Source organism: Lepisosteus platostomus, chromosome 11, assembly GCF_059453375.1.
Source record: "Lepisosteus platostomus isolate fLepPlt1 chromosome 11, fLepPlt1.hap1, whole genome shotgun sequence".
NCBI lineage: Eukaryota > Metazoa > Chordata > Actinopteri > Semionotiformes > Lepisosteidae > Lepisosteus > Lepisosteus platostomus.
The window spans coordinates 26,855,976-26,927,758 of NC_142621.1; the positions used below are offsets into that span (position 1 = coordinate 26,855,976).

Sequence of the window (71,783 nt, forward strand, 5' to 3'; positions counted from 1 at the left end):
AGAAGATGCTGGAAAGCCCCTCTCAGAACCTTTGAAGGACCTTTTTGGAATCACTAAGTCAAGTATAATTACAAAAGCAGAACGTATAGTACAGGATGTCCTTAGCAGAGCCCTCACTGAAGCACAGCTTCCTGCTCAGCTGATGGAACCCCAGTGTTGTGCGTTAGGTGTCTTGATTACCCGCTGCAGATCGAATAACCTTGCCACTGAACTTGTGGATGGTGTTCTTGGACTTGTCATCTCTGCCTTGTCAGAAAATAAGCAAAGAATTCCCACCCCTAAGACTGTGCGTGTTAATCTAGAAGCACAGACAGAATCTGTAGCCTCAGAGGTTGCCAGTGAGATTATACAAGTTGTCTCTGGAAGACTCCAGCCTTTTTTCACAAGCGCTGTTGAGTCAGGGTCAACCTGTAGACTCCTGGGTGGCCATGGTGGTGACCTACATGCCATAGGACAATCCCAGAGACTCCACTCAGAACAATATGATGAGGCGGAGTTAGCTGTCACGGCAACAGAAATAATCAGTACTGTCTTACAAGAAGTCAAGAGTGAATTCTGCAAAGCAAATACTGAAAATAAGATGAGTGACGTGAAAGAAACATATTCAGGCGATAACCAATCAATGAGTGACTTTGTGTCAGCAATTCTGAAAAATTTAGAAACGATTTCACCCTCCTCCAGCTTATCTGTGGAGAAGAACTACCTTCTTCAGAGTCCTGATGCCCTGCAGAATGAGAGAGATGAGGCAAAAGTGACTAAGAAAAGAACAAATGGCAGTAGCCCCCCATCTTTCAAATTAAAGTCTCACTCCTCGGAATCAAGTGTGGGAATGAAAAGAGCAAACAGTGATATTGCTTTTGGGATCTCTAAAGCCAAAATCATTGAAATTGCTGAGCAGATAGTATCTCAGATCATTGAAAAAACAAAGTGGGATTTCACCCCTGTGGGTAACAATTTACATGAGAGTAACTCAAAACAGTCATTATTGCTCCCAGAAGCTGCAGAAATCTCCATTTTGGAAAAAAGAAGTCCAAAATCTCAGATTCCCAACAATAGGGTCACTGTTATTGCCAAGGACATTGTAAATTCTGTTTTTGAAAATATTTTGTTTGCACTGAATTGTATTGAAACAAATAAATATCTGCAAGAATCCAATAAAAATGTTGCTGCTGATCCTCAAACTTCTAGAGGCAGCACAGAAAGAGGATCCATTGATCATACTTTTGACTTTAGTTCAGTTGCAAAAGGCATCGTAAGGACTATATTTGGAAAGCTCAAATCTTTACTCACCCAGACTAAAGAAGATGTATCTAGTTCCAGTTCTCCTGCTCAAATCAATGCAAAGAGCTCAAGCGTCAGCTCTTCATCAAAAACTTCAGTGTTTTCTGATTCTGTGTCAGATATTTCAGATTTGTGCACCTATACAGTAGAAACTGCTGGAGCCATTTGTGAAGCAATGAAAAAAGAGTTAGACCAGGAGATTTATTGCACAACAGTGGCAAAGAAGGCTTCAGATGAAAGCCTTCTGGCTAGAGAGGTTGTTACTTCAGTTTTGGAGTACCTTGAAGAGCAATATATTTTAGACACCATTAAAAGCCCTTCACCATATCCTAAAGACTGGGAGAGAGATGCTTCTACATTTATAAGAGAGGAGAATATTCCAGATCAATCAAAATCCCAGATATCTCCTGTTGAAGAAATCATATTATCTGATATTGATAAGGCAACAGGACAAGTCCCTAATCAAATTACAATGGAGATTTGTAGATATCCTCCAAAGGTGGTGTCATCTGAGAACATTTCTTCAAAACAGCAAATTGGGCAAATGGACATGAACTTGGTTGAGGACAATTTGAGTGTTTCCTCTTCTGGAGAGAGCATCATATCAGATGGAGAAAGTGAAGGATCAGAGAAGATGCCGAGGACCTCCAGCTCTGTATTCCATCGTACAGCAACAAGGATAATAAGTGAAATTATTGAAAAAGCAGCTGCAAAATTTATATCTTCTGGACTTGCCCATCTCCCAGAGCAACCAAACAGTACAGCTGATGATGTATGTAAAACACCGGATGCAACAAAACATGCTCAAGAAGCAATGTCCTCAGACTCTTCTTCTCATGTGCAAACCACTGAACTGGCTTCAGATATTGTTGTTGATGTTTTAGAAAAACTACATTACGCTACATGCTTTGAGAAGATTTCTTTCTCAACAGACTACAAAGATAAATTAGAAAGTTCTGATACAGCCCTGTTACCAGGAACATCAGAAATTAAAACTGATACTAGAAGAGCTGAGCACCTTAGGACAATGACTGAGGAACTCTTCAAAACTGTGAAGAACAAACTGAAACACTTTTGGAATCAGAAGAGCCTGTCTTTGTTCAAAGCAAGGAAAGTTTTATCTGCTAAAGAGCAGAGATCAGCAGATTCACTTGAGATGTTTCCTCCTTCAGTCCAGGTTTCACACCTGAGCTTTAGTGAACCACACTTGACTAAGAAAAGCATGTCAGTAACAAACTCGGCACCCCGTAAGCATCTTAGTGAAGATTCAGAACCTTTAGGTGTGTTAATGAACGTTGATTTCTCAAGGCAAAGCAGGACTACTCAGGAAAATCAGGCAAATTTAATCATCTGTGCCAAGGATGTTGGCAGTCAGATATTGCAAACAATCAGGAGTGAAATAAATAGGGGTGATGACAAAGGATGTTGCTCAGGAGCAAGAGCAAAACCCTCAGAAGAAACCCTTCAAGCAAGTGAACTGGTGGATTCTGTTTTATCTACATTTGAAAATCTTAAAGTTTCAGATGTGGTCTTAAAGCCAGATTATGAAACAATGCACCTCTCTGGTGAACAATATGGGAAAGACAGGATGTCTAGTGCAGAAGACACTGTCCATAAAGAATACACTAAAAGTAACCGTAGAGAATATTCTGTTCAACGTTTCCCACCCATAAATGTGCCTGGGATGGTGATTGATTCTTATACAGATGACACAGAAGTCATGACTCGGGACACTCCCTATAGACCCTTGACTGATGCTTCATCAAAGCTTCAGGATCAACCTACACCTACAGCAGAACAAGAAAATGAATTGACATGTAAAAGCAATCGAGTTCCCCGGTCCCGTGTTTGGAAGAAACCCTCTACTGCAAATGACATGGGACTAGGTGAACAAGAGTTCATGGAACTTCCTTGCAGAAGCAATGTGATAGATGATTCATTTACAGCTCAAAACAACTTAAATGCTGCAGAACAAAAGAGAGGCTCAGAGAAAACAACAGTTGACAATGTTGAGGAAGGAGACCAGCCAAGCCCTCTCATTTCACCAAAGCTTGACTTCTCAGCAGAACACATAGCCCGTGCAGAGTGTGCAGTGTCTGACATTGAAATTGTTGCCATGGGTATTGTTGACATTATTATGGGCAAACTTGATGTAACGGTGGCCTCAGATACAAAAAGCAAGTCTAGAGCAAGCCAAAAGAAATCGGAGTGTGCTGCTGGTCTCGTCACTGAGAATATAGCATTTCAAACCCACTCCAATAATGTTAATTTGAACATTGAAAAGCTTTCAGCTGAAGAGGCGTCCTGGGCATCTCAAGTACCAGGAGCCACAGCAAAGCACAATCTCCCCCCACTGCAGACAAGGGTTTCAGACGAGCCTAAGGACCAAGTCAGGACCTCCACAGAGAGTCCTACAATGAGTCCTATTGAAAGGAAAGTGGAACAACTTGTCTCGAGTGGATCTCTGCGTGTATTTTCAGAAGAACTTGTCAAAAATGTTTTCCATTTAATTTTGAAATCGGGAATTGCAGTACAATTGGGCACAGCTCACAAATCTAATTCAGATCCAATTTTAAAGAGCCCCCTAGTAGTTCAGGATTTATCCCATCCAAAGTCCCCGGAGCTTTCTGTGCAGTTGTTGTATTCATTTACTGAGAAATCAGTGAAAAGGCTGTTGAAGCAGTGCCTCAGTTTTCCCGATTCTCCAACGTTTGACACAAATGAGAAGGATGTTTCACTTTTTCAAGACTGTGATACAAATACGGAATTGAAGTCTTCCCAAAGGATTTCAGAGAAAGTGTCTCTGACTGTCAAGGATCACAGACCACAGAAAAGTACTGAACCATCAGTGCCCAGTTCACAGATGTACCATGATGCAATTAATCAGCTTTCCAGCTTGCTTGTAAAGTCTGTCATGGATGTTTTGTCTGCTGCATGTGATTTATCAATGGAGCCTGAAGAGAGTGAAAATCAAGGTAAGAAGGAAATCAAATCAAATCATTTAAAAGTGTATTAACATTTTAGTTGCTATGAAGTACAAGTTAAAAACTGTAGTGACTGTATATAAATATACAGTACCTTGATTTTCTATCTGTTGTATCTTTTAAAAGTTTTTGACGTATTTAGACCAATATAGTGTAGGCCATGACTATGAATGAGAGAATGAGTGAATATAGCCATATATTCAGAAGCCATATATAACGTATCTGTGAATATGGCTGCTTCTTTGTTTGTAGTTATCTGAGCTCCAAGATGTAATAGTTTTACAGGAACATGAAGCTTTATACTCAAATAATTTGTGATGCCTGTCATTCGTTACTTCTCAATATAATTTAGTTTTTGTTTCATGCTTTCTGATATTTTGCTTCACTATCATTAAATGAAAAGCTCTTTGTTAACATAGGTAATATACCAGCAGCCAGGGTGACATCAGAAATTGAGAAGAGTTCTTCTGAGGAACTGAAAAGAGACTCCCACCTTGAAAACAATTCTGAAATCAAACCACTCCCTGTAGAAATGTTGAATATTGAACCGGTTTCCTCAGTTGGGCTCCAGGAAATTTCTATGGCTAAATCAACAGAATCACTTAATATGACTTTAGTGTGTACTGAGACTGTGGAAAACATCATAACACAGCTGCTATTGCAGATATACCCTACTTTGATAAAAGAGGAAACTTCTACAGAAATCCCAGGGAAGATGTCTGTGTCTTTGCTGAGTCAGATAGCTGTGGACCTCTTTGACAGTGTGTTGCAGGACTTGTCCAAAAACCAGGAGATAACAGTTGTGAAACAGGATAATGATGTGTTTCATGAACCACACAAGATTCAGCAGGTTGCCAGCTCTGTTCACAATGATTTGCTGTGCCAAACTGGATCCCAACAGGTTCTACAGAAAGCTGTAGCCACCAGAAATGAGACAGTGGTCAAAACCATAATCAGTTCTATGGTGACCAACATTTCCAAGCTGACACATTCAGCTTCCCAATGTTCATCCCTTTCACCAGAGACCAGTATTAGCAGAGAAGCAAGTGAGATCATTGATAGGGTGATGGGTGATATTAAAATAACTAGTGAGCACAACAAAAAGGCAACACCCAGTGCTCAGTCTTCTGAAATTTCTCTTGTTTCTTCTGAAATAGTACATGGAGTCACAGATAATCTGCTAAAGAAAATTCAGTGTTCTAATAAGAAAAAAGATTGCTTAGCTTCTGATACCCCAGAGAAACCTGGAGATTATCTGGTTCAAAGAGTCCAGGGTCTAGAAGGAGTACAGCAGTGTAAGGCTTCAGGGAAGACAGTTAAGAAGACTAAGAAGAGCTCCTCAAGCCCAGACTGTATGAAAACACAACCTCTGGAGTCCTCTTCGCATGATGTGAAGGTTGATGAACTGATGAGTGATATTAGAATCGCTAGTGAGCACAACAAAGAGGCAACACCCAGAGTTCAGTCTTCTGAAGTTTCCCTTGTTTCTTCTGAAATAGTACATGGAGTCACAGATAATCTGCTAAAGAAAATTCAGCTAAACTGTTCCAGCCCTGAGTCCAGTACTCCTCAAGCTGCCATTGATATGGAATCCCGGAGCACTGAGCAGCTCATGTGCACCAAAATGGACCAGTTAGAACCTTCACCTGTTATTGGTCGAACAGTCAGAAGTAAAAATCTGCAGTCTCCTATGACAAAGTCTCCAAAAGGCTTTTCTCCAACAGTTCCAGGTTGGTTTGAAAACAGTTTCCAGCCAGAAGACACTATGGATAAGCCCTGCTCATCACGTTCCCTAGGAGAAGCTGTTGGTGTGACACCTTGTTCTAATAAGAAAAAAGATTGCTTAGCTTCTGAGACCCCAGAGAAGCCTGGAGATTATCTGGTTCAAAGAGTCCAGGGTCTAGAAGGAGTACAGCATTGTAAGGCTTCAGGGAAGACATTTAAGAAGACTAAGAAGAGCTCTTCAAGCCCAGACTGTATGAAAACACAACCTCTGGAGTCCTCTACGCATGATTTGAAGGTTGATGAGCTGATGAGTTATATTAGAATCGGTAGTGAGCACAACAAAGAGGCAACACCCAGAGCTCAGTCTTCTGAAGTTTCCCTTGTTTCTTCTGAAATAGTACATGGAGTCACAGATAATCTGCTAAAGAAAATTCAGCTAAACTGTTCCAGCCCTGAGTCCAGTACTCCTCAAACTGCCATTGATATGGAATCCCGGAGCACTGAGCAGCTCATGTGCACCAAAATGGACCAGTTAGAACCTTCACCTGTTATTGGTCGAACAGTCAGAAGTAAAAAACTGCAGTCTCCTATGACAAAGTCTCCAAAAGGCTTTTCTCCAACAGTTCCAAGTGGGTTTGAAAACAGTTTCCAGCCAGAAGACACTATGGATAAGCCCTGCTCATCACGTTCCCTAGGAGAAGCTGTTGGTGTGACACCTTGTTCTAATAAGAAAAAAGATTGCTTAGCTTCTGAGACCCCAGAGATGCCTGGAGATTATCTGGTTCAAAGAGTCCAGGGTCTAGAAGGAGTACAGCATTGTAAGGCTTCAGGGAAGACATTTAAGAAGACTAAGAAGAGCTCTTCAAGCCCAGACTGTATGAAAACACAACCTCTGAAGTCCTCTTCGCATGATGTGAAGGTTGATGAGCTGATGAGTGATATTAGAATTGCTAGAGAGCACAACAAAGAGGCAACACCCAGTGCTCAGTCTTCTGAAGTTTCCCTTGTTTCTTCTGAAATAGTACATGGAGTCACAGATAATCTGCTAAAGAAAATTCAGCTAAACTGTTCCAGCCCTGAGTCCAGTACTCCTCAAGCTGCCATTGATATGGAATCCCGGAGCACTGAGCAGCTCATGTGCACCAAAATGGACCAGTTAGAACCTTCACCTGTTATTGGTCGAACAGTCAGAAGTAAAAAACTGCAGTCTCCTATGACAAAGTCTCCAAAAGGCTTTTCTCCAACAGTTCCAAGTGGGTTTGAAAACAGTTTCCAGCCAGAATACACTATGGATAAGCCCTGCTCATCACGTTCCCTAGGAGAAGCTGTTGATGTGACACCTTGTTCTAATAAGAAAAAAGATTGCTTAGCTTCTGAGACCCCAGAGAAGCCTGGAGATTATCTGGTTCAAAGAGTCCAGGGTCTAGAAGGAGTACAGCATTGTAAGGCTTCAGGGAAGACATTTAAGAAGACTAAGAAGAGCTCCTCAAGCCCAGACTGTATGAAAACACAACCTCTGGAGTCCTCTACGCATGATGTGAAGGTTGATGAGCTGATGAGTTATATTAGAATCGGTAGTGAGCACAACAAAGAGGCAACACCCAGAGCTCAGTCTTCTGAAGTTTCCCTTGTTTCTTCTGAAATAGTACATGGAGTCACAGATAGTCTGCTAAAGAAAATTCAGCTAAACTGTTCCAGCCCTGAGTCCAGTACTCCTCAAGCTGCCATTGATATGGAATCCCGGAGCACTGAGCAGCTCATGTGCACCAAAATGGACCAGTTAGAATCTTCACCTGTTATTGGTCGAACAGTCAGAAGTAAAAAACTGCAGTCTTCTATGACAAAGTCTCCAAAAGGATTTTTTCCAACAGTTCCAAGTGGGTTTGATAACAGTTTCCAGCCAGAAGACACTATGGATAAGCCCTGCTCATCACGTTCCCTAGGAGAAGCTGTTGGTGTGACACCTTGTTCTAATAAGAGAAAAGATTGCTTAGCTTCTGAGACCCCTGAGAAGCCTGGAGATTATCTGGTTCAAAGAGTCCAGGGTCTAGAAGGAGTACAGCATTGTAAGGCTTCAGGGAAGACAGTAAAGAAGACTAAGAAGAGCTCCTCAAGCCCAGACTGTATGAAAACACAACTTCTGGAGTCCTCGTCGCATGATGTGAAGGTTGATGAGCTGATGAGTGATATTAGAATCGCTAGTGAGCACAACAAAAAGGCAACACCCAGTGCTCAGTCTTCTGAAGTTTCTCTTGTTTCTTCTGAAATAGTACATGGAGTCACAGATAATCTGCTAAAGAAAATTCAGCTAAACTGTTCCAGCCCTGAGTCCAGTACTCCTCAAGCTGCCATTGATATGGAAACCCGGAGCACTGAGCAGCTCATGTGCACCAAAATGGACCAGTTAGAACCTTCACCTGTTATTGGTCGAACAGTCAGAAGTAAAAAACTGCAGTCTCCTATGACAAAGTCTCCAAAAGGCTTTTCTCCAACAGTTCCAAGTGGGTTTGAAAACAGTTTCCAGCCAGAAGACACTATGGATAAGCCCTGCTCATCACGTTCCCTAGGAGAAGCTGTTGGTGTGACACCTTGTTCTAATAAGAAAAAAGATTGCTTAGCTTCTGAGACCCCAGAGAAGCCTGGAGATTATCTGGTTCAAAGAGTCCAGGGTCTAGAAGGAGTACAGCATTGTAAGGCTTCAGGGAAGACATTTAAGAAGACTAAGAAGAGCTCTTCAAGCCCAGACTGTATGAAAACACAACCTCTGGAGTCCTCTACGCATGATTTGAAGGTTGATGAGCTGATGAGTTATATTAGAATCGGTAGTGAGCACAACAAAGAGGCAACACCCAGAGCTCAGTCTTCTGAAGTTTCCCTTGTTTCTTCTGAAATAGTACATGGAGTCACAGATAATCTGCTAAAGAAAATTCAGCTAAACTGTTCCAGCCCTGAGTCCAGTACTCCTCAAGCTGCCATTGATATGGAATCCCGGAGCACTGAGCAGCTCATGTGCACCAAAATGGACCACTTAGAACCTTCACCTGTTATTGGTCGAACAGTCAGAAGTAAAAAACTGCAGTCTCCTATGACAAAGTCTCCAAAAGGCTTTTCTCCAACAGTTCCAAGTGGGTTTGAAAACAGTTTCCAGCCAGAAGACACTATGGATAAGCCCTGCTCATCACGTTCCCTAGGAGAAGCTGTTGGTGTGACACCTTGTTCTAATAAGAAAAAAGATTGCTTAGCTTCTGAGACCCCAGAGAAGCCTGGAGATTATCTGGTTCAAAGAGTCCAGGGTCTAGAAGGAGTACAGCATTGTAAGGCTTCAGGGAAGACATTTAAGAAGACTAAGAAGAGCTCTTCAAGCCCAGACTGTATGAAAACACAACCTCTGGAGTCCTCTACGCATGATTTGAAGGTTGATGAGCTGATGAGTTATATTAGAATCGGTAGTGAGCACAACAAAGAGGCAACACCCAGAGCTCAGTCTTCTGAAGTTTCCCTTGTTTCTTCTGAAATAGTACATGGAGTCACAGATAATCTGCTAAAGAAAATTCAGCTAAACTGTTCCAGCCCTGAGTCCAGTACTCCTCAAGCTGCCATTGATATGGAATCCCGGAGCACTGAGCAGCTCATGTGCACCAAAATGGACCAGTTAGAACCTTCACCTGTTATTGGTCGAACAGTCAGAAGTAAAAAACTGCAGTCTCCTATGACAAAGTCTCCAAAAGGCTTTTCTCCAACAGTTCCAAGTGGGTTTGAAAACAGTTTCCAGCCAGAAGACACTATGGATAAGCCCTGCTCATCACGTTCCCTAGGAGAAGCTGTTGGTGTGACACCTTGTTCTAATAAGAGAAAAGATTGCTTAGCTTCTGAGACCCCTGAGAAGCCTGGAGATTATCTGGTTCAAAGAGTCCAGGGTCTAGAAGGAGTACAGCATTGTAAGGCTTCAGGGAAGACAGTAAAGAAGACTAAGAAGAGCTCCTCAAGCCCAGACTGTATGAAAACACAACTTCTGGAGTCCTCGTCGCATGATGTGAAGGTTGATGAGCTGATGAGTGATATTAGAATCGCTAGTGAGCACAACAAAAAGGCAACACCCAGTGCTCAGTCTTCTGAAGTTTCTCTTGTTTCTTCTGAAATAGTACATGGAGTCACAGATAATCTGCTAAAGAAAATTCAGCTAAACTGTTCCAGCCCTGAGTCCAGTACTCCTCAAGCTGCCATTGATATGGAAACCCGGAGCACTGAGCAGCTCATGTGCACCAAAATGGACCAGTTAGAACCTTCACCTGTTATTGGTCGAACAGTCAGAAGTAAAAAACTGCAGTCTCCTATGACAAAGTCTCCAAAAGGCTTTTCTCCAACAGTTCCAAGTGGGTTTGAAAACAGTTTCCAGCCAGAAGACACTATGGATAAGCCCTGCTCATCACGTTCCCTAGGAGAAGCTGTTGGTGTGACACCTTGTTCTAATAAGAAAAAAGATTGCTTAGCTTCTGAGACCCCAGAGAAGCCTGGAGATTATCTGGTTCAAAGAGTCCAGGGTCTAGAAGGAGTACAGCATTGTAAGGCTTCAGGGAAGACATTTAAGAAGACTAAGAAGAGCTCTTCAAGCCCAGACTGTATGAAAACACAACCTCTGGAGTCCTCTACGCATGATTTGAAGGTTGATGAGCTGATGAGTTATATTAGAATCGGTAGTGAGCACAACAAAGAGGCAACACCCAGAGCTCAGTCTTCTGAAGTTTCCCTTGTTTCTTCTGAAATAGTACATGGAGTCACAGATAATCTGCTAAAGAAAATTCAGCTAAACTGTTCCAGCCCTGAGTCCAGTACTCCTCAAGCTGCCATTGATATGGAATCCCGGAGCACTGAGCAGCTCATGTGCACCAAAATGGACCACTTAGAACCTTCACCTGTTATTGGTCGAACAGTCAGAAGTAAAAAACTGCAGTCTCCTATGACAAAGTCTCCAAAAGGCTTTTCTCCAACAGTTCCAAGTGGGTTTGAAAACAGTTTCCAGCCAGAAGACACTATGGATAAGCCCTGCTCATCACGTTCCCTAGGAGAAGCTGTTGGTGTGACACCTTGTTCTAATAAGAAAAAAGATTGCTTAGCTTCTGAGACCCCAGAGAAGCCTGGAGATTATCTGGTTCAAAGAGTCCAGGGTCTAGAAGGAGTACAGCATTGTAAGGCTTCAGGGAAGACATTTAAGAAGACTAAGAAGAGCTCCTCAAGCCCAGACTGTATGAAAACACAACCTCTGGAGTCCTCTTCGCATGATGTGAAGGTTGATGAGCTGATGAGTTATATTAGAATCGGTAGTGAGCACAACAAAGAGGCAACACCCAGAGCTCAGTCTTCTGAAGTTTCCCTTGTTTCTTCTGAAATAGTACATGGAGTCACAGATAGTCTGCTAAAGAAAATTCAGCTAAACTGTTCCAGCCCTGAGTCCAGTACTCCTCAAGCTGCCATTGATATGGAATCCCGGAGCACTGAGCAGCTCATGTGCACCAAAATGGACCAGTTAGAATCTTCACCTGTTATTGGTCGAACAGTCAGAAGTAAAAAACTGCAGTCTTCTATGACAAAGTCTCCAAAAGGATTTTTTCCAACAGTTCCAAGTGGGTTTGATAACAGTTTCCAGCCAGAAGACACTATGGATAAGCCCTGCTCATCACGTTCCCTAGGAGAAGCTGTTGGTGTGACACCTTGTTCTAATAAGAGAAAAGATTGCTTAGCTTCTGAGACCCCTGAGAAGCCTGGAGATTATCTGGTTCAAGGAGTCCAGGGTCTAGAAGGAGTACAGCATTGTAAGGCTTCAGGGAAGACAGTGAAGAAGACTAAGAAGAGCTCCTCAAGCCCAGACTGTATGAAAACACAACTTCTGGAGTCCTCGTCGCATGATGTGAAGGTTGATGAGCTGATGAGTGATATTAGAATCGCTAGTGAGCACAACAAAAAGGCAACACCCAGTGCTCAGTCTTCTGAAGTTTCTCTTGTTTCTTCTGAAATAGTACATGGAGTCACAGATAATCTGCTAAAGAAAATTCAGCTAAACTGTTCCAGCCCTGAGTCCAGTACTCCTCAAGCTGCCATTGATATGGAAACCCGGAGCACTGAGCAGCTCATGTGCACCAAAATGGACCAGTTAGAACCTTCACCTGTTATTGGTCGAACAGTCAGAAGTAAAAAACTGCAGTCTCCTATGACAAAGTCTCCAAAAGGCTTTTCTCCAACAGTTCCAAGTGGGTTTGAAAACAGTTTCCAGCCAGAAGACACTATGGATAAGCCCTGCTCATCACGTTCCCTAGGAGAAGCTGTTGGTGTGACACCTTGTTCTAATAAGAAAAAAGATTGCTTAGCTTCTGAGACCCCAGAGAAGCCTGGAGATTATCTGGTTCAAAGAGTCCAGGGTCTAGAAGGAGTACAGCAGTGTAAGGCATCAGGGAAGACAGTTAAGAAGACTAAGAAGAGCTCCTCAAGCCCAGACTGTATGAAAACACAACCTCTGGAGTCCTCTTCGCATGATGTGAAGGTTGATGAGCTGATGAGTGATATTAGAATCGGTAGTGAGCACAACAAAGAGGCAACACCCATAGCACAGTCTTCTGAAGTTTCCCTTGTTTCTTCTGAAATAGTACATGGAGTCACAGATAATCTGCTAAAGAAAATTCAGCTTAAATGTTCCTGCCCTGAGTCCAGTGCTGAAGATCTGAAGAGACCTCTGCAAACCCTGAGTGAAATGGTTATAAGTATTACTGAATCTGTGATCATGCAGTTATCAGCTGTTCCAGGAATTACTATAGGCACACCTGACCATGACAGATGCATCTTTATTCAGCCTTTGGATACAGACCAAATGATTGAAAAAGTGTACAATGACTTGCTGCAAGAAAGTGGCTCCCTTATTGCATTATACGATGCAATAATGTCCAAAAATCACGAAGTGTCCAATGCCATTATTGTATCTTTGGTTAAAGAGCTCTCAAAGCCATACTTTTCAACAGCTGAGTCTTCAGCCTTAGATCCTTCTCCTTCCTTCATTACGAACGAAGCCACTAATGATGTGAACAGCAGTGAAAATGACACCTTTAACCTTGGTTGCCAAGAAAAGGGAATGTCACCTCCAGAGCCCGCTTCTGATATTCAACCACTTTCTGATATTCCCCTACCATATTCAGATATTGTGAAAAAAATTGTAACTAAACTGCTCTTAAGAATTCATCCTATTTCTCCAAAGAGGGAGAAGAAACAAGAACAGATTATGGATAGTTTATCTTGTTGGGAGCTCAGTGAATTTGCTGTGGGCATTATTGACAATGTGCTGAAGAAACTATTTACAGCCCCAGATACCTCAGAATGTAATCCAACAATGGGAAGCAATATCCAATGTGAGCTGGTTTCTGTCAAACAAGTGGCCAGCTGTATTTACAGAGAACTGCTGCAGAGTGCTGGTTCCAAAGACAACTTACAACAAGCAGTAGCAGCCAAGAGTGAGGCCCTGGCCCAAAAGATAGTTGATTCTCTTGTGAGAGAAATTATGAAGTTCCAACATTCAGATATCGAGTCTTCAGATGCTCCTCAAGCTGCCATTGATATGGAAACCCTGAGCACTGAGCAGCTCATGTGCACCAAAATGGACCAGTTAGAACCTTCACCTGTTATGTGTCAAACAGATGCAGTGAAAAATATCATGGCAAAACTGCTTTTGAAAATTCGCCCTGGATTCCCCAACCCAGAAAATTATTCTGGGGAACTGGAAGAGCTGTCCGAGTCTCAGGTCAGGGACCTGGCACTGAAACTCACCAAAGATGCGCTGAAGGAATTGACAAAGGTTTCCACTCTAACCATCAGTGAACCAAAGGCTGAAGAACATCTTCCATTACAGCAAGCCATCAAGAAAACCGTTAGCTCTGTTTACAGCAAACTGATGGAATCCATTGGCAGCAAGAAAGTATTACAAGTAGGAATTGCCTCACAGAATCCAGAAATGATCAAGGAAATGGCCTGTTGTGTGGCTAAAGAAACTATTGCAAATTATGGTTTACGAAGCGGGTGTTCAATTCCATCTTCACAATCTCTCATTTCTCAGAAAACCAGTAAGTCCACACAGGACAAAATTGTGGACACAAACGTAACTACAGTCAGAAGTAAAAAACTACAGTCTTCTATGAAAAAGTCTCCAAAGGGCTTTTCTCCAACAGTTCCAAGTGGGTTTGAAAACAGTTTCCAGCCAGAAGACACTATGGATAAGCCCTGCTCATCACGTTCCATAGGAGAAGCTGTTGGTGTGACACCTTGTTCTAATAAGAAAAAAGGTTGTTCTGCTTCTGAGACCCCAGAGAAGCCTGGAGATTATTTGGCTCAAGGAGTCCAGGATGTAGAAGGAGTACAGCAGTGTAAGGCTTCAGGGAAGACAGTTAAAAAAACTATGAAGAGCTCCTCGAGGCCAGACTGTATGAAAACACGACTTCTGGAGTCGTCTTCGCATGATGTGGTTGATGAGGTATGACCAACAGTTCCAAACCTGTAAAAATGTCTCTTATCAAAGTAGGATGGACCTGTTCTGTACCTAATTAACAGACATTTGTGTAGAAAGTACTGGAAAATGGAACTCTTATTTTGTAAATATGATGATAGTTTTGTTGTGCATTTTCCTTTACAATAAAACTACAAATCCAGATTTGTTTTCCCTAATACTGTATAACATCTCAGAAATATCCCTATTGTCAGTTCATAGCATACGTACTAAACTCACCTGTCTGTGGATGTCAGCTTTATCACTCAATTAGTACAAGAGCAATCAGGTGAGTTAATGCTACTATGGAGAGACTTGCTCACAGTATTGTCTACATTTCCAAACTGATATCTGCATCATAAAAAAAAAATTGAGATGCATTATTTTCTATACATGCAATTGTAAACATTCACATTGATTTCTTATTTTATATTTCATTGTCTGCCTTTATTCTAGTGTTAACGTCAGTGCTAAAAACATATACACACCCCATAATCCTTATCTTCTTTTCCGTAAGAGAAGTGTTACTTGTTTTGATTTACTTTTAAAAATGAAACAACAATCACTGAACTGTAACTTTTTGTTTTTTTTTGTGACAGGAGTTGCCTGGACACTCATCTTGGTATGTGTACAATCCCAGCCTTAATAAGGACAAAAATCTCAGTCCAGCCCAAAGCAAGAGTGGTCTGCGCATTGACATAGCAAAACATTACATGACCCCAGTGCAACTGACCAAAACATCTGAGAGCAAAGGGCTTCTCTCGCACAGCAACATCCCCTTTGCAGTTAATACGCCGGATGAAGATGTGAATGTGAGCCAGAAAGTCAAGAAACATCCTTTGAAAAAGTTTGGCTCCATGCTAAAGCATAAGATCATGGGTAATAGGTCAAAAGACATCAGAATTCAGAATGAAACAAATCCATCTTTGGAAAACTTAAGAGCCCAGGGAACATCCAGTGGACGCGGGAGCTGTGAAAGCTTTGGACCATTTAAAGTGCCTGATGAGTACACCGAGCCTCAAAAACACAAGGTATGGATTAGATACCCAAACTTAAATTATTAATTAATTTGGGCATTATTGTATTTTTAATATTAACACTACAGAAATTATTTGAATAGAATGCTCATTTGTACATCAAATAACATTCTAGAAGACATTCCTATTAATTGCAATAAACAAGAATAGCAACTGCTATGGTGGCCAATGCTGAATGTTCTGTGTGAATAATGACTACAAATTTATCAAGATCAATACAGTACGTAACAGTTCAAGTATAATACCTGTGGAAGAAATATTCCTAAATTGTTTTCTTTGTGTGCTCATACTGTAGTTCTTCAAAAAAGAAGTTTTTAGTTTGGACAGATTCAGTAGGAACAAGCCTCAGAACACTCCAGATGGTGAGTATTTAGTTTGTGACTGTGATTTTATTTTGTGTAGCACATTAGTGACAAGTGTGGTTCAGAATTAGACATTGGATGGAATTTATGTAGAATGGGGGAATTCATCTAAATTTAGAATCCTTTAAAAAACAAACTGATTTTTATACAAATTGGCCTTAAACTTCTGCAAACGTCACTTTTTATTGACACTGCTACCTCCATAGGAATGGTGAGGCAGAACTCCAAACTCCACTCTGATCAAGTGGTTAACTGTGCACCTCTACTCTTCCCTGATCTCTCTTCTTCTAAATAGTCCATTGTCCAGTGCATCAATCTTTGGCAGTCCTCTTCAACGGTACTCTATTTTCTCCATTTTCAGTGCCCTCCCTCATTCCCTTCTACAGTATCTCTCGGTTTAGTAAATATGACTAAATGTGACTTATATGACAAGATATAAGCTAATACATCTTCTTTTACAAGTAAAGTTATGAAAACCACTTTAGAACTAAACAACAGGATCGCTCATATGAAAATAAGACCCTAGCAGTAGTCAATATGGTTTTAGAAAAGGTCATTCTTCCTTTACCAACTTGTTAAAATTCTTCAAACAAGTCACAGCACTAAACACACAGAACGTACAAAATGATATGATTAGATTTTAAAGATGCTTTTGGTAATGTTCTTCTTAAATTAAAGGCAATAGGCATTTAGGGAAATTTGTGTATTGAACTGGTTAAGGGACAGGTAATAGTACAGATCAGGGGTGAATAGTCCAATAGAAGATGACAGGAATAATAGTTATGAATGTGATTGAAATGACTGAAAAACAGTTGTCTAATAGCCAAATTATCACACACCTTTAATCAAATAGCTTCTTATTGAATAAACCTGACGTTAAGATGCCTCTGGGTAGAACTGTATCCAAAGTCTATCTGACCTGCTGCCATGGAATAAAGAAACTGGAACAGTGACATGTCAAACCACTCTGTGTTTCCAGGGATCCCTGGAATTCCAAACTCCAGGAAGATGCCAAAAAAACCATCTTTGCTGTCGAAGATGTCGACTGCTTTATCCAGAGCCTTTCTGTAATAATCCATCTGCCACCATCAAACATGTTTAACATGGAGGGGAAACTCCTTGCAATGCAAAATCAAAAAAGGAGTTTTAATGATGGGAACTACTGTTTCTGAAATAAAAATAATTGCATTCATGTTTTTGTATAAAGTTGTGTTATTCAAATAGGTGAGCACACTACCACATCCATGACCAGACACTTTTCAACTAAATCACAAAATGGTATGTTAGTTTTAATGTTGTCTGTAAATATCTTATTGGTGTACTACACCATTAAAAAAATAAGACATTCTTAGCCTTCATTATTCTATTCATAGTTATAGCAAGACCTGATTTACTGTAAGCATTCAAAATCCTCAAAGCTACTGACCTAGTGCACTTCATAAGATTGAGTAGTGAAACACGAAAGAGGAAAACTATTTGGATTTTTAAAAAAATATAAGAGGTTTAAATAATCTACCAAACAGGGAAATGCATATTTTTATTCAAAGGGTTTGGGGCCTGGAACAAACATCCCAACTATGATGTGGACGCCGATATCCTGACGTCCTCAAAGAAAGGGTTATAACCTCATAGTTATTGTTTCATTTCAAATCCAATGTGCTGGAAAAGAGCCAAAACAGCAAAAAGTGTGTCACTGTCCAAATACTTATGAACTACACTGTATATTGGTTTTCTTTCTCACCGTACATCAGTTAAATATATAGTGTTTAAATGTCTTGGGTAATGTGTTGTGTCTATAAATGTATTATGTGTTATGTCTTTACCAGCCTGCAAAGCAAATTTCCCATCTGTGATTAAGTAAGAGACAGAAATCAAATTGGTTTCCGTAATGAACAAGTGCATTACTGGAACAAGTAATAGGTTTATTCCATGCTGAAAAGAGAAGAAAGAAAACAACATTTCGACCCTGAAGCCTTCTTTAGGTGTGACTTCAGGTGTGAGCAGGTAGCACCTGAAGAAGGCTCCACGGCCAAAATGTTGTTTTCTTTCTTCTCTTTTCAGCATGGAATAAACCTATTACTTGTTCCTTTGCAGCCTACGCATGCTGACGCAGTTACCCACCTGAACTACTTCCAGTACATTACTGTATGCACAAAAATCTTTCTTTAGAAAATAAAATCATGTTTATTTAACGGTTTATGTATATAGTGCCTTTTTCCCTCCAGTGAATGAGAAAAGAAAAAGATGATCACTTTATGTGGAATGTCTCCTCCGTGAATTTTTGTTTTTCAGTGAAATTAAATGTTCATTTTTGTACCTAAGAGCAAGGCTCCCTGAAATGGCATTAACTTCCATTTTAACAGTAACATTAGCAAATGACAGGACAGCTACTTTCATAGACTTTTTCTGAACAATACAATAATACATCATAATAGCCAAATGAAACATGCTTAATTGAACTAATTATTTCTAGTTTAATTCAATTTCAATATTTCATTCATTTTTAGTTCAATTTAGTTTATTTTAGTTGATTTAAAGAGATCTCTAAAAATGCCTGAGCTGTATCACACAACAGGAGTGAACCTGGCTGAGTGGGGAAGATCCAACCTTTCCAGCGCAGGTTTTGCCAGCAGGTGGCAGTAAGTCACAAGACATGAAAACAATGTTTAACTACAGCAAAACACATTAACGATAGTAATGACAGAAAGACTTAAAACTATTGCTTAGATTCTCTGAGACCCATGATGTGATTTGACTTCATTTGGCTGGTGTCTTAATTTCAAAGTAACAATTTTACATTTCAAAATGAAAAACTAATTGAATACAGATGCAGCCATTCAAAGTTCGCGGTACAAACCCCATACCGCACGCAACTATGCACAAGCCCCCGCGCCGTACCGCGGTACGTGATTGGCTGGCCAAAATGATGACAGGGGCACTCGTGGTGCATTGGTCGGTAGTGAAAAGATTTAATCATTAAATCTCTTTACTGTGCACGTTTCAATCCGCTTAGTATTGAATATTTATATGGAATTTTACAACTAAAGGGAAATTTTAGTAGCTGAGCATAAAAAGAATAGGAGCATAACGCATCTGAATGTCATAAACGATATTAATTTAGTAACATAAACATATTATGTAAACTGTATATTGCTGGTATTGGTAGTTTAAAGAAAAAATACACACCAGTATTCCATTTCTCCCTAAACATTTTAAGCATCAAAGTCTTACATGTGGTTATTTCGGAAATGTTTTTACGTCCTCCTTCTGACCATATTGCTGTGTGTTTATGTACTTTGTGAAAATGGATTGTTTTAACCTTTTCTGAGAATACGCTCGTTTCGGAGTAAACAAAAGCATACTTTTAGAATTTGATTAATAGGGAATATAATATGAAATCGGATAGCTAGCTAAAGAAATTAATAATAATATAACTATATTCATGTACTGTTGCACAAACAGTAGTATAAGACTTTCTATTGATATGTGTATGGCTGTTTCAGTACGTGATATGTGTCTGTTTCTGTTGCGTGATGGCTGAAGTGACTGGCTTATAAGCCTGAGGGTGAGTGTTCAAATCCAGCTGTTGCCGTGAATTTTCTTTTAACAAATAAACATTTATGAAAAACTAAAATATCAAATATTATGGGCACTATATTGTCTCTGTCTCTATCTCTGTCTGTCTCTCTGTGCTGGCTGTGCCAAATTTCAATCCACAGTCTGAGTCTCTGTGTCTACATTGTTTGTTAACAAACTGGTTTCACAAGTCTTTTCTCAACTTATTCATTTTCAAGGTAGAATAGGGCAAGTCTTCCAATGAAAGACATTCCACTTTCCCCCCACGGACAGACTGACACATGTTTTCTTAGAAAAATAGATCACAACGTGAACCTCTGTCAGTCTTCTGTGTAAAAAAAAATCGTCTTGAACAACGTGGGTGCTGTTTTTAATAAGCTGCTGAGTAAAGAATAGGAATTTTCCTGCTGTCAGCAGTATTGTGTATATAGCTTTATGTACAGGCTGTGAAAAGTTTCACAAGTAGAGGTCTTTAAAATTACGTGGGTTTGCGCCCTACACCCTGCAGTACCACTGTGTACATACTGTACAGTATGAACATGTTGTGATATTTAGAAATATAAAAAAATTCAATATAATGACAATAATATTTGCTATTTTAGTTTTCCAAAGAAATGTTTATTTGTTAAAAGAAAATTCATGTTGACAGCTGGGATCATACCTCCAACCTCAGCCTTATAAGTCAGTCACTTAAGCCATCACACCACAGAAAGTGACAGGTCATGCAGTGTAACAGCAATACAGATATCAATGGAAAGTCTTATACTACTTTTTGTGCAACAGTACATTAATATAATTATATCGTTATTAATTTATTTAGATATGCGATTCCATATTCTATTCCCTATTGATCAAATTCTAAAAGTATGCTTTTGTTTACTCAGATAACGAGCTTATTCGCAGAAAAGGTTAAAACGATCAATTTTCACAAAGTATATAAAACTACAATAATATGGTCAGAAGCAGCACATAAAACCGTTTCTGAAATAACCACATGTAAGACTTTGATGCTTAAAATGTTTAGGGAGAAATGGAATACTGGTGTGTATTTGTTCTTTAAACTACCAAGACCAGTCATATACAGTATAGTTTACATACAGTGATCTGTTTATGTTCCTAAATTAGTATCTTTTATGAGCACGTGAAAGGCATAGTGAATCGGTGATTCTCAAGACTTTGTATGATTGAAAACGAATGTGTGATCGGATCAACGAAATGCTGTGGTGCTACTTTTTGTCAATGAAAAAATAAAGTATTTTCGTTTACAAAGACGATTACAAAGAATGTGGACCAGGGTAATACTTTGAGTTTAAAGCTTGTCCGAAGTCATTCATTATTAATACTATTAGTAATATCTTGGTAAAGACTTTGATTAATAAAATATTTCTGCATAATTAAAATAATTTATTATAAAGGTGGTAGGCTGCGTACTCTTGTCCAACTGACCAATCTTGCTTTCATAAAATATACCAACTTTTTAATGTCTAATGATTAACATGCTGTAATACACAGTTTATATTTGAAAGTCTAAAGAGTATACAACTTAAATTCTTAACTGAGTAAAGATTGTCCTTCAGCAGTGAGCAGGATTCGAAGCCAGTTTTTTTCTGGTGACAACTCAAATGCTGTACATGAAAGTTTTATTAGCTCCACCTGCCAGTTTAACAAGGTGATTCTGGATACTATTAACATATTATAATTTGCATACGGTAAAGGGCGGTATGAAGCGAAATGACGTGTTATGACGGTATTTGATGCGATATGCCTACCGCGTTGTACCGCAGCGTACCCCGCTCATTTTGAATGGCTGCATCTGTAGTTATATAAATCACCTTTTGTCATGTGCCATAGTCCATTAGGATTGTATTGCCTTTTGAGCACTATTTAATTTTGTTTTACAAAAAGGAACAATAAAAACAAAAAAAAGTTCTGGAGCTCAGTTTTAAAAAAGCAAAAAGTTCTATTCTATGAGAACCAATGTAGACAAAAAATATACAAATTAGTCACATTGTGCAATGAAGTTCAGATTGCACTTAGTGATATACTGTATACTGCACATCAAAAGACAAATATGATAAATTGCATGTTTTAGAAAAAGTGTATAGAATTTGGATATTGAATAAATCTTTTGTATTATCGACTTCAGTGATCATGAGTAACCGTGAACACAGTTGAATCATGGTGACTGCTGCATAACCATTAAGTTGTCTCTATCTGAAAAAAACATATATAAAAGAACCACTGTGTCTAGCTTATGAAATTTATTGACAAGCTGGGCATAATGCCGAAGTACAGAGGCACCTTTGTGTCAGCAGTATATTGGGAGATGGATTAAGTAAGTGCATTTTAAACTGTAAGTAAACAAAAGGTATCTAACCTGGCAAGATCTTACAGTGAAATGAAGTCCATACAGTGATAGGCTACCATCATGCAGACTACGAGTCACACATCTTGCCAAGAGTTGCTCATCACTATCAACTGTGCTGGTCTGGAGAGGAGTGTCTAGTCACTACAGAACTCCACTTGTAGGAACTGATGCCAGCTTGACTACATGGACATGATACAGCATTGATGAAGTCCTGGCATCACACTTGCTTCCCCTCCAGTGACCTCAATCTGATGCGATCTGTTGTCCTGCTGGAATGTCATGTCCTCGTGCTGCTCAGGGAGCGTCTGTTTTCTCAAGTGCTGGGAATTGGACTGTTATTCTGTGGATGCCTTTCTCCCCAGACCCATGGAGCCCCATGGAACATCTGTGGGATGACTTTAGCATTCAGGGCAACAGAGATCAATGAACGGGCACATGCTTTTCCAGGTATTATGTGAGGAATGGGACAAAATCCCACAACACACCACCAGGAGCTGGAGCAAAGCATTGTCTTCAGCTCATTTTGCTTTCAACAGCACCAACACTCCTGTATCCCGAGGCTTAACAGTAGACACCCTGTTGATCAACCCAATTGGTTACAAATATTAAACAGCATAATTTGTAAATCCATAAATTGTCATTTTACTTAATACAGAATTTTTGCAATAACTTTAACATGAAAGTGTACATTCCAAAAAAATATATACAGTCGTTATCTACAACAAAAGCCATGAACATGACAAATGAATATTACAAAGACAACAACCCAGTGGTGTCAGATTCATTACTGTAGTGGGCTAGATTTGATTGATGTGCTTCAAGCAGGTCACACATACAATACATTAATGAAGTACTAGGTACCATTACATTATATTTGTCATGTTTTGTGGTTTTAGTGTTTATACAATGACATACCCACCTTTTAAATCCTATTAGACGTCAGTGTTTGTTACATGCTAATTTAGAAAAAGTTACTCATTCTTCAGGTATGAGTAACTGAAGTTTTTTTAGCTTTATTCACTGTAATTATTTTAAATGTTAAAGTCATGATAAAGTTTGGTAATTCAGGAGCCTCATTCACAGTGCTTTAGTGTTGAAGTCAAAGGTTTCTGTGACATGAAGACATATACAGAGGTTTGTCGTTTCCAGCATTTTTCCTGGAGATGACATGTGGTGAAGATAGATAGATATGACTTTATTGAACCCAAAGGCAAATTGATGTGTTACAGCAGTCCAGCCCAAGACAAGCAAAAACAGACATCAGAATAGTTATAAAACAAAAGACAACAAAATCAATAAATAAAAAATAAATACATAGGTGTGTGCAAAATGTGATGATCATAGTCACTGTAAAAACAATAAAATATGTGCAAAATGTGCATAGGTTTATACAGACTGATTGTCCAAAAAGTACAATGGAGCAAACATGCTGTCCATAGACGAGCAAATGAAGGGCTAACAGTCCTAGCCTAGGGCAGCGTTATACACCCTGACAGCCGCCGACCTGCGGAAACTTTCCCTTGAACACCGTAGCTGGAGCAGTCTGTTGCTAAAAGTACTCCGCTTTTAATAACAGTCCCATGAAGCGGATGAGAGGCGTCGTTCATGATGGCTGTGAGCTTGGTCAGCATTCTCCTCTCAGCCACCACCTCCATGGGGTCAAGGCTCATCCCCAACACAGAGCCAGCCTTCTTGATAAGTTGATAAGATCAAGTCAGTTGTGCCTCTTGATGTTATAACTCTACACTGAAGCTCAACCAGGCATATTGTGAGTAATGGTGTAGTGCTAGGGTGCACAACTACTAGCTGGAGATCCACAGTCCACCTGTTCTTTTTCAGTAGGTCTCTTTAAATCACCACCGAAACACCTGGGCACAGGGGTTAATCTGGTTTGTTTAGGCAAATAATTATGGCAATTTGCTAGTTGGGAAATGAAAGCCTTTAGACATTTCAAACCTTCAAGGCTGGAATTGTGCTACCCTGGCACAGAAACTTAAGTGTTATAAGGAGAAAATGAAAAGCATTTTGAAAAACAAAAAAGGGTCCCTCTTATTTGGATTAATAGTTTCAAATACAAATGTTTTACCTTTGTAGTTTTTAGCCTGATTGAAAACTAGATATTTAGGAAAACATGAGACGTGTTACTGGAGTGCTGGGAATACTCTTTCTCTGGAACAGGCTGCCCTGCCAGATTAATGAGGCTGCTAAGCAAATAAATGCTCTGGGTGGGCCAAATGATTTCCTCATATTCGTGACTTTCCTTACATTGTCCAGAACCTGATGAAAACCATTAACATTTCCTAGGTGCCCAATTCAAAATCTTATTAGCCTGGAGTAAAGCATTCTGCATTTAAAAGAGAGAATAGAAGAAAACGTTTTAGCCCAAGAGTCAATACATGTATTACAATGTATTTTTTTAATCAAAGGGTTGCTATAAGAAGAGATCTGTCACAATAGTAAGGTTCTTAAATAACAGTAGGTTTTACGTAGTCCTGAATATAGGGATCTATCCTCTTTCTCTATCACAAGTGTGTGTGCAGCCTGGGCATTTTTGTTCCTTTCCATTCCCTAGTCCTTGTTGATGCAGATCCTTAATTCTTTAAGCAGTGAGTTAAAGAGTTAATCACTGGTCAGCTAAGTAAATCAAACAGGATGCAGTTGTTCATCCTTGCTATAGGAAGGAGGGGCACAATAGCTGCAAACCACAGTGATGCTGATAAGTCTTTAACACCTAGTCTTATTGTTAATGAGACCAAAATACCTGTAAATGTAACAAGAACCCACAAAAGAATGCATTAAACAGAAAGGTCTCCAGTTAAAAATGATTTTGCATCAGGTGGTTTCACCCTCAAATGACAGCTTGGAATCACTGGGCTTTGGAGGATCCCTTGGTGGTCTGTGATTAAAACAAAACACAACCACCCAAAACAACAGTCACAAGTGTGCTCTTTACATACCAAACTGCCCCCTGCATGGGCTGATGGGATTTCATGGCTCATCAGCCCTCCTGTCAGAGAGAGATCCTTTGTGGTGAAGCTCCCTCCCACCCTCTGGGAACCCCTGACCACCTGCAAACACAGCCCACTCCCCTGACACCAGGCTGCCTCCTGACTCCCTTTGCCACTGAACGCAATTAACACTCTCCTAATCTCCTGCCTGCTGTATGATTGTGCCTGTCGAACACAATTAGCATCTACAGGTCTTTGTCCTGACCAGAGCTATAAGGCTGGGGGCTTGCTGACAGAGTGTTGTGCTGTCAGGTCGCAGGGACGGTACACATTTCCTCCCCAGCAGATCAGAACCTGGCCGTTTTTCTTCTTGACCTGTTAACAGATTGACGTTATCTGTAGAGGCCCAAACAGAGGAAAAGGTGTAAATGCATTGTGCAGGTTCAGTAATTCACCTGTTAAATCTCAACGAAGTTCACCTTGGCGGATTTATTGTGGTTTTTGCACTTGCACTTTGGTTTTAAATCGTTTTGCTTCTGTTTCCTGTGGTTCTGACAAGGTTTCACAGTGCTTTATTATATTGGTCCATGGTATTACTACAGAGCACATTCCTTAAAAAAGTATACTGTAGCATGGTATTCCCATAGTTCTGTGTAGGAAAGCACCATTCCGCATATTAAAACTACTCCAAAACTATAGTGAAGCCATTATTGTATTACAGCCTCTCTCATTTAATGCTAACCCTCCGCATTATGTCTGAACAATATTTCTTAAAATCAAAGTTTTAGTGAGAACTAATTAACCTTGTTTAATGGCTGCTTTTCTCAGCACTAGGCTCACACAGAAGTCAGGAATATTCCTGACAGGAATACACTATTAGGCATAAAATGTATATTGATGGAGTTGTGTTGACGTTGACAGAGCTATGAAAATTAGTGTCCACATGTTGCATCACATATTGTTTAATCCACTATGCAGTATAGATATAAAAACATGAATGGAAACAGATACCATTGTGAAATAACTTATGTTTATGTAACATTGTTTATTATACTTTATAAATTAGAGAATAACATTGCTGGAGGTGGAAGGGAACGATGATAATGTGAATGACGGTGACTGGGTGTCTATCTTTCTCTGGCATATAGATGACAGTTGCTAGGGGAAAATTGTATTTGTTTAAAAGTTAGCTGTGTTAAGCCTAGGACACAACCTGTTATTTTCTGTACCGTCGTGCTGGCACAAAAAAATGGATGCAGTCTCTTTCTCTGTCTGAGGATGCATACTCGAAGTTATTTATCAAGAAGTCCCAATAACGATGTCTCTGAAGTGCTGACTTGTAGAGTAGAAGCAGGGTAGTTCAGATTTTGATCCAGAGGAAGATGAGGGAACATCAGTAAGCCGTGAAGTTAAAACCTTTTCTGGATTCTCCCTTTGCTTGAGGGCTAACCCCCACATTTGTAAATGGTAATATATGAATCTGTGGTGCCCAAAATGTGGGTCGGTCCTTGGTTTAAAGTCTCATCCAAAATACGGCTTCTTCTGCAGCGTTGTACCTTGTAAATCTGTGAAGAAAAGGGTTTGGAATTTCTGAACCAGAAGAGTGCATCACACCATCAGCAGTGGTGGATCGATCCCAGTATTTTCTAGTTGGATCCTTGCTTGCTTTAAGAGATCTGAGGATATCTGGCTCTATAACAGAATAAGCTGATGACTACTGTAGTTGTGTGTGATGTCTCCAGGTACACGCATGGTAGAAACATGCCACTGAAACCCCCTCTGTGTGCGATTATGAAGGTTTTGAGGAAGTGCTTTGAGTCTCCTTCTTTCAGTTGTGTTGAGCAACTGCCTTGTTGTCATGCATGCTTGGGCTTGCTTTCATTTAGAGCTTTGCTTTGAAATCATTTATCCGGTAAATAATTCACCATTATTATAACAGCTTCTCACCTGAGACTGGCGATACAGTAACAGCTGACAATTATACAGTTACAGGAAAGGAGCAGAGGCTCAGAAAATAAAGAATGACGCTTTGCTTCTCGTTTTCCATTCCAGCCGCCAGAGTGGGTGCTTTTGTGAACAGTGGGCCACAGACACAATAGACTGAATTTCACTGCCATTGTGCTTGTGTTGTGTTTCTTTGGTGTTATTGAGGTGTAAAGTTGTAAATGGGTATTTTTGGAATGCCACATGAGGGATATGGAAATAGGGTCTGAAAACAAAGATCTAATTTCAGATCGCTGACTGCTATAGCAATGGATTTGTTTGGATTTTTGCCCCAGAAAAGTAGAGGGGAATTTTCCCCTAGAAAGATACAGTTCCAGGCTCAACTTTATAAGATCACAGTGTCCTTACCACCACATCATGTCGTCCATTTTTGTCTTTTAACAGTTTTTCAGTTATGCCTTTGTGCTATGTTCAGTGAACTGAATTTGAGATAATGATGTCAATATAAATATACTCAACATAATGAATGCATAATGTTATTTTAATTTGTTAATTTAAAAAAAGGTGTATTGAAACACCTCTTATTCATATTCATTAATGAAACCCTATACTGACTTTAGAAGACCTTGCCACTCATTTCAGGATATTGTTAAGAAATGCATTTATTTGCATCCCAGCCTGAAGTGGTGAATGGACATTGATGTAAAGCATTTAGACATAATGCCAAAAACAATTGAAGACTTAAGTACTGTATCTAAGTCCTACTGTCATCTGAACTGTGCCATGCTTCTAAGCCTGCAAAACTTTTCATGGGTATGGTAGTTCAGGCTTTGACTCTGTCTGCATTACCTTTGGAATACATCATTCCTGTGAATTTCAATTTCTATGCTGCCCAAGAATGCATTGATCTAATTTGGTGCATTATATTATGCATTATATGCACCAAATAATGATACATGTTCTTCCAACAGTCCTGTTTGTTGTGGTAATTTACAGGCAATGATTGGCAATCCACCCTGAAGCTTTTTCTATGTATTATTTCGCTTATATATTAGATATAAGCAGTTAGTCCGTTACAGTCAGTGCTAATTAGTGCTTATTTTCACAGATAGAAGCATAAACATCTGAAGTTGTAAACTAGGGCTCAGATTAAGTGAAAGCATTATGTTTGAGACTTGGTGGTCCTAAATTTGTTGTAATCTGCACTCAGTGGTGCACAAAATCACTAGACGTAGTTTTAACTAACATTTAAAATTGACATCCCTTAATGTGACCTTTACCGTTGCTGGTATTTCTTTTTTCTGTGTTGTTGTTGTGTGTTCCTTGTGGATACCTATATTTTTGCTCCTTTATCTACATTTATAGTGATGCTATCCTTTTTGTAATTGTGAGTAGCTATCGGAGTAATTCTGCAATTATGACGAGCTGACTTTTTTGTCCGTAGTTGCATTGTTTACACGTTTAGGAGTCCCAAAAAAGGAATTATTAGTCTTTGGGCATAATGTAAACGTTCTTCCCTTGTGCTGACCTCAAACTGCGCCTCTTCAGACGTTTTATCTGTACAGCTGATGATTTCCTGCGGTCTCTGTACCGTCCATCTCTATTTTTGGAATACGTGTGTGTGGTATTAGTTGAAATGTACAGCTCCAGCATTCAGGTCTAAGCACTAGTGTTAAAAGTCCCTAGAAATAGGGTTTCATTCTTCCTTTTCTTTTCTCCTTTCTTCAGCCTGGACAACGGCTTCCACGTTTTCTCGCAGAGCTGCACACTATGGAACATCCTGTGGTCTACATCGTCGTTGGGAAACACAATTCCGGGATGTTTTAGGACGTTTATGCACTGGTCACACCTGCACTTTACATGAAATCTGTGTTTTTATTTATGTTTTGCATGTATTGCTGCTCGATTTCGTTACGTTTTCTGTGACAATGGAATCTATTTGCACACTTCTGTGTTAATTGTTCTTTCACAAATGACGGACTGATGACTTTGCAAGCTTTTCATTTTGCTTGCCTTTTGGAAGTTTCTATCTGTGATACATCGAGAAAGACCTTTATTTTTTAACATAAACCAGGAATCTTGTATGCCTACTAAATTCTGTCTCTAATAATTTCTTCCAACGACAGATTCGTTTACAGTGGTTTTCAGGTTTACTGTGTGCAGATAGGTAATGCTCTCCGCCTTCTTTCAGCGTTTATTAAACTTGTCATGTTCATGTACTGTAACATTGTGTTTTACTCACAAGGCGTTGAAAGGCCTTTAATTCATTGTCATACCTTTGTTTTATTTTTCTTCAGACAATATGAGTTTATGCAGGATACAGGAGCATTACCCTTCGTGATGTGAATAATGTTGGTGTGCGTGGAACCTGTTAACCATGCCTGTTGCAATTCTAAATCCTCTAAAGCTCAGAAAAATTAAGACTGCCCAAAAAGATATGCTCCTTTTCATTTGTTTTGTATGTTATGACAGTTTATTAATGCCACTAACCTGCAGGTTTGCAGGAATCCTTTATTTTGTATTTAGTTTCAGTATAATTTAGTTTCAGGCTTTATCCTTTGTGGTGTGTTTAATTTTCTCCTCTGGCTCCTCTTCTTCTTGCCATATTTTACCTATGTAATTTTGCTGACCTTGCCTCTGCTAATTAAATGGCAACCATCTTCAGCATTCTCTCATACAACTGTTGGTCAGGCTTGTATTTTAGAGGTGCTGACATTCAAATTCAAAGTAACAGGGAAATGTTAATTCCATCAAGAAAGGTAAAGAAAAGAAACACAAGGTTTCAGCTGTGGAGCCTTCTTAAAATGTGAGGGAGAGAGGGAAAGTAGCAGATAAATGAGGCGCAGGAGAAAACAAGACAGAGTAGGCACAAAGGGGTAGACAGCTGAGGGAAAATGAGCACAAAGCAGGTGAAAAACAGTGTCCAAACTCAGGTATAACAAGAGGAGATGTGTGGAAAGCCAAAATCTGCAAATGAATAATTTTGGTTTTGGGTATCTTTCTGCAATAGAAGTTCTAAAACATAAAACTGAAAGATTGTGTCTTTGATACTCACAGCTCTGACATGTTCCTTAAATGTATTAAAATTCAGACTCTTATTGAAATAACCTATGGATTACAGTATTGCCAAAGCATTAATATTTAACTAAACATCGACAAATCTAGTACAATAAATCTACTAAACTAAACTATTTGGAGGTTTATTCCCCAGTAGGATTGATAGCTGTTCTGATTTTGGGGAAGTACTGTATGTTTCTCTACCAGTGTAGCAGCAAGTTTCTCTCCATCTCTGCTTCTCTCTGCCAGCAGTGGGAGCACTAAACATCTTCTTGCACTACGGCTACAATTAACCATTTTATTGCATCTCAATACACAATACAAGAAAAGTCAACCATGCAGGACTCAGACAGGGTGCATGGCTCCATTTAGCATGTTGTGGAAGGAATATTACTGAATGAAAATCCATTGTTTTGCCTCATAATTCATTCATAATATAGACAAAAGCAGGCTATTTCTGGTTAACCTTACCAGATTTTACAGTACAATAAGGGTTTTTCCTTAACTTTTGCATCATACTTTGTAAATGCATAATTATCTCATCTGATTGGTACTGTACACATGTGTACAAATTATTTATTTTATTAGCCTATTTAAAGTTAAAAAAAGTTATGAAACTATTTTTTACAGAGAATGATGACAATGTTATGTATTTTTATTTAATCTTTTATATCAAGCCACAAAAATGTCATTTGTTTTAAGGCAATAAATGCCTTAGAAAGACAGTTATATGTTTTTAAATGTTTTTTTTCCTGTTAACTGATTACAAATTCTTTGCACAGTATGTAAAATAAACTTTCAGATGATACTTCAAAGTTGTTCTTTTCTATTTCTCTGTGCATATCCTGCTTCTATATGTGATTATATCTAATTTCTTTGTAGCCTGAGGGATCTTACATTTACCAAAAGGATTTTTGACACTTAATAAAAATGGAAACATATTATATACACCATATTGATCTACATTTTTGAAAACCTACACCTATATTGAGCAGTAGTGCTTCATAAAATATTGAGTTCCAACATTTAAACATTGGACTCCTTTAAGCGATACACGTAAAAATGAAATATTCCAAAAAGCTGAAAGGTTTAACTACTAAAATAGAATTGTCCAATATGCACATCATAGTATTAATATTCAAATATTTTTTCCACGCTGAAAACATCCAGCATCTACACTCATTTTTTGTATCAAGACTGATTTTGCTGGACATTGCAGTTAAATACAAGCAAAGTTAATATTGTGTGAAATCTAAGGTATAGTAACATAATGTAACTTTTTACTCCACTGTGTAATTTGAGCTTTAGAATTCTGAATCCTGCAGTTTTTAGATATTCTAAGTATTGCAGTATGGTTTTAGCTTCATGTGAATTTAATAGTACTGTACTATTTATTAATACAGCTTCTAACTACTAATTAATACAGCTTCTAAACAGCTTAAACAGCTTCCTTATTGGGTATTAATAGTTGAAAGCAAATTTACAAATATGACACAAAAAAATAGAATTCAGCAGAACTCAGCTAACCTGTGATTAAGACCTTGGGTTCTTCCAGGACAAGGGAAGACAACCACTCTATTTAGTCAGCTATTGCTGTGCTTTTATATTTGCTGAATATCAGTAGAAGGAAAGAACTCTTGTACTATTTGGATTATGTTCTGGGAAAAGCAGCAGTTTGAGACTCTAGGAAAACCAATCCAACACTGTGAAAAGCCACAACCTTTTTAATCATACACAGTACCAGTGTAATTAAAAGCAGCACCAAATTGCCTCTTTCAAACTGCTTAATCCATCTAATTAAAATCTGCTTTGAATTTCTCTTGCTTTTAGTCTGCCATGTCTTATATTTTGTATACCTGTAATTACTGTTTTCATTATAGTAGGATATTAACACTCTCCATAAAGAGGCAGCAGGTTGCAGTTGTTGATGTGGACTAAAGGAGTGCCGGTCAGATTGAGAGAACCTTCCTCGCTCACAGACATCACTCTTCATCTGTTCATCAAGGCAGTGTTCTTGCACAGACCTGAAGCTATGCGGGGTGGTGCCACTACTCCACTGAGCCCATCACAGTATCCATTCTGGTAGTGATGAGCCCAACTAAGGTTGTGAGAGTCCTGTAGCTACTATATATTCGGCTCAATTACAGAAATATGAACACTTTTAAAAGGTTGAGGTGCACAACTCTAGTCATCAGGAACCACAATGCAACAGATTTTCCAGGCATTCTTAAATCAACAGCTGGAGACCTTGCTGGAGCAGTTATTATCCGAATGTTGAATCCTGCATCATATTTTGAGATGTCTAAAGTCAGAGCATGTTTTGAAGTTAAGAAGGGAAGGGAGTTACACAGTACTAAGATGAAATAATACATCTTGCATAATTTAAAATAATCCACTTTATTGAACTTTACCTCTTTTATATTTACAACACTTAGAACTGTGTCCATGACAGTATCTTCTTGAAGGTTAAAAGAAAAACATGCCAGTGAAGCAGTGTAATAACCACAGTACGTAACGGAAAGGAAAATAAAAACATTTGAGCTTACGATATTTTACACGCTAGTAATATCTTTCAAGGAATCATTCAAATATATTGAGCACACAAAAATATTTCAGAGAATTTCATATCTGATGTTCTATTATTTGGTACATTAGCATGTTCTTGCGAATATCCTTACTGAAAAAGGCCACTTAGAAAAATGCACGTCTTTCAAGTTGAGGCCACAAAACTCATTTCATATTCTGAGGCCCTCTAATAAATATAACAGTTCAAAAAAGGCATATTCACACCAGGTCATTATCTTGTCACTACTATGCCCTAGTTTGAACAGCATATTTTTTGGTCCTGTGCACTTTGTCTTGAGCTTCACAGTTGCATGATGCTGCACAACGCCTAGCTCTATGTTCAGATAAAGGTTCTTGAGACACAAACTACATGAGCCCCCAGCAATCCCCACCCTCTTGGTGGGCAGAAGCTTACTTGCAACTGAAACTGTGAAAATGGGAAGGTAGTCAGAAACTGAGACAGCACTGCATGCTGCAACTGCTTGATATGAACAGAAAAATGAAGATGTGTAGAACAAGCGAAGTTCCAAGTCCTTTTCACTTTTCAATGATAACAAAGCCGCAAAAGAATGAACTGTTCTTGACCCACTGCATGTTGCTTTTGCACCCAAGAGCATCTATTAAGGCCTTGTCATGTACAAGCTTAAGAGGCCACACCACTTTTTCTGTACATCATTCTGACTTTTAATAAAGTCTGTCTTGGGTCAAAAGAGAAAAAGAGGTAAAGCTCTTAATGGGCTGAGTGTTCTCTAGTGAACCGATTGCACTTCAACCCATATTATCACACCTCTTCAAAGCAGGATGACTGACAAACACACTGTCTTCAGTAACATTCCAGTTCTACAAGGCACAAGTCCCTGGGTAAGCCATGCCGATGTAGAATTTATGTATAAATATATTTAATGTATAAAAAATCCTCTCTAACTATATTGAATTCAATAAATAGAGCTATTGCAATAGTGCCTTTGGACAATTTTTAAATATATTACAAAATGGTACTCTTAACACTCGTGTTGAATTTCCATTACCTGGCATCTCCATAAATAAATAAAAAATGGCAGAATGATGTATCTAGAAACCGCCTGAGAAGCAACAGCGGTCATACGTTGCTGTCTTGTAAGAGTGGCTCCTTGGCCTCCCCAGGTGCCTGGGGGCTGTGGGGGTGGCTGTGGGCTGACAGATGCTTCTTCCAGGTGCTGCTCCGCGGGGCCATGTTAGTGTGCTCAGGGATGAACAGCGCCACCAGCAGGGCGAGCAGCACAGCACATGCCCCAAACAGGAACGGAGGACCAGGGATTATTGAACTCTGCGTGGACAGAAATAAATCACAAAGGGACGGTAATTAAAAAGTGCAGAATGAAGCCCGCCAAACCCAGGATTTTTAGGGGTATTATATATCTTAATCTTGAGACATTCAATGTGCTATGTGAAATGAAATATCCCCTGATGACGTCTAAGCAGCTGAAATGTTGGATTTACCCCTGTTTTTCAGGCTGGGATTAACCAATACATGTCTCCTTGCAGCTAACACATACCAACGCAGCTACTCACTTGACCACAGTTTAGGTAAGACTGCACAGGGGGACCATGAGAGTGTGACCTGTACCCATACACTCCACAGACATCACATTTATAACTCCTGATACCAGCTATTAGTTGGCCAACATCAACTGCAAAAAAATGTTAGTGCCTCACTAAAAGTATCTGAAGATCAACAGCAAAATCTGCATCCAAGTGTGTTAACCTAACCATTCTTACAATGTACTGCAAGTCATGAAAGACTCCTCTGGGATACTGGCATGACAGGTAACATGTCCTGCGAAGAATGATATTCCCTTTTATAAGATAGAGACAAGTTCTATGGTTACATAGAAACTGAACATCAAAATCCTACCTGTCTGGTTTCATATTTGTTTCACCATCTCATACCATTTTGACTACATTTCACATTCCAGAGCATAATTCTGAGAGACTGACAATTTCAATGACGAGTTTCAATGACAATTCCATGAAGCTGGACACTGTACGTTACCTGATGATTGTGTTGAGAGTGATGTGATGATTCAGACTCAGCTCCCAGGCCACTGTTACTCACTGGGAGTTCATTAAGCTCCACATGGAATATGTAGAAAATTAACCCGTACAGCGCCGGTCCCAGGCCATTACACAGCCCTCGAATCCCAGTGATCATCCCCTGAACCACACCTATAAGAGAACGAGACCGTCAGCCTTCCACACACCATTCACAAGAAGACTTAGGTAAGCAGAAATCTAGCAGGATCACATGAAGATACGTACAGGACAAACATGTAGGGTACATTTTAGTTTATTTTAAAAAGTCTTAACCCCCAATGCTGGCATTTAGCACAGGACAAGACATGGAACAGCCCCCTGACTAAAACTGCACCTAACCTCACTGACTGACTGCAAACATGTTGTGCTTCTCTTCACTGTCTCACCAGTTCTAATGAGCAGGGAGAGCTAAGAACGCACAAGCACAGCACAAACATTAGATTAGCTAGTGCAACGATCAAGACAAGATCTTCTGCTCCAGCTCTCAAGGCCAAAAAGATTTCTGGGTTTTAGATCCCTAAAACTCCTAGTTACTGTACTTAACAACTAATTACTAGCTTAAACTAATTTAATTAGTTTCACAGGCCAATCTTATGACAATCAAGAACCATACTGGATGCCCTCTAATCTAGCCATTACACTTAAGACTACTGAGCTCTCTCTTAGTGGATGGAGCATTGGATATTTATGAGCTTTTCAAACAGAACTGTCAAACCAAATGGGTGAAAGAATAGATCTGTCTGACTTCACGACACAGCTTTGTGGCATAACAGAGAAGTTGCAAGATTACAAGTACAAGAAATACATAGTGCTTTCATTTTCAGATGGATGACAGAAACCAACAGCTGAGTTTCTGTACAAAGCGACTTTTTTCTTGCCCTGGGTACCTTGCTGGTCTGCTTCAGCTGTCCTGGATACAAGAGCACTGACTGCTGGGAAGGTATAGCTGCATAGCTGCAACTGCACCAGCAGCCCACATCATCCTGGGGAGAAACCAAGAAGGAAAACTAGTATCAAACTAGAAATATGCATAAAACAGCGACTGTATTTCAGGTTTATAAGATTAAATGTTTGGTTTAATAGTGACAGTACCTGCTTAATAATTTTAAATAACTCAGAATAGGACTGATATTAAAGGTTCACAAATTATGCTTGATGATCTGTGACCTACAGTGTCTGTTAGGAAAAGCTCCTGGGTTTTCTACTCCTACAGAATACAAGGCACATACCAGGGTTCTGATCCAAAGCTGTACCAAGCAAGTTGCAGAATCTGGAAGCCCAGGCCAAGTAAAATAGTGTTCTTGTTCCCAATGGACCGCATCAGTAAACTCAAGACTACAGTCTGTGAAGATAAAGAGGCAAGAAATCAATACTTTTTTACCTTGTTGAGCCACATGTTTGCAGAGAAAACCTCATGTTTTACCTGTGTTTCAGTGTTACTGCTCTGTGAGGAATGCTAAACTGAAGCCATGATTTCATTAAAGGGAACCTCTTATTGCATCCACCCCTGAGAGGGGGGAGAAATACACATTCACTTGTTCTCAGTTTCAGTTTGACGTTTTGGTAGCTACTGTAGTGCACTTCCTGTTTTTGGTTGGGTAGAAAGTGTGCCTGGGACAGATTCTAACATGGAACCTGTGACTCTGTTCCATTTCAGATCTCTACTCAGGTTTGCTGGTTAACTATTTAGGAGACGACTTCTTTGCCAAAAGCTGGGGGAAGCTTCATCAGCCTCTGCCGTCAAATTGCTCTGTGGCGCACAAGGTGTACAACGTGAAGACTATGCAGCTGCCAGAGGCCAGGCCTTTCAGCATCATGGTGGACCACTCCAAGTGGTGTGTGACGAAGGGTGGGGGTCCGCACTGGACCTGCATCGCGGACACGAACCGAGAGATCGGTCAAACGAGAAGAGGAGGCGGGGCTGTGTGCACAAGCAGGCCTGGAGTGTGGAAGGCCTTCCTCACAGTAGTTGACACATTTGAGGACTGCCAGTAACACGTGGCTGGCACAAATAGACAAAGGGCTGTTTTTCAAAAGATACTGCATAGTTTTTCCAAGTCAAAGCAAATGGTGGTAAGTAATATGTAAGAAAACTCTGCAGTAGCTAGGAAATAGTTAGGAAAAAGTTCCCGCACACTGTAAGATTATTTCACTTTTATTTAAACCCTGAGATAAATTTAGGAAGGCTACAAAGGGGTTTACTAGATTAAATCTGTTAGTTCACGCATGGCTCTCGTTTCAGCTTCTGACATGTTCTTTAATTGTGAAATCAAGCCTCTTTCTTACAATTTCTCCAAAAAACACCCTTTTTTTTAGTAACTGCACACCAGCTTGTTCGTAGTTTTGTCTTTGGGGTCTTGCCCCCCTTTCCCCCAGGGCTAGTTAACTCACCCCCCATCTGGATATACCCAATCAGGGGATTTATCCCAGTCCACGTTATTTTCTTGAAGGGGTCTTATATCTTGGTATAATATTAAAGTCGCACAATAATTGCGACAAACTGGCGGCTCCTTTTTCTCCTCCTTGGGAGTCTTTTTACCTCCCATTTGCAGCGCTAAATTCCGTCTGATAGTCCATATTTCTTTTTAAGTTTCACTTTGCATTAATCTAATTTTTTTTCTTCACACCAAACCATTTTCACGTCTCCCACGCGCCCCGAGGAATCCCCCAGTCGAGACAAACTGACGAACTCTCACAATTCGGGAACACGGACCAGGTTCCAAATCCTGGCTTTAAACACACAACCATGTTCTTCTGCGAGTACAGTTCTAGTTACTACCTTCAGCCATACTGCAGTCATGTACCAGGATGCAGCACCTGGATTTTTTCGCACAGGCAGGGCGAGACGCTATTCCTTCAGCCATCCCTCTTTTTCTACCCCACCTTCACAAAACAGGCATCTACAAACACATACACCATAAACTCACTTTTCTGTTGTACTCGCTTCAGCTTCAGAAAAACCCTGAACCCACCACAGCAACATGGAGAGGACAAGGGACTTTTTAGAAAAGAGGAGTCCTTACCTCTTTTCAGAAGCAGCCGCCTAACTTTTCCTCTCCATTTCCGTGTGGTTTAATTTAGATGGATACTTCTTCATCATTTGGGTCATGTATCCGCCAATCTGCCTCCTCCTTGTTAGAGGACATTGTAAACCTTTAGGAACAATGTGATCTACCAACAAGGTTATGTCACTGTAATTAGGCTTAAGACAATCAAGAACAAGGCTTGCCTTTCTTTTAAATTCTTTATGATCATCAGGCAATTTAGGAAAAGACTTGACTAATGCAAATAATTCACTAGGAGACCAAGGTCAATGTACATATGCTGGAGTTCCTTCTGGACCTGGAAAAGTGCACATTGGCATTTCACGAACAAGTGAAAAGGCTTTGGCTCCGGACCGCTTTCTAATTTCGGTGGAGATTTCCAATTCACTTTCTTTCCTTTCTTCTACTTCTCTTCTAATTTTCCTGTTCTTCAGGAAACTTCTTTTTCCTAATTCCACTTTCCTCTGTCCATTCTGATTCACTTACAAAGATCCTTCATAGTTATGTGCCCCTAATTATCATATATAATTTATGTGCAAGTTCCCTTACACCTATTACCCTAGCTTTACAGTTCATGAAGATACACATTTTTCCTTCTGCCGGGACTCTAACCCGGGCTATAATCGTTTACACCTATTCCTGCGTCTCTGAATTTGTCGTACATGTACTTTTGCTGGACTGCTCGGTCCCATTTTCGTCTTTGAATTTTCATTCCCCATTTTTACCGATCGGTGCCTTACTTAGAACCTTATCACATTAACTACTCCGCAGAGCAAAAACCACACGTCTGTGTTAAGATATGTTCATTTCACGAGTCCCAGACTCGCCGGGTCCCAGACCCGTTATACTGTAAGTCCCTGACTTATCGAAGAGAACACCCCTGTGGCTCGCTTTTCAAACTATTAACTTTTTAAGGATCACTTACTGACGTCAGACAGCTGCCAATTCTCCAGACGCATCTCTGGAAGGATAAACAGTTTATCCCCCTGGGTTCGTCCAAATTGCTAAAATTGTCCGGGTCCAGATGGAGTTTCAGCAGCCGTCCGCACTCAGGTTTGTGATCCTGGACAAGCCCCCAAATTGTCATGGAAATATTAATTTTCAAGGAAGCCACAAGAGAGAGTTCTCACCTGAGTAAGGTCTTTATTTCAATATTGCAATATTGGGAGCCCTGTTGCCACTCTGCAAAGTGCATCAGAGACTCAATTTGTTACAAGCAGTACAGGGTTTAATAAGATGTTGCGCTGTAAGAGAAAGCTCAGCACTTTGTCCCTTCAACACTTCCCCTTTCCCTAAGACAAAACAGATTACATCTTAAACAAAAGAAGAAGCACCACTAGATTTGTTTTATTATATATATATAACATTACTTTATTAACCCTTTACAATTTCTTGCATTAGGAATTATCTTTTCGCATACCCCAGCTTGCTCTCCATGAGACACACAGACACACAGACAGGGAGAGAGCATGGGGTCAGAGCACAGGGTCTGCCATAGTACAGCGCCCCTAGAGCAGTTGGGGTTAAGGGCCTTGCTCAGGAGCCCAACGGAGTAGGATTCCTCTGCCGGCTGCGGGCAACCTTCCAGCCACAGGCGCAGATCCTTAGCCACAGAGCCACCGCTCCGCCCTTTTTCAAAGCTTATCAGTTACTTTCGGCTAATCTAATGACCCAGACAGCATATATTGTTTTGGTACATTGTCTTCTAAAGTAACCTAAACAGGGTGCACTTTGTTGATGCACTTTTTTCTAAAATTCTGCCCGTAGCGGTCACATCCTTGAAATATATTTTCTAAAAGCACCAACATATATTTTTTGCAAGGCTCTCTACATTTTAAGAATCAATTTACTTATTAGATTTCCATTTCACATTCCACACTGTAGCTTAACTCACTTTTAAAACACATAGTTTATTCACCCCTTTCATTAATTTATCAGCTTTCAAATCAACAGCATTATCAATATATAGTATTTAGCCTCATCGTTTTCTACATCAGCTTAATCATGTTTCTTGTTTTTTTTTCTCACATTCTCACTGTACATTGCTGTATGGTATGTTATTTTCCCAGTTATTTTGTCTTTGGGCTTCCCAGACCACATTCAGCTGCTGAATGCTCCTACTGTAATATGCTGAAAAATGCCCAAAGGCCTCAATTGCTAGATTGTAAAAAGGGGAGAGATTCAGCTCCACATGATCTAACAGAATCCTTAATATTTAATGTACCACCTATAAGCAGGTGACATATATAAATATAAATGTCTTGTAGCGTAGCTGTTTTGTGCTCAACACAATCTAGCTTTCTGCTGTTTGTCATCTGCTTTGCCTTTTCACTGACGGCTCTACAGATGTGGAAAATCAGAGAGAGAGCTTTACAGATGAGGATAGAGGAAGATGCCCAGAGGGAGGTGCGACAGGCCCAGCTGAAGAAAGAGATCAGAGCTAGAAGGCACAAAAAGGTACTGGAGTAATGGATGTTTGGATTCATCCTCTTAAGGTGAACTTTTCTTCATGCAAATTCCGGACCTGACACTGACCTTGCAGCTATATTTTGTTGTATTTCCAAGATGACCACCTATAGGTTTAAATTAATAACCTAAACTAATACTTTTTGGATCCTCAGTGACCACAATGAGCAAGGTATGTTGGCACCTCTTATATTGTGTGTCTACTCTAGGGTGGCTATGCCAAGATATGCTATAGAGGTGCCAAAGCACCAGATTCTGTTAGCGTTTTGTGCCTCCAATTCATGGTTATAGCACTGCATCTCCAAAGCCCATGGTTTATCTCCAGCCTTGGGCACCTACCTGTGTGGCATTTATTCTGCGTGTTGTGGGATTTAATTCCAAGTAACATCCTAATTTTATCTATGAATAAATACATGTTTTCTGTCTATTTTGGATGTTAATTGGATTGATCACTTTTTTATGCATGCCATAAGAATTCTAATGCTGCAATAATTCTTTTCTCTTGGGTCAGTTCATATTTCACCTGACTCCACTGAAGAGGTGACTACTGATTCCAACTGGTTTCATGAAGTCCCTCTGATCAGTCAGCTGTCTGATGGGTAAATCCAACATGCTGCAGTTGTGGTATGTTAAGCATCAGTGCGAACATAAAGTTTTTATTTTAATCGTTTTAGTATGGTGATATGTAAATGTTTAAAGAGGAACTGTTTTCTATTTTGAGCTCACTTCACCAGCTGAGTTCATGAAATTGCTTTTTCTCTCTTTGCGAATGCATGAATCAGTCTGTTAACAGTACAGTACATGTGCACATTTTTGTGTTAGCTCATGTGCATTTTTCCAAATCCTAGATATAGTTTACCATAAACTGGCTTTGTTGTAATGCCTAGAACATTGACTTTGAATATTGATATTGACGATGACTAGAGCAGCAGTCAAAATACACTAACTGAACCTTCGCAAAAATAAACTGTTGTATTGAACTTATGTATAACCCTGATTATACTGCATTACAACAATAATATTTTAGTCATATTAAAACAAATTTCTATCATAATAACTAACAATATGTTGTGGCACCGGTATAAAATGTGAAGTTTTGCTGAAGTATTGACAATGGGAGAAATGTCTGGTCGTGTTTGAATGGATGTTATGTTTCAATCAACAACCACCAGAGGGCAGTAACAACTAAGTAACACTAAGTCATCAAATGTATTGGAAACGCATTTTGGGCTTTGTCCTGAATGATGCAGCAGCAACATACAGTTGTATGCAAAGGTTTGGGCATCTCTGGTCAAACTGCATGTTTCACAGAATCTTTAAATTCTCTAAGGTCTAATCTCTGTGAAGTTAACAGGGTACAAACATAAACATGACATATTTCTGCACATTTCAATGCAGAATTACTATTTATTTTCTGAATTTAACTGTATTTGTCATGTGTCAATTATGAGGTACCCAGTATGAAACTGGTTAGATACATTGCGCATGTTTAAGTAGTTGTTGTTGAAAACACAATGATGTAAATTACCAGTGATCTTGCTTCACATAGGAAAACGATTGTACCATACTCGCTAAAGTGTTATGGAACAGTTGCAGTTTGAAGTTTAAGATTTATCATTTCCAATGTGCTATTTTGTTGTGGTGATTTTTATTTTATAAGCCTCTCATATTAAAGTTAAAAACCTAAGCAAGTTTTAGACATCCAGTAGGTAAATTGAAAAAGTACGAACATAATCATTGAAGTAGAAAAACACTTATATATATATCATAGATGGAAAATATATATAATTTATCTGTATTCAACACTACAGTGTTGGTTCAGGCACATTGTGTAATATGTCGGCTGTTTTAACATTTCTTAAGCAGCTCCAACAATTACAGCTACACATCAAAGGACAGGACTTCAGACAGGACCAACCGGTCAACTCATGCTACATATCAAAGGGCAAGACGAATACACATGAAGCTATGAAACAAAACTTCCTGAGATCATACTGTATATAAGAGCTGGGAAACAATCACCACATCTTCATATACAGTACAGTTACTACATTATTGATCAACTTGAAGCATTGGATTTTATGACTGTTTACTCTGTGGAGCTGTCCACTTTGACTGGCTTTGTAATAGGCCTGTACAGTTTAAAAGAGAGAGTTTATGGTCACATTTCTATAAAGAATAAGGTTACAGTGCCATGCTGGTGTTTCGATCTGGTAAGAATATCTTAATTCTATTAAACCTTCCAGCATTCCTTAACGATTTACTGATTTTTAAGTCAAAGGCCATACGCCTAGCTGAAGTTAAAAAATATCTGAGGAACTTAAACCATTATCAAGATGGCACTTGAAAAAATAGGAATGTCTCTAATGTTGGGTAGTATTGAGTTTCCCCTTGAAGTCTTGATTTTCTGACCTGCTCAATGCCTATGACCTCACAGTGATGTCACTCACAGTTGTGTTCTTCTCCAGTGGGTAATCTCTCTTTATAAGCTCAAAGCATGTCAAGTGGGAAAAGACTCTCTCATGAGTATGTCAGAGGAGTGTGTGCACATTTCCTCACCCTGTTTCAATTGTGTCATTTTAACCTTTGCTGATCCGATAGGTAAATATTAACGCACATATAACCGTGCCCTGGAATGTAGACAGTGGAAACTGAAAAATGAACTTTTCATGGCACAATTTACCATTCTAGACTATTTTAGACAATAGTCTAGTTTTTATATAAATAAAGGTAAATGTAAAGGTGCTTTTTTTCCTGCACGAAACTGTCTTTCATAATGTAATATTATGCTGTGGATTAAAAACAAAAGATTCTTTAAGTATAAGTTGTTATAATTAGATGCCATTGTATGCTATATTCGTTTATAGCAGTGCAGATGGGTAGCTGTGTCAGCATGCGTAGTCTGTAAAGGAACAATAGGTTTATCCCATGCTGAAAAGAGAAGAGAGAAAACACAAAGTTTCGGCTGTGAAGCCTTCTTCAGGTGTGTCTCACAGACCTTAAGAAGGCTTCACAGTCGAAACATCATATTAGTTTATAGCTGTATCTTTAATTTGTAAAAAGACGTTTTTGAGCAAAAAATATGTATTTCTAATATCACACTTAAAGAGGGAGTAGAAACTCCATTGAAACAGATGCCCACAGCCACAATTTAACGGCAGCTGATTGTCAGAGCCACCTGAGAAGTGACAGAGAAAAGCCTAATTTCGCAGGGAAATGGTTGTTCTCTTTGAAAGATTCAATTGAATATATGGAATTAATATTCTGTTTGAATGTATCTCATGAATGCTGTTAAATGATAGTACCTACACAGTACTAACTACATGCTTCAAGACTAACATTGAGCAAATTAAATTCTAGAGGCTAAATACTGTATGCAGTACAGTGGGAAATATTGAATTGTTTTGGGAAATAAAAGACAAATTATATTTACAGTGACTACTGTTCAGGGGATAAAGTGAGCTCCTGAAGTGATTATCCAGAAATAACTAATTAATATACCATAAATATAGTGTTGCCAAAGCAGGACAGTTTAGTCCAAAAACCTACTGTTCCCCCTAGTGGAAATATAATGTTTGTACCGCTTCCCTTGTGCTTCAAGAATATTTGCCAGTATTAAATGATCATAATGTATCTCTTCCAGGCTAAAATAAGGTCACTAGTCACTAGTCAGCTAGTAATAATAATAATTAATAATTGCTTACACTTATATAGTGCTTTTCTGGACACTCCACTCAAAGCACTTTACAGGTAATAGGGACTCCCCTCCACCACCACCAATGTGCAGTATACACCTGGATGATGCGACAGCAGCCATAGTGCGCCAAAACGCTCACCACACATCAGCGGGGAGGAGAGCAGAGTAATGAAGCCATTTCATAGATGGGGATTATTAGGAGGCCATGATTGGTAAGGGCCAATGGGAACTTTGGCCAGGACGCCAGGGTTACACCCCTACTCTTTTCGAGAAACGCCCTGGGATTTTTAATGACCAGAGAGAGTCAGGACCTCGGTTTTATGTCTCATCCGAAGGACGGCGCCTGTTTACAGTATAGTGTCCCTGCTTAGCTTTAGTGGGTTGCCAGTTGTGAGTTGCAGAGTGATAAAATGGATTGTATGCTCTCTTTTTACTAGGGATGTGAATTTGAAGGACTGTATCCACATCTTCTTGCACCCAGCCTGACCGTGTGGCTCTGCAGATCAATCAGTGAACACACATTTAGTTAGCAAATTTGATCCCTCTGTCATCCACTGAGTCTTTTTCAGACGTTCCAATCTTTGGCATTTGTATGATGTAATCTTGGTCACAAATCCGAATGCAGATTATGTCCAAAAGAAAGGATAATCCTCTTGCAACTAAACAGATAAGCAGTATAATTGTTGATGACTGTAATTTTCTTTGCTCTCACACTGCAACAAAAATGAAGAAACTGACCTCTGCTAATTGCAGAGCCCTTCTCCACAGCATTGAATTGGATCAAGTGATTAGACAATGGATGGATAATATTCCATGTGTCATGCTGCTGTGACTGAGAATATTGAGGACAACACCTGTATAACTATAAATGGCTACAATACCATAATTTACCATGATTAAAATTGCATTTCTACACTTCTTTTCCATCCCAAAGGATCCCAAAGTCCGTCACGTATTGTTCATCATTATACCAGCAGTTCCTCGGAGCTACAGATGAAAAGTGGTTGAAAAGTGAGAAATTTCTTTACCAATTATTTTAAGGAAAAACTTTAGGTAGGCCAGATTAAGAATTCCTGAGTGAAATCTAGCCAGAATATAGAGGGGTTAACACACCTATTCATATAATCGGGGATCTTAAATAACCAAGTATGAAATTTAAAGCACGGCATTGCTACCGTACAAATACCTTCAGCCAAACCGAAAACAACCAGAACACATCTGGAGGCTGAGGAATTAGGAACCTCGTGAAATGGCCGTTCCGTTGTGACGTCATCCTACCGTCGCACCCAAAATGATGTCTGTACGTTTTTAATCCCTTTCTGCAGCTACCCAGCTACAGATACCAGCTTACCAATTTAACAGCTTCTTCCTGCATATTAGGTGTCGTTTTAGACATATCTAGAAAAGACACATACAGACACATCAACCGCCAAAAAGCAAGACTGGGCAGAGAGAGGGTGTTTTCATCCTTATTTCACCGGTGAAGCCCAACTGAAAGGAACTAGGAGACAGCAGAGTGCAAGAGTAGCATTATAAAACGCTTAAAAAAAAGGGTTTTATAAGACTATAAAACCTACTGTATATACAATATACTTCTATAAGAAATGAAGTCTGAAGGTGAACCGGACCCCTCGTCACATTACGGACACTTCAAAAAGTTATTTTTAGGATATTTTCTTCAGCAGCGCCACTTGCTTTCTATAACACAGTTAGGAAATGGAAGGGCGTATCGCGGTAGTCACTGAAAACTAGGTCTTGATATACAGAAAAAAGATCTAGTTTTTAAATATAGTACAGTTGGAGATTTCCGTATGTACTGTGGCCACTGTCTTGTTATGTTGCTCCGTACAAATTACAAATCAGTTTTCAAACAAGTGTTTATTACTTTGTATTATTATTATTATTATTATTATTATTGTAACGCTTACGGCCGACAGGGCGCTGTGTAAGAGCCGGCGTACCAGAGCGGGTGACGTCACCGCCCTTCCCTGTGATAGCAGGACCACAGCTACTGGGCTGTGGAGAGATCTCTCTTTGGCTCACGGGGCTAGGTCGCTGCAGAGAGACGCGGAAGTCCCGGGTTCGAGCCTCCAGTCGGGATGGGGCCGACCAGATGCGGCAAGGGCGCCCGCCTGAGCCCCGTTGCGTTACATTGGTGTCAGAAGCGGGGCGGGATAGCCCTTCGCCGGGGACGGCGATTTAAGCGGGGGAGAGTGTAACGCTTACGGCCGACAGGGCGCTGTGTAAGAGCCGGCGTACCAGAGCGGGTGACGTCACCGCCCTTCCCTGTGATAGCAGGACCACAGCTACTGGGCTGTGGAGAGATCTCTCTTTGGCTCACGGGGCTAGGTCGCTGCAGAGAGACGCGGAAGTCCCGGGTTCGAGCCCCGGACGGTGCAGGGGCCGACCTAATGCGGCAAGGGCGCCCGTCGGAGCCCAGTTGCGTTACATTATTATTATTTTATTATAGGTGTAAATTATTAAAAGGCAAACCGTGTGTTATATTTTTGGGGTCTCTCGGCTCCACTGGCAGAGCCAGACTGTTTGGGACGTGTGACCACACAGGTTTGATACCGTGAAGGCTTTGAGTTAGAATGGCGACATTCAAATTAAACTTTAAATCGGACATCGCCTTTTTGTCTGGATTTTCTAATTAAAACCTAATTATAAATATATATAAAAAAACAAGTCCGTCCTGGGACGAATACTGTAGCTTCCCTGCTGCAGCTTTTAATGACGTCTTTACTTAACTTGTACACGCTGGATACGTAAGATAAGGCAACTGCTTTGCAGATCTGACGTTATAATAGACAACATTTTGGTTATACAGTGGTTTATGCTCAAGTCCGTATTATACAAAATAAAGTCTAAACGCTCACGAACACGACGGAATTGTTTTCTCAAAATAGATTAATTGATTAATGGATTAATGGAACGAGATCAGGGTTAAAATGGAGAGAAAGAAACCGGGATCTGGAGCTGTGAGTGTACTATCCATACGTTTAAATATTTGAACTTTTAGGTAGTGAATCGTAAAAAAAAATCAGCATTAGTTTAGCTTTAAAATGTAAGGTTTAGTAAAACAGTTAAAACGTACACCTCGTAGTAATATTTCTTATACTGTTTTAAAAGCTCTAGAAGGTAAAATAAATGGAACGTGATTTTAAAATTCCAGCTATGTGTTCTATTTCTGAAATCGTGGGTTAATAATTTATTGTTAACCCTTTCTGTATTTTATGGGAATATACGTACTGTACTTTTCTTTTGTTCTCTTAAGATGTCTTGGGTGAGAATATGCCTTCCCAATCTAAAACTCTAAACAGACTTAGAGAATCAACTCGTTTGTGCAGAAGAAAAAAAAAAGAATGTTATGAACTGATTTAGCCCTCTGAACACCCTAGGGTAACTCTTCTTACCTATCTATAAAAAGATATGTCAGGAACCGTGGCCTTTAAATGCAGGGACTGCTTTTAAAAGTTAGTTTTGTAGCTGATTATGCCACCTAGCAATTCTAAAGACCTTTTCCCCCAGCAACAAGTTCTTTTTATCTTCCAGAGCCACTAGTGCATCCACAGACCAGAGAACACAGTCATCCTACATCATTTCCATTTTTATTACAGTACTTTGCAATTCCAGTATCTATTATAGCCTAATCCACAGAACACATATTACAACTTATCCACTAGAGGTACTTACTTACTCACAGAACACATTGCAGACCAGCTCAAGAGCCCCATTTGACCCCAGTTACCAAAACCAGAGTTCCAAAGGAAAAGTCCAGCTGCAAATATTCTCCCAAACCCAGCCCCAGTTGGAGACCTGGTGTGCCTGCTTCTGTCATAGCAAAGAAACCCTGTGTAGTCTTAGGGATCCTCCTCAGTCCTGACTGAGTCTGTTTTTTAATATGCCCCCCAATTTGTCTCTGAGTCAATTTTTTGAGTAGAGAGGGGAGGAAGACAATGCTAAAGCCTTCCTCCCTTGCTCACTGTAGAGAGTCTCTGGTGTCCAAACCCTCTCCTGGGTGCTGTGGTACAAATTGGTTATTCCTGTTTCTTCTGTTTTTGTGTGCTCTGTCACTGGGGTTATTAAAGCCCCCCTACCTTTCTTGGGGGGGGGGGGGGGGTGATAGTTTTGGGTGTAAGCAGAGCTAACTTCTTGGGGCTCATTGATCAAATGGCTATATACAGATGGCCAGGTGTAAGATTGCTCTAGAACATTCTAGATTTTCTAGAATTGTTATGTTCTAGATCCACCTCCTCAGTCTGAGGCTCGGCTGGGCCAGTTTTGACATGCCATGTGTCTTCTCTGAACTGTGTGGTAATTAACAATGTTTGCAATAGCATCTTTGATCAGTAGGAAGCCCCAGAACAAAGAAAGACACATATTACCACCCTCATTGAAGTCACTGGTCATTCTATACAAACTTCTATGCAAAGTCAACATTGTCCTTGATACCTGCTGTTGCCCCCACACCCATTTTATTTCACTCTGTGACAGATGAAATCATTTCTGCCATCAGCTCTGCTTGTTTTTTCTGGCATTTTGGCTGTGGTTCTGTGAGGTACGATAGTTATGTTCTGTGTTTCAGGGCTGCTACACCATGCTGTATGCACTGCAGGGAGAGCAGCAGCTGTTGGAGAGACCCGTTGGCACTAAACTGCCGTTAATCCCAGGGTCTAAACCTCAATTTTGCAGGACTGCTCTTTCGGAGAAAGTAAGTGTGACCTAAAATGAAAAGCATTAATACATTTATTCTTATTTAAATCTAAACATTTAAATTGTAAAAAATGACATTTTTATTCATGGTTTTCTTTCTTTTTAGGGGTAAACCAACATGTAAAATTGTATAATATGAAATGATACCTGGGACACATTAACACATTTCTGTGTGTGTTAGTATAATGTGGTTGCTGTAGTGATTAAACTGTAAGCAAACTGTCTTCCCTTGACATCTTTGTGCGTATAACATCAGGAGTAAGGTTATATATTTTTCTAGACGCAGTATATTGATCACATTATTGAAATTCAGCTGTACTGTATGCCTTAAAGCTTATTGTGCTTACTGTCTTTTTGCAATGTAGTCATTTTTAGTTGGCTACAATGACTGAGAAATTGGAATTTGATTTTCAAGAACGTAGAAAAAAATGATAACAGCGATTCTGGAGTAGTCTTCCAAGAAACTGGCGACAGCCTTCGGAGGGGGGAGAAAAAAAACATTCTCATTTTTATGTTCAGAAACATAGGGGGATACATATCTGTGTTTACCTGTACATATCATGTTTTAATAAAATACTTACCTTCTATTTCAGCTGCACCAGCCATCTCCTGACTTCACTCTGACTGATCCCCACGGTTTCGTTTTGGATTCGAGGTACAACAGCCTCCATGACCCCCACCTGCGCACCTATTACCATCGCAAGGGCATGCAGGAGTCTCTGCAGAACAGAGGCTTAATCAATGAGCAGAAGAAAGTAAGGCTGTTTGGAGTTTGTGCAAAGAATGAGGCTTTTTTGGTATGGTGAAGGAGTGAGGTGTTGTCAAAAAAAATAGACCAGGTTCTAGCTCATTTAGCTGTAATAGTTTCCAGTAGCGTGATTTAACTCATGTCTGCACTCCAGCATAGATGTATTCGGTGGGCAGGCCTTTGGTTGTAATCAAAGCATGTAATAGTAAATGTAATCAAAGCAGGCCTATGGTTTGTGCTAAAGTCCTTATGCTCAATAAATATTCAAACACAGAGTACTTGACTGTGCTCTAGATTTGTAAAATAAAAATAAAAACATTTAACCTCCTAGACAGTACTTGAAACATGTTTTGTCTGTTTTCAGGTCCTCTGCTCTTTGAAAGAATACAATCAATATCATAACTACCTTAGCAATGTGAAGTTGCAGTATGACAAAAATTATGTGACTAAACAGGTAAGTGTGATGTTTTTAAACAACCGTCCATCTGATTCTGACTCTTCATCATAGACTTCTGCCTTTATCCAGCCCTCAATCAGTAACGTTTCTAGATGAAGGCTTCCATAAGATCTTTCCATTATGCACTTTTGAATATACTGCTGTCATCATGTCATCTTCAAGGAAGTCTCTACCTTGACTGTGTTTGTATTCTAAGGATCAATTTCAATGTTTTCTTTCAGTTTCTTCTCTAATTGCTATGAAGCTCATTTCTGTTTTAGTGTTTTGACGCTGATGATGTTGTTGCTTATGTTTGTCACTGCTCTAGCCTATTTTAGCTTCTTCTTGTTAGTTCAGCCATACTGTACATCTTTTCATGCTACTTTGTGTTGTTTATAGCCCATATAGTCCTTTCTGCATGCAGGATATGGGTTTCATATCATAAGAAAAGTTACAAATGAGAGGAAGCTCTTTAGCCTGTTTGGTAATTACTTGCTAATTGGTCTGTGAGTCTCATCCAGCTGTTTCTTGAAAGAAGTCAGCGTTCAACAAGCAGACTTGACTGTGAGGATTTTGAATATTTGAAACAGGTCGCCTTGTAGTCTTCTCTGTTCACAATAACAGAGTTAAAAAAAGATTTTTTTATTCATTGAGGCTGGGCTCCACTAATTGTACCACCCGAATCGGAGCATTCACTGCTTATCTGTACTGCTCTGTAGACTTTAATCCATTTTCAGTGCAAACAAATGTATTTTTCCAAACACATGTTAATACAGGCAGCTTTTGTGTGTAGTCCAAAACAGAATTTATAAGTCTTCTTTGCCAGACAAGGCTGAAAAACGACTTGAACTTCCATCCATCCCTTTCCATCCACGTCATCTAATCTAACCGCATAATCTAAGGGCTGCAGGGAGCAGGGGCCTATCCCAGAAAGCAACGGGCTTAAGGCGATATACACCCTTGACCAGAATTAAGTCCATTGCAAGACACACACAGACACAAATTCACACTAGAACCAATTTTCCTAGAAACCTTTTTTTCTACCAGTATAGTATGGCTTTGGACTGTGGGAGCAAACCAGAGCAAACCGTGAAAAACCCATGTGAATATGGGGAGACCATACAAACTCCACACAGATAAATCACCTCAGGCCCAGAATAGAGCCCCTGGCACCAGTGTTGCGAGATAACAAGGTTAACCACTGTATCCAAGATGTACATCTTAAATTGAAATGTTTAGATCAACAAACTACAGTAGCTCAGCCTTCACTCTTATACATATGCAAACACATTCTATCGGTGTGAGTTCAAATTAAAAATCTAATGGAAAAAGTCAGTGTTGGTTTTGAAGTGCACACTCGGCTATAATAGTGCTTAGGAGAACCTTGCAATGAAGGGAGTGTGGCACTCTATTAAAAGGCTGTGCTGGCTTTCAGAAAACAATAGTGAAGAAGTTCTTGGAGCTCCAGGAGCAGAACGAGATTCCCAGGGATATCAGCTTCACCGATGTGAGGGAATGGCTCCTGGAGGAAGGATCCAAGAATATTTCAGACCAGTTTATGGCTAACAGAGACAGGTAATAACATACAGAAGCTCCTCACTCTTTAACAGCAAGTTCCTGCCTTTTGGATTCCTGATTTGTTGTATTTGTATTACATTTTTTTTTGTTTCGCTGTAAATATGTGTAAATATTTTACTGTTATGTTTAAACATTAGATGTCAAGAATACAACTGTAAGTAAAGGTTTGCCTTAAGTTAATTAATTGTGCAAGCAAGTGGAAGTCTTGACTGAGTCAAAGTTTTCCAAAAGATGAACATCTGCTCTACGGAAATACCACATTCACAAATTCCTCTGCTGCTGTCTGACATTGCCTTGTGGATGAAGCTTTCTTTGCTGTTGTTGTTTATGAAGGCACCAGGCAGGAGCTCCGAAAACAGAGGAGATATGCAGACAGGCTGAGGTATGAGAATACAGTTTGATTTATTTTGACCCAGGGCTGCTCCTGGTCATCACCTGGATGGGAGATCTTTAATAGCTGGTTTCCTTCTGCATCTTAAACTGATTAGAGACATTTATATCCACTCTGGCAAGTGACCTTGTGACACCTCTGTAAATACAGCATGATTGGGGAGCAAGCAAAAGATAACAGGATCTCTAGCATAACTGTTTTAAAAGATGTTGTGTTTCTGACAAGTAATTAAGCATTTATGTTGCAAAATGCTCATTAAAAAAATTATCTCACCTTATAGTGTATACGCCTCTTCCAGCCGAACAGATTTCTGCAGAGTGGATACCCTTAGTGAATCATGTTACTGTATTGTCACACTTAGACTTCAGACACTTTTCATACGCTTTTATGAATCTTACATTTCACACTGTAGCTTAACTCACTTTTGAAACACATAGTTTATTCACCCCTTTCATTGATTTATCAGCTTTCAGATCACCGGCATTATCAATATACAGTATTTAGCCTCATCGGTTTTCTACATCAGCTTAATCATGTTTCTTGTTTTTTTTTCACATTCTCACTGTACATTGCTGTATGGTATGTTATTTTCCCAGTTATTTTGTCTTTGGGCTTCCCAGACCACATTCAGCTGCTGAATGCTCCTAATATGCTGAAAAATGCCCAAAGGCCTCATTTGCTAAATTGTAAAAAGGGGAGAGATTCAGCTCCACATGATCTAACAGATTCCTCAATATTTAATGTACCACCTATAAGCAGGTGACATATATAAATATAAATGTCTAGTAGCGTAGCTGTTCTGTGCTCAACACAATCTAGCTTTCTGCTGTTTCTCATCGGCTTTGCCTTTTCACTGACGGCTCTACAGATGTGGAAAATCAGAGAAAGGGCTTTACATATGAGAATAGAGGAAGATGCCCGGAGGGAGGTGCGACAGGCCCAGCTGAAGAATCAGACCAGAGCTAGAAGGCACAAAAAGGTACTGGAGTAATGAATGTTTGGATTCATCCTCTTAAGGTGAACTTTTCTTCATGCAAATTCCGGACTTGACACTGACCTTGCAGCTATATTTTGTTGTATTTCCAAGATGAGCACCTATAGGTTTAAATTAATAACCTAAACTAATACCTTTGGATCCTCGGTGACCACAATGAGCATGGTATGTTGGCACCTCTTATATTGTGCATCTACTCTAGGGTGGTTATGCCAAGATATGCTACAGAGGTGCCAAAACACCATATTCTGGTAGTGTTTGGTGCCTCCAATTCATGGTTATAGCACTGCATCTCCAAAGCCCATGGTTTATCTCCAGCCTTGGGCAACTCCCTGTGTGGCATTTATTCTGCGTGTTGTGGGTTTTAATTCCAAGTAACATCCCAGAGACATGCTGCTTTGCATAATTGGCTGTTCTAAAGTATCCCTCAGAGGTATCTCCCCAAGAGGATCCAAGAGGGTGGTTGATGATCTCTCCTCTTCATTACCTAAGCATTAGAGGAGAGACATTGCTGCTTCAATCTCTTATACCCAGCCTGCAAGGTTCTGAACTACACACAGAGTCTTTCATCCAAGTAATGTCGGACCCAGCCTTTCTTCTTCTGAGCTCTGACCAGACCCAGCTTCCCAGCTTCAGGGTGCTGTAGATTGAGATGAGATTGGAGTCTCCTGTAGTGACCTTATGGACGGGAAGTTTTCTACTAGCAACAAGATGTTCAACAATGAGATGGACCTTTTCATCTTTTGTTGAGAGGCTTTCCTTTTTCATTAAAGAATAGCCACTTGTGAAAGGTTTTCTGTCATTCTCAGGCATTTGAATATTATAAAAGGAAGGTTGCTCTCCAGCAGCAAAAGCTAAATGAGAGTTTACAGGAAAGGAAGGATTTTGAGAGAGAAATGCAAGACCGTATTAAAAGGCAATATTTTAATGAAATACTTCAGTCTGGAAAACAGGGTAAGCTTCTAGATCCAATAATTTGCAGTGGTGCAACTATGATTAAGTTCACAATTTAATGTGTTTTAGTTTGTTGGCTAGAAGGAATGATGCAGGTTGACAACATCTTCAGGTTTACTACTGATTACAGAACTGTAGAATTTGTTTAATAAACACCTACAATTACAAAATTCCAAAGCTTTTCAATCATATGGCTGTATGAAAAGAATAATATGTATGTAGTGAGATCAAAACTTTTTAAAGGGAAACACGCAATAAGTTGCAGGTATCATAAAATAATACATTAAGAAGGAATCCTTCATTATCTTCAGATTGTTTAATTTCCAGCCACAACATGAACATACATTATATTCAACATTTCTGTAATCCACATTTTGTTATAAAAATATTTACAGTATCTATTGATCTAAACTATCTGAAATAACTATTCAACTAAAAGGATGTTTTCTTTGTGGCACAGCTTCTACTGAGATAATTAGCACGGAGAATAGAGATGTTACCATTGCTAATGAGAAAAGTTCTAAAATCACCAAAGGTCAGTATTTTCATTTGTTTCTAGAAAAAATAAAGGTTTTGAAAAAAGTTATGTTTTGACAAATTTTCCAATGCAGCTGCAGAGAAATTCAGTGGGTGCTGAGATACTGAAAGATATTGTGAAAGACAATGGAACATATAATCCAAAAAATCAGTTTAGTTCAATTCAGTTTTATTTGTATAGCTAATTCAGATAAAAACATGTCAATGATTAATGCCCAAGTGTTGGGTTTTGAAAGCTTTGGTAACATCTACTGTTAAGGCTGAAAAAGGTTCCAATTAAGTCTGGGGATCTCTGGGCAGCCATTGTGCCACAGTCTGGTGCAGTAAAAGTGTTGTGAGCTAAGGTGTGAAAATGATTTAAATTATATGGGTAAACAGATAAATAAATCTTAATCAGCATCCTAATTGTATCTATGAATAAATACATGTTTTCTGCCTTTTTTGGATGTTAATTGGATTGATCACTTTTTTATGCATGCCATGAGAATTCTAATGCGACAATAATTCTTTTCTCTTGGGTCAGTTCATATTTCACCTGACTCCACTGAAGAGGTGACTACTGATTCCAAATGGTTTCATGAAGTCCCTCTGCTCAGTCAGCTGTCTGATGGGTAAGTCCTACATGCTGCAGTTGTGGTATGTTAAGCATCAGTGCTTACATAAAGTTTTTATTTTAAGCATTTTAAGTATGGTGATACGTAAATGTTTAAAGAGCAACTGTTTTCTATTTTGAGCTCACTTCCCCAGCTGAGTTCGTGAAATTGCTTTTTCTCTCTTTGCAAATGCATGAATCAGTCTGTTAACAGTACAGAACATGTGCATATTTTTGTGTTAGCTCATGTGCATTTTTCCAAATCCTAGATATAGTTTACCATAGACTGACTTTGTTGTAATGACTAGAACATTGACATTGAACACTGAACCTTCGCAAAAATAAACTGTTGTATTGTACTTATGTATAACTCTGATCATACTGCATTACAACAATAATATATTAGTCATATTAAAACAAATTTCTATCATAATAACAATTTGTTGTGGCACCGGTATAAAATGTGAAGTTTTGCTGAAGTATTGACAGTGGGAGAAATGTCTGGTCGTGTTTGAATGGATGTTATGTTTCAATCAACAACCACCAGAGGGCAGTAACAACTAAGTAACACTAAGTCATCAAATGTGTTGGAAACGCATTTTGGGCTTTGTCCTGAATGATGCAGCAACAACATACAGTTGTATGCAAACGTTTGGGCACCTCTGGTCAAACTGCCTGTTTCACAGAATCTTTAAATTCTCTAAGGTCTAATCTCTATGAAGTTAACAGGGTACAAACATAAACATGACATATTTCTGCACATTTCAATGCAGAATTACTATTTATTTTCTGAATTGAACTGTATTTGTCATGTGTCAATTATGAGGTACCCAGTATGAAACTGGTTAGATACATTGCGCCTGACCAAGTAGTTGTTGTTGAAAACACAATGATGTAAATAACCAGTGATCTTGCTTCACATAGGAACACGATTGTACCATACTCGCTAAAGTGTTATGGAACAGTTGCAGTTTGAAGTTTAAGATTTATCATTTCCAATGTGCTATTTTGTTGTGGTGATTTTTATTTTATAAGCCTCTCATATTAAAGTAAAAACCTAAGCAAGTTTTAGACATCCAGTAGGTAAATTGAAAAAGTACGAACACAATCGTGGTTAGGAGGCCATCTTTTTTACACAGGAATATGCTTTAAAATAGATTAATTGTTCTGCCACTAGAAAATATGCCTATATATTGTTAATTAGTCACCATTTTTTTATATTGCAAAATATAGTTCGTATTTTGTCCATGTAGTAGCAATGTCACACTAATTAATTTTTATCATAATGTTTTTTAGTGAAAGGAAGGTGATTGAGAAAAGTTTATATGGACAGGTAAGGTACACTGCTTATCTGAATGTAATGGATGCATTTTATTTTTCCAGATAGCTCCTTGAGGTTAAAATGCACAGTGTCATAACTAAAGAACAAATGTAAAGAAATATGTTAATTTGTTCCTTCAGTACAGTAAATCCTGAAATGTAGTCCACCTAGCTGTTGCTTAGTGGTTCCTTCCCTGACATGTTCAGCTCAGCTCCCACTAGGTTTTGATTGTGGCTGCCCTGGCGTCAGAGCCACATAGCCACTCCTCAGAGCAGAGATATTCCACTATGCCAAAGGTCTGCGCCTCTTTGCCAGAGAATATTAAGCTGTCCAGGTTCCAAGGGGTGACTTCACTTTCTACCATAGACTCGATGCCAAAAGAACCCTTTGACACTGCCTCCTCTGGAATGAAACAGGGGTCTGCACATTTAATTATTTATAAATTAAGGGATCCACTTAAAATATGCAATACTGACCATTCTATTTCTTTGGTTAGACTGGTATTCTGTTGTTCTTGCTTCATTTATATATTAGAAATACTGTACTGTATATATTTTTCTAGACATACAACAGTATATCTATAATAGATTTTTACTATACTGTATAGACAACAGTATATTTGTATTAGTTGCGTCTGTGCTGGCATTCAAAATTTGGTTGCAAATTTCTAAATGTTAACATGGGAAACAATGAACCCTGACAAGTAAGTAAAAGTAGGTCTTATATTGATAGGTGTACTGTATATTGAACATTTTTCGTGCTCTGTGGTTACTTTTGTACTATTGCTTTAAAACAGATAACAACGGAAGAGCTTAACGAAATGGCGGAGAATATAGTGGTGTGGGTGGCAGCGTCTATCATCAGAGTGCTGCTTCCAGCCATCTCGCTTTACAGTGAAGAGAGGAGCAGGAGCGTGTCTCACTGCTCCTTTGAGTCCCCGGTTTACTTCAGCAGTAGTGAGGAGGCCACCCTGAGTTCTCATTCTCTGCTTGGTACTGAGTCAGGGTCCACATGGCAGTCCCAGAGTAGGAGCAGTAGCTTCATGTCAACGAGATGCAGGATCTCCACTCCCTTCCCTTCACCCCTCTCGTCCTCGGGTAGTTCAGGAGAAGAAACAGGGAAAAATACACCCTGCTTAAAATCGAGAACACCCTCGAAGGAGATTGTGGTTGCTGATGGAGGAGAAGATGCTGGAAAGCCCCTCTCAGAACCTTTGAAGGACCTTTTTGGAATCACTAAGTCAAGTATAATTACAAAAGCAGAACGTATAGTACAGGATGTCCTTAGCAGAGCCCTCATTGAAGCACAGCTTCCTGCTCAGCTGATGGAACCCCAGTGTTGTGCGTTAGGTGTCTTGATTACCCGCTGCAGATCGAATAACCTTGCCACTGAACTTGTGGATGCTGTTCTTGGACTTGTCATCTCTGCCTTGTCAGAAAATAAGCAAAGAATTCCCACCCCTAAGACTGTGCGTGTTAATCTAGAAGCACAGACAGAATCTGTAGCCTCAGAGGTTGCCAGTGAGATTATACAAGTTGTCTCTGGAAGACTCCAGCCTTTTTTCACAAGCGCTGTTGAGTCAGGGTCAACCTGTAGACTCCTCGGTGGCCATGGTGGTGACCTACATGCCATAGGACAATCCCAGAGACTCCACTCAGAACAATATGATGAGGCGGAGTTAGCTGTCACGGCAACAGAAATAATCAGTACTGTCTTACAAGAAGTCAAGAGTGAATTCTGCAAAGCAAATACTGAAAATAAGATGAGTGACGTGAAAGAAACATATTCAGGCGATAACCAATCGATTAGTGACTTTGTGTCAGCAATTCTGAAAAATTTAGAAACGATTTCACCCTCCTCCAGCTTATCTGTGGAGAAGAACTACCTTCTTCAGAGTCCTGATGCCCAGCAGAATGAGAGAGATGAGGCAAAAGTGACTAAGAAAAGAACAAATGGCAGTAGCCCCCCATCTTTCAAATTAAAGTCTCACTCCTCGGAATCAAGTGTGGGAATGAAAAGAGCAAACAGTGATATTGCTTTTGGGATCTCTAAAGCCAAAATCATTGAAATTGCTGAGCAGATAGTATCTCAGATCATTGAAAAAACAAAGTGGGATTTCACCCCTGTGGGTAACAATTTACATGAGAGTAACTCAAAAGAGTCATTATTGCTCCCAGAAGCTGCAGAAATCTCCATTTTGGAAAAAAGAAGTCCAAAATCTCAGATTCCCAACAATAGGGTCACTGTTATTGCCAAGGACATTGTAAATTCTGTTTTTGAAAATGTTTTGTTTGCACTGAATTGTATTGAAACAAATAAATATCTGCAAGAATCCAATAAAAATGTTGCTGCTGCTCCTCAAACTTCTAGAAGCAGCACAGAAAGAGGATCCATTGATCATACTTTTGACTTTAGTTCAGTTGCAAAAGGCATCGTAAGGACTATATTTGGAAAGCTCAAATCTTTACTCACCCAGACTAAAGAAGATGTATCTAGTTCCAGTTCTCCTGCTCAAATCAATGCAAAGAGCTCAAGCGTCAGCTCTTCATCAAAAACTTCAGTGTTTTCTGATTCTGTGTCAGATATTTCAGATTTATGCACCTATACAGTAGAAACTGCTGGAGCCATTTGTGAAGCAATGAAAAAAGAGTTAGACCAGGAGATTTATTGCACAACAGTGGCAAAGAAGGCTTCAGATGAAAGCCTTCTGGCTAGAGAGGTTGTTACTTCAGTTTTGGAGTACCTTGAAGAGCAATATATTTTAGACACCATTAAAAGCCCTTCACCATATCCTAAAGACTGGGAGAGAGATGCTTCTACATTTATAAGAGAGGAGAGTATTCAAGATCAATCAAAATCCCAGATATCTCCTGTTGAAGAAATCATATTATCTGATATTGATAAGGCAACAGGACAAGTCCCTAATCAAATTACAATGGAGATTTGTAGATATCCTCCAAAGGTGGTGTCATCTGAGAACATTTCTTCAAAACAGCAAATTGGGCAAATGGACATTAACTTGGTTGAGGACAATTTGAGTGTTTCCTCTTCTGGAGAGAGCATCATATCAGATGGAGAAGGTGAAGGATCAGAGAAGATGCCGAGGACCTCCAGCTCTGTATTCCATCGTACAGCAACAAGGATAATAAGTGAAATTATTGAAAAAGCAGCTGCAAAATTTATATCTTCTGGACTTGCCCATCTCCCAGAGCAACCAAACAGTACAGCTGATGATGTATGTAAAACACCGGATGCAACAAAACATGCTCAAGAAGCAATGTCCTCAGACTCTTCTTCTCATGTGCAAACCACTGAACTGGCTTCAGATATTGTTGTTGATGTTTTAGAAAAACTACATTACGCTACATGCTTTGAGAAGATTTCTTTCTCAACAGACTACAAAGATAAATTAGAAAGTTCTGATACAGCCCTCTTACCAGGAACATCAGAAATTAAAACTGATACTAGAAGAGCTGAGCACCTTAGGACAATGACTGAGGAACTCTTCAAAACTGTGAAGAACAAACTGAAACACTTTTGGAATCAGAAGAGCCTGTCTTTGTTCAAAGCAAGGAAAGTTTTATCTGCTAAAGAGCAGAGATCAGCAGATTCACTTGAGATGTTTCCTCCTTCAGTCCAGGTTTCACACCTGAGCTTTAGTGAACCACACTTGACTAAGAAAAGCATGTCAGTAACAAACTCAGCACCCCGTAAGCATCTTAGTGAATATTCAGAACCTTTAGGTGTGTTAATGAACGTTGATTTCTCAAGGCAAAGCAGGACTACTCAGGAAAATCAGGCAAATTTAATCATCTGTGCCAAGGATGTTGGCAGTCAGATATTGCAAACAATCAGGAGTGAAATAAATAGGGGTGATGACAAAGGATGTTGCTCAGGAGCAAGAGCAAAACCCTCAGAAGAAACCCTTCAAGCAAGTGAACTGGTGGATTCTGTTTTATCTACATTTGAAAATCTTAAAGTTTCAGATGTGGTCTTAAAGCCAGATTATAAAACAATGCACCTCTCTGGTGAACAATATGGGAAAGACAGGATGTCTAGTGCAGAAGACACTGTCCATAAAGAATACACTAAAAGTAACCGTAGAGAATATTCTGTTCAACGTTTCCCACCCATAAATGTGCCTGGGATGGTGATTGATTCTTATACAGATGACACAGAAGTCATGACTCGGGACACTCCCTATAGAGCCTTGACTGATGCTTCATCAAAGCTTCAGGATCAACCTACACCTACAGCAGAACAAGAAAATGAATTGACATGTAAAAGCAATCGAGTTCCCCGGTCCCGTGTTTGGAAGAAACCCTTTACTGCAAATGACATGGGACTAGGTGAACAAGAGTTCATGGAACTTCCTTGCAGAAGCAATGTGATAGAAGATTCATTTACAGCTCAAAACAGCTTAAATGCTGCAGAACAAAAGAGAGGCTCAGAGAAAACAACAGTTGACAATGTTGAGGAAGGAGACCAGCCAAGCCCTCTCATTTCACCAAAGCTTGACTTCTCAGCAGAACACATAGCCCGTGCAGAGTGTGCAGTGTCTGACATTGAAATTGTTGCCATGGGTATTGTTGACATTATTATGGGCAAACTTGATGTAACGGTGGCCTCAGATACAAAAAGCAAGTCTAGAGCAAGCCAAAAGAAATCGGAGTGTGCTGCTGGTCTCGTCACTGAGAATATAGCATTTCAAACCCACTCCAATAATGTTAATTTGAACATTGAAAAGCTTTCAGCTGAAGAGGCGTCCTGGGCATCTCAAGTACCAGGAGCCACAGAAAAGCACAATCTCCCCCCACTGCAGACAAGGGTTTCAGACGAGCCTAAGGACCAAGTCAGGACCTCCACAGAGAGTCCTACAATGAGTCCTATTGAAAGGAAAGTGGAACAACTTGTCTCGAGTGGATCTCTGCGTGTATTTTCAGAAGAACTTGTCAAAAATGTTTTCCATTTAATTTTGAAATCGGGAATTGCAGTACAATTGGGCACAGCTCACAAATCTAATTCAGATCCAATTTTAAAGAGCCCCCTAGTAGTTCAGGATTTATCCCATCCAAAGTCCCCGGAGCTTTCTATGCAGTTGTTGTATTTATTTACTGAGAAATCAGTGAAAAGGCTGTTGAAGCAGTGCCTCAGTTTTCCCGATTCTCCAACGTTTGACACAAATGAGAAGGATGTTTCACTTTTTCAAGACTGTGATACAAATACGGAATTGAAGTCTTCCCAAAGGATTTCAGAGAAAGTGTCTCTGACTGTCAAGGATCACAGAGCACAAAAAAGTACTGAACCATCAGTGCCCAGTTCACAGATGTACCATGATGCAATTAATCAGCTTTCCAGCTTGCTTGTAAAGTCTGTCATGGATGTTTTGTCTGCTGCATGTGATTTATCAATGGAGCCTGAAGAGAGTGAAAATCAAGGTAAGAAGGAAATCAAATCAAATCATTTAAAAGTGTATTAACATTTTAGTTGCTATGAAGTACAAGTTAAAAACTGTAGTGACTGTATATAAATATACAGTACCTTGATTTTCTATCTGTTGTATGTTTTAAAAGTTTTTGTATATTTAGACCAATATAGTGTAGGCCATGACTATGAATGAGAGAATGAGTGAATATAGCCATATATTCAGAAGCCATATATAACGTATCTGTGAATATGGCTGCTTCTTTGTTTGTAGTTATCTGAGCTCCAAGATGTAATAGTTTTACAGGAACATGAAGCTTTATACTCAAATATTTTGTGATGCCTGTCATTCGTTACTTCTCAATATAATTTAGTTTTTGTTTCATGCTTTCTGATATTTTGCTTCACTATCATTAAATGAAAAGCTCTTTGTTAACATAGGTAATATACCAGCAGCCAGGGTGACATCAGAAATTGAGAAGAGTTCTTCTGAGGAACTGAAAAGAGACTCGCACCTTGAAAACAATTCTGAAATCAAACCACTCAGTGTCCCTGTAGAAATGTTGAATATTGAACCGGTTTCCTCAGTTGGGCTCCAGGAAATTTCTATGGCTAAATCAACAGAATCACTTAATATGACTTTAGTGTGTACTGAGACTGTGGAAAACATCATAACACAGCTGCTATTGCAGATATACCCTACTTTGATAAAAGAGGAAACTTCTACAGAAATCCCAGGGAAGATGTCTGTGTCTTTGCTGAGTCAGATAGCTGTGGACCTCTTTGACAGTGTGTTGCAGGACTTGTCCAAAAACCAGGAGATAACAGTTGTGAAACAGGATAATGATGTGTTTCATGAACCACACAAGATTCAGCAGGTTGCCAGCTCTGTTCACAATGAATTGCTATGTCAGACTGGATCCCAACAGGTTCTACAGAAAGCTGTAGCCACCAGAAATGAGACAGTGGTCAAAACCATAATCAGTTCTATGGTGACCAACATTTCCAAGCTGACACATTCAGCTTCCCAATGTTCATCCCTTTCACCAGAGACCAGTATTAGCAGAGAAGCAAGTGACATCATTGATAAGGTGATGGGTGATATTAAAATAACTAGTGAGCACAACAAAAAGGCAACACCCAGTGCTCAGTCTTCTGAAATTTCTCTTGTTTCTTCTGAAATAGTACATGGAGTCACAGATAATCTGCTAAAGAAAATTCAGTGTTCTAATAAGAAAAAAGATTGCTTAGCTTCTGAGACCCCAGAGAAGCCTGGAGATTATCTGGTTCAAAGAGTCCAGGGTCTAGAAGGAGTACAGCAGTGTAAGGCTTCAGGGAAGACAGTTAAGAAGACTAAGAAGAGCTCCTCAAGCCCAGACTGTATGAAAACACAACCTCTGGAGTCCTCTTCGCATGATGTGAAGGTTGATGAGCTGATGAGTGATATTAGAATCGGTAGTGAGCACAACAAAGAGCCAACACCCAGAGCTCAGTCTTCTGAAGTTTCCCTTGTTTCTTCTGAAATAGTACATGGAGTCACAGATAATCTGCTAAAGAAAATTCAGCTAAACTGTTCCAGCCCTGAGTCCAGTACTCCTCAAGCTGCCATTGATATGGAAACCCGGAGCACTGGGCAGCTCATGTGCACCAAAATGGACCAGTTAGAACCTTCACCTGTTATTGGTCGAACAGTCAGAAGTAAAAAACTGCAGTCTCCTATGACAAAGTCTCCAAAAGGCTTTTCTCCAACAGTTCCAAGTGGGTTTGAAAACAGTTTCCAGCCAGAAGACACTATGGATAAGCCCTGCTCATCACGTTCCCTAGGAGAAGCTGTTGGTGTGACACCTTGTTCTAATAAGAAAAAAGATTGCTTAGCTTCTGAGACCCCTGAGAAGCCTGGAGATTATCTGGTTCAAAGAGTCCAGGGTCTAGAAGGAGTACAGCATTGTAAGGCTTCAGGGAAGACAGTTAAGAAGACTAAGAAGAGCTCCTCAAGCCCAGACTGTATGAAAACAAAACCTCTGGAGTCCTCTTCGCATGATGTGAAGGTTGATGAGCTGATGAGTGATATTAGAATCAGTAGTGAGTACAACAAAGAGGCAACACCCAGAGCTCAGTCTTCTGAAGTTTCCCTTGTTTCTTCTGAAATAGTACATGGAGTCACAGATAATCTGCTAAAGAAAATTCAGCTAAACTGTTCCAGCCCTGAGTCCAGTACTCCTCAAGCTGCCATTGATATGGAAACCCGGAGCACTGGGCAGCTCATGTGCACCAAAATGGACCAGTTAGAACCTTCACCTGTTATTGGTCGAACAGTCAGAAGTAAAAAACTGCAGTCTCCTATGACAAAGTCTCCAAAAGGCTTTTCTCCAAGAGTTCCAAGTGGTTTTGAAAACAGTTTCCAGCCAGAAGACACTATGGATAAGCCCTGCTCATCACGTTCCCTAGGAGAAGCTGTTGGTGTGACACCTTGTTCTAATAAGAAAAAAGATTGCTTAGCTTCTGAGACCCCAGAGAAGCCTGGAGATTATCTGGTTCAAAGAGTCCAGGGTCTAGAAGGAGTACAGCATTGTAAGGCTTCAGGGAAGACAGTTAAGAAGACTAAGAAGAGCTCCTCAAGCCCAGACTGTATGAAAACACAACCTCTGGAGTCCTCTTCGCATGATGTGAAGGTTGATGAGCTGATGAGTGATATTAGAATCGGTAGTGAGCACAACAAAGAGGCAACACCCAGAGCTCAGTCTTCTGAAGTTTCCCTTGTTTCTTCTGAAATAGTACATGGAGTCACAGATAATCTGCTAAAGAAAATTCAGCTAAACTGTTCCAGCCCTGAGTCCAGTGCTGAAGATCTGAAGAGACCTCTGCAAACCTTGAGTGAAATGGTTATAAGTATTACTGAATCTGTGATCATGCAGTTATCAGCTGTTCCAGGAATTACTATAGGCACAGCTGACCATGACAGATGCATCTTTATTCAGCCTTCGGATGCAGACCAAATGATTGAAAAAGTGTACAATGACTTGCTGCAAGGAAGTGGCTCCCTTATTGCATTATACGATGCAATAATGTCCAAAAATCAGGAAGTGTCCAATGCCATTATTGTATCTTTGGTTAAAGAGCTCTCAAAGCTCTACTTTTCAACAGCTGAGTCTTCAGCATTAGGTCCTTCTCCTTCCTCCATTACAAACGAAGCCACTAATGATGTGAACAGCAGTGAAAATGACACCTTTAACCTTGGTTGCCAAGAAAAGGGAATGTCACCTCCAGAGCCCCCTTCTGATATTCAACCACTTTCTGATATTCCCCTACCATATTCAGATATTGTGAAAAAAATTGTAACTAAGCTGCTCTTAAGAATTCATCCTATTTCTCCAAAGAGGGAGAAGAAACAAGAACAGATTATGGATAGTTTATCTTGTTGGGAGCTCAGTGAATTTGCTGTGGGCATTATTGACAATGTGCTGAAGAAACTATTTACAGCCCCAGATACCTCAGAATGTAATCCAACAATGGGAAGCAATATCCAATGTGAGCTGGTTTCTGTCAAACAAGTGGCCAGCTGTATTTACAGAGAACTGCTGCAGAGTTCTGGTTCCAAAGACAACTTACAACAAGCAGTAGCAGCCAAGAGTGAGGCCCTGGCCCAAAAGATAGTTGATTCTCTTGTGAGAGAAATTATGAAGTTCCAACATTCAGATATCGAGTCTTCAGATGCTCCTCAAACTGCCATTGATATGGAAACCCTGAGCACTGAGCAGCTCATGTGCACCAAAATGGACCAGTTAGAACCTTCACCTGTTATGTGTCAAACAGATGCAGTGAAAAATATCATGGCAAAACTGCTTTTGAAAATTCGCCCTGGATTCCCCAACCCAGAAAATTATTCTGGGGAACTGGAAGAGCTGTCCGAGTCTCAGGTCAGGGACCTGGCACTGAAACTCACCAAAGATGCGCTGAAGGAATTGACAAAGGTTTCCACTCTAACCATCAGTGAACCAAAGGCTGAAGAACATCTTCCATTACAGCAAGCCATCAAGAAAACCGTTAGCTCTGTTTACAGCAAACTGATGGAATCCATTGGCAGCAAGAAAGTATTACAAGTAGGAATTGCCTCACAGAATCCAGAAATGATCAAGGAAATGGCCTGTTGTGTGGCTAAAGAAACTATTGCAAATTATGGTTTACGAAGCGGGTGTTCAATTCCATCTTCACAATCTCTAATTTCTCAGAAAACCAGTAAGTCCACACAGGACACAATTGTGGACACAAACGTAACTACAGTCAGAAGTAAAAAACTACAGTCTTCTATGAAAAAGTCTCCAAAGGGCTTTTCTCCAACAGTCCAAAGTGTTTTTGAAAACAGTTTCCAGCCAGAAGACACTATGGATAAGCCCTGCTCTTCACGTTCCCTAGGAGAAGCTGTTGGTGTGACACCTTGTTCTAATAAGAAAAAAGATTGCTTAGCTTCTGAGACCCCAGAGAAGCCTGGAGATTTTCTGGTTCAAAGTGTCCAGGATCAAGAAGGAGTACAGCAGTGTAAGGCTTCAGGGAAGACATTTAAGAAGACTAAGAAGAGCTCCTCGAGGCCAGACTGTATGAAAACACGACTTCTGGAGTCCTCTTCGCATGATGTGGTTGATGAGGTATGACCAACAGTTCCAAACCTGTAAAAATGTCTCTTATCAAAGTAGGATGGACCTGTTCTGTACCTAATTAACAGACATTTGTGTAGAAAGTACTGGAAAATGGAACTCTTATTTTGTAAATATGATGATAGTTTTGTGTTGCATTTTCCTTTACAATAAAACTACAAATCCAGATTTGTTTTCCCTAATACTGTATAACATCTCAGAAATATCCCTATTGTCAGTTCATAGCATATGTACTAAACTCACCTGTCTGTGGATGTCAGCTTTATCACTCAATTAGTACAAGAGCAATCAGGTGAGGTAATGCTACTATAGAGAGACTTGCTCACAGTATTGTCTACATTTCCAAACTGGTATCTGCATCATAAAAAAAATTGAGATGCATTATTTTCTATACATGCAATTGTAAACATTCACATTGATTTCTTATTTTATATTTCATTTTCTGCCTTTATTCTAGTGTTAACGTCAGTGCTAAAAACATATACACACCCCATAATCCTTATCTTCTTTTCCGTAAGAGAAGTGTTACTTGTTTTGATTTACTTTTAAAAATGAAACAACAATCACTGAACTGTAACTTTTTGTTTTTTTTGTGACAGGAGTTGCCCGGACACTCATCTTGGTATGTGTACACTCCCAGCCTTAATAAGGACAAAAATCTCAGTCCAGCCCAAAGCAAGAGTGGTCTGCCCATTGACATAGCAAAACATTACATGACCCCAGTGCAACTGACCAAAACATCTGAGAGAGAAGGGCTTCTCTCGCACAGCAACATCCCCTTTGCAGTTAATACGCCGGATGAAGATGTGAATGTGAGCCAGAAAGTCAAGAAACATCCTTTGAAAAAGTTTGGCTCCATGATAAAGCATAAGATCATGGGTAATAGGTCAAAAGACGTCAGAATTCAGAATGAAACAAATCCATCTTTGGAAAAGTTAAGAGCCCAGGGAACATCCAGTGGACGTGGGAGCTGTGAAAGCTTTGGACCATTTAAAGTGCCTGATGAGTACACCGAGCCTCAAAAACACAAGGTATGGATTAGATACCCAAACTTTAATTATAAATTAATTTGGGCATTATTGTATTTTTAATATTAGCACTACAGAAATTATTTGAATAGAATGCTCATTTGTACATCAAATAATATTCTAGAAGACATTCCTATTAATTGCAATCAACAAGAATAGCAACTGCTATGGTGGCCAATTATGAATGTTATGTATGAATAATGACTACAAGTTTATCAAGATCAATACAGTACGTAACAGTTCAAGTATAATAGCTGTGGAAGAAATATTCCTAAATTGTTTTCTTTGTGTGCTCATAGTTCTTTAAAAAAGAAGTTTTTAGTTTGGACAGATTCAGTAGGAACAAGCCTCAGAACACTCCAGATGGTGAGTACAAGTATTTAGTTTGTGACTTGGATTTTATTTTGTGTAGCACATTAGTGACAAGTGTGGTTCAGAATTAGACACTGGATGGAATTTATGTAGAATGGGGGAATTCATCCTAAATTTAGAATCCTTTAAAAAACAAACTGATTTTTATACAAATTGGCCTTAAACTTCTGCAAACTTCACTTTTTATTGAAACTGCTACCTCCATAGGAATGGTGAGGCAGAACTCCAAACTCCACTCTGATCAAGTGGTTAACTGTGCACCTCTACTCTTCCCTGATCTCTCTTCTTCTAAATAGTCCATTGTCCAGTGCATCAATCTTTGGCAGTCCTCTTCAACAGTACTCTATTTTCTCCATTTTCAGTGCCCTCCCTCATTCCCTTCTACAGTATCTCTCAGTTTAGTAAATATGACTAAATGTGACTTATATGACAAGATATAAGCTAATACATCTTCTTTTACAAGTAAAGTTATGAAAACCACTTTAGAACTAAACAACAGGATCGCTCATATGAAAATAAGACCCTAGCAGTAGTCAATATGGTTTTAGAAAAGGTCATTCTTCCTTTACCAACTTGTTAAAACTCTTCAAACAAGTCACAGCAGTAAACACACAGAACGTACAAAATGATATGATTAGATTTTAAAGATGCTTTTGGTAATGTTCTTCTTAAATTAAAGGCAATAGGCATTTAGGGAAATTTGTGTATTGAACTGGTTAAGGGACAGGTAATAGTACAGATCAGGGGTGAATAGTCCAATAGAAGATGACAGGAATAATGGTTATGAATGTGATTGAAATGACTGAAAAACAGTTGTCTAATAGCCAAATTACCACACACCTTTAATCAAATAGCTTCTTATTGAATAAACCTGACATTAAGATGGCTCTGGGTAGAACTGTATCCAAAGTCTATCTGACCTGCTGCCATGGAATAAAGAAACTTGAACAGTGACATGTCAAACCACTCTGTGTTTCCAGGGATCCCTGTAATTCCATACTCCAGGAAGATGCCAAAAAAAACATCTTTGCTGTCGAAGATGTCGACTGCTTTATCCAGAGCCTTCCTGTAATAATCCATCTGCCACCATCAAACATGTTTAACATGGAGGGGAAACTCCTTGCAATGCAAAATCAAAAAAGGAGCTCTAATGATGGGAACTACTGTTTCTGAAATAAAAATAATTGCATTCATGTTTTTGTATAAAGTTGTGTTATTCAAATAGGTGAGCACACTACCACATCCATGACCAGACACTTTTCAACTAAATCACAAAATGGTATGTTAGTTTTAATGTTGTCTGTAAATATCTTATTGGTGTACTACACCATTAAAAAAAAATAAGACATTCTTAGCCTTCATAATTCTATTCATAGTTATAGCAAGACCTGATTTACTGTAAGCATTCAAAATCCTCAAAGCTACTGACCTAGTGCACTTCATAAGTTTGAGTAGTGAAACACGAACTAAGGGAAACTATTTGGATTTTTTAAAAAATATAAGAGGTTTAAATAATCTACCAAACAGGGAAATGCATATTTTTATTCAAAGGGTTTGGGGCCTGGAACAAACATCCCAACTATGATGTGGACGCCGATATCCTGACGTCCTCAAAGAAAGGGTTATAACCTCATAGTTATTGTTTCATTTCAAATCCAATGTGCTAGAATAGAGCCAAAACAGCAAAAAGTGTGTCACTGTCCAAATACTTATGAACTACACTGTATATTGGTTTTCTTTCTCACCGTACATCAGTTAAATATATAGTGTTTAAATGTCTTGGGTAATGTGTTGTGTCTAGAAATGTATTATGTGTTATGTCTTTACCAGCCTGCAAAGCAAATTTCCCATCTGTGATTAAGTAAGAGACAGAAATCAAATTGGTTTCCGTTATGAACAAGTGCATTACTGGGACAAGTAATAGGTTTATTCCATGCTGAAAAGAGAAGAAAGAAAACATTTCGACCCTGAAGCCTTCTTTAGGTGTACCTAAGAGCAAGGCTTCCTGAAACAGCATTAACTTCCATTTTAACAGTAACATTTGCAAATTACAGGACAGCTACTTTCATAGACTTTTTCTGAATAATACATCCTAATAGCCAAATGAAACATGCTTAATTGAACTAATTATTTCTAGTTCAATTCAATTTCAATATTTCATTCATTTTTAGTTCAATTTAGTTTATTTTAGTTGATTTAAAGAGATCTCTAAAAATGCCTGAGCTGTATCACACAACAGGAGTGAACCTGGCTGAGTGGGGAAGATCCAACCTTTCCAGCGCAGGTTTTGCCAGCAGGTGGCAGTAAGTCACAAGACATGAAAACAATGTTTAACTACAGCAAAACACATTAACGATAGTAATGGCAAAGACTTAAAACTATTGCTTAGATTCTAACCTCAGTTTTAAAAAAGTAAAAAGTTCTATTCTATGAGAACCAATGTAGACAAAAAATATGCAAATTAGTCACATTGTGCAATGAAGTTCAGATTGCACTTAGTGATATACTGTATACTACACTTCAAAAGAAAAATATGATAAATTGCATGTTTTAGAAAAAGTGTATAGAATTTGGATATTGAATAATACAAAAGATTTATCGACTTCAGTGATCATGAGTAACCGTGAACACAGTTGAATCATGGTGACTGCTGCATAACCATTAAGTTGCCTCTATCTGAAAAAAAAAACATATATTAAAGAACCACTGTGTCTAGCTTATCAAATTTATTGACAAGCTGGGCATAATGCCGAAGTACAGAGGCACCTTTGTGTCAGCAGTATATTGGGAGATGGATTAAGTAACTGCGTTTTAAACTGTAAGTAAACAAAAGGTATCTTACCTGGCAAGATCTTACAGTGAAATGTAGTCCATACAGTGATAGGCTACCATCATGCAGACTATGAGTCACACATCTTGCCAAGAGTTGCTCATCACTATCAACTGTGCTGGTCTGGAGAGGAGTGTCTAGTCACTACAGAACTCCACTTGTAGGAACTGATGCCAGCTTGACTACATGGACATGATACAGCATTGATGAAGTCCTGGCATCACACTTGCTTCCCCTCCAGTGACCTCAATCTGATGCTATCTGTTGTCCTGCTGGAATGTCATGTCCTCGTGCTGCTCAGGGAGCGTCTGTTTTCTCAAGTGCTGGGAATTGGACTGTTATTCTTTGGATGCCTTTCTCCCCAGACCCATGGAGCCCCATGGAACATCTGTGGGATGACTTTAGCATCCAGGCAACAGAGATCAATGAACGGGCACATGCTTTTCCAGGTATTATGTGAGGAATGGGACAAAATCCCACAACACACCACCAGGAGCTGGAGCAAAGCATTGTCTTCAGCTCATTTTGCTTTCAACAGCACCAACACTCCTGTATCCCGAGGCTTAACAGTAGACACCCTGTTGATCAACCCAATTGGTTACAAATATTAAACAGCATAATTTGTAAATCCATAAATTGTCATTTTACTTAATACAGAATTTTTGCAATAACTTTAACATGAAAGTGTACATTCCAAAAAAATATATAGTCATTATCTACAACAAAAGCCATGAACATGACAAATGAATATTACAAAGACAACAACCCAGTGGTGTCAGATTCATTACTGTAGTGGGCTAGATTTGATTGATGTGCTTCAAGCAGGTCACACATACAATACATTAATGAAGTACTAGGCATCATTACATTATATTTGTCATGTTTTGTGGTTTTAGTGTTTATACAATGACATACCCACCTTTTAAATCCTATTAGACGTCAGTGTTTGTTACATGCTAATTTAGAAAAAGTTACTCATTCTTCAGGTATGAGTAACTGAAGTTTTTTTAGCTTTATTCACTGTAATTATTTTAAATGTTAAAGTCATGATAAAGTTTGGTAATTCAGGAGCCTCATTCACAGTGCTTTAGTGTTGAAGTCAACGGTTTCTGTGACATGAAGACATATACAGAGGTTTGTCATTTCCAGCATTTTTCCTGGAGATGACATGTGGTGAAGATAGATAGATATGACTTTATTGAACCCAAAGGCAAATTGATGTGTTACAGCAGTCCAGCCCAAGACAAGCAAAAACAGACATCAGAATAGTTATAAAACAAAAGACAACTCAATCAATAAATAAAAAATAAATACATAGGTGTGTGCAAAATGTGATGATCATAGTCACTGTAAAAACAATAAAATATGTGCAAAATGTGCATAGGTTTATACAGACTGATTGTCCAAAAAGTACAATGGAGCAAACATGCTGTCCATAGACGAGCAAATGAAGGGCTAACAGTCCTAGCCTAGGGCAGCGTTATACACCCTGACAGCCGCCGACCTGCGGAAACTTTCCCTTGAACACCGTAGCTGGAGCAGTCTGTTGCTAAAAGTACTCCGCT

The 71,783-nt window shown here is 39.4% G+C and overlaps 4 protein-coding genes and 2 long non-coding RNA genes across 7 annotated transcripts in view; 5 read left to right on the top strand and 1 right to left on the bottom strand.

Moving 5' to 3' along the window:
- The first annotated feature begins 3,243 nt into the window (after positions 1-3,243).
- LOC148652317 (uncharacterized) lies at positions 3,244-9,410 on the top strand. Its single transcript, XM_088597608.1, has 3 exons — positions 3,244-5,661; positions 6,910-9,055; positions 9,406-9,410. Exons 1-3 carry the CDS (start codon positions 4,798-4,800, stop codon positions 9,408-9,410), a joined length of 3,015 nt encoding a protein of 1,004 aa, XP_088453734.1. The 5' UTR covers positions 3,244-4,797.
- A 2,402-nt stretch (positions 9,411-11,812) lies between these two features.
- LOC148652318 (uncharacterized) lies at positions 11,813-17,099 on the top strand. Its single transcript, XM_088598954.1, has 4 exons — positions 11,813-14,496; positions 15,108-15,539; positions 15,841-15,907; positions 16,887-17,099. Exons 1-4 carry the CDS (start codon positions 11,860-11,862, stop codon positions 16,976-16,978), a joined length of 3,228 nt encoding a protein of 1,075 aa, XP_088455080.1. The 5' UTR covers positions 11,813-11,859; the 3' UTR covers positions 16,979-17,099.
- A 10,948-nt stretch (positions 17,100-28,047) lies between these two features.
- Positions 28,048-30,608, top strand: LOC148652319 (uncharacterized). Its single transcript, XR_015925293.1, has 2 exons — positions 28,048-28,130; positions 28,472-30,608. It is a non-coding gene; the product is annotated as an uncharacterized LOC148652319 (long non-coding RNA).
- A 2,667-nt stretch (positions 30,609-33,275) lies between these two features.
- Positions 33,276-35,986, bottom strand: LOC148652320 (uncharacterized). Of its 2 annotated transcripts, XR_015925295.1 has the most exons (5): positions 35,862-35,986; positions 35,668-35,780; positions 35,326-35,421; positions 34,398-34,570; positions 33,276-33,671 (listed from the first exon to the last, which is right to left on the bottom strand). It is a non-coding gene; the product is annotated as an uncharacterized LOC148652320 (long non-coding RNA). The 2 variants fall into 2 exon arrangements; XR_015925294.1 differs by having other exon boundaries at positions 35,668-35,951.
- Positions 35,987-48,243: 12,257 nt separating this feature from the next.
- Positions 48,244-71,783, top strand: part of LOC148652321 (fibrous sheath-interacting protein 2-like) — a 26,526-nt gene continuing 2,986 nt past the window's right edge. The window contains exons 1-4 of the mRNA XM_088597585.1: positions 48,244-48,359; positions 48,955-49,116; positions 49,474-49,563; positions 50,981-51,120. Of these exons, the coding sequence (XP_088453711.1) occupies positions 48,246-48,359; positions 48,955-49,116; positions 49,474-49,563; positions 50,981-51,120 (506 nt within the window). The 5' untranslated portion in view covers positions 48,244-48,245. The remainder of the gene's footprint in view (positions 48,360-48,954; positions 49,117-49,473; positions 49,564-50,980; positions 51,121-71,783) is intronic.
- LOC148652322 (uncharacterized) lies at positions 61,505-67,898 on the top strand. Its single transcript, XM_088598955.1, has 3 exons — positions 61,505-65,979; positions 66,588-67,019; positions 67,316-67,898. The coding sequence occupies exons 1-3, from the start codon at positions 61,897-61,899 to the stop codon at positions 67,457-67,459; spliced, it is 4,659 nt and encodes a 1,552-aa protein (XP_088455081.1). The 5' UTR covers positions 61,505-61,896; the 3' UTR covers positions 67,460-67,898.

Coding starts and splice junctions, on each gene's coding strand:
- LOC148652317 (XM_088597608.1), top strand. CDS start 4,798: ATGTTGAATATTGAACCGGTTTCCTCAGTTGGGCTCCAGGAAATTTCT. Junction 5,662..6,909: donor CCTCTTCGCATGATGTGAAG/GTTGATGAACTG, acceptor CATGATGTGAAG/GTTGATGAGCTGATGAGTGA.
- LOC148652318 (XM_088598954.1), top strand. CDS start 11,860: ATGAAAACACAACTTCTGGAGTCCTCGTCGCATGATGTGAAGGTTGAT. Junction 15,540..15,840: donor CCGAGCCTCAAAAACACAAG/GTATGGATTAGA, acceptor CTCATACTGTAG/TTCTTCAAAAAAGAAGTTTT. Junction 15,908..16,886: donor GCCTCAGAACACTCCAGATG/GTGAGTATTTAG, acceptor CTGTGTTTCCAG/GGATCCCTGGAATTCCAAAC.
- LOC148652322 (XM_088598955.1), top strand. CDS start 61,897: ATGTTGAATATTGAACCGGTTTCCTCAGTTGGGCTCCAGGAAATTTCT. Junction 65,980..66,587: donor CGCATGATGTGGTTGATGAG/GTATGACCAACA, acceptor TTTTTGTGACAG/GAGTTGCCCGGACACTCATC. Junction 67,020..67,315: donor CCGAGCCTCAAAAACACAAG/GTATGGATTAGA, acceptor GTGTGCTCATAG/TTCTTTAAAAAAGAAGTTTT.